General features: G+C 37.5%; 1 protein-coding gene across 4 annotated transcripts; it reads right to left on the bottom strand.

The window, feature by feature from the left end:
* Window positions 1-18,550: 18,550 nt before the first annotated feature.
* On the bottom strand, window positions 18,551-69,204 carry SLC36A4 (solute carrier family 36 member 4). Of its 4 annotated transcripts, none has more exons than XM_042904645.1 (11): window positions 69,050-69,204; window positions 57,094-57,217; window positions 55,842-55,932; window positions 54,557-54,645; window positions 53,428-53,523; window positions 50,989-51,073; window positions 45,571-45,798; window positions 43,509-43,607; window positions 36,982-37,151; window positions 27,928-28,097; window positions 18,551-22,761 (listed from the first exon to the last, which is right to left on the bottom strand). In XM_042904645.1, exons 1-11 carry the CDS (start codon window positions 69,099-69,101, stop codon window positions 22,454-22,456), a joined length of 1,512 nt encoding a protein of 503 aa, XP_042760579.1. In that variant the 5' UTR covers window positions 69,102-69,204; the 3' UTR covers window positions 18,551-22,453. The 4 variants fall into 4 exon arrangements, with proteins under 4 accessions (XP_042760579.1, XP_042760581.1, XP_042760580.1 ...); XM_042904647.1 differs by lacking the exon at window positions 69,050-69,204 and adding an exon at window positions 68,304-68,516; XM_042904646.1 differs by lacking the exon at window positions 69,050-69,204 and adding an exon at window positions 66,925-67,150.
* Window positions 69,205-72,089: the final 2,885 nt, after the last annotated feature.

Here is a 72,089-nt window from a genome sequence, read left to right as displayed (position 1 = left end):
ATGCCCTGGGGCACAGAAAAAGCAACTAGGATATAGAGGAACTAGCCCCAGAATCCTGCCAGCGGCTGGGGAGCAGCTAGAACTCTCTGTGGGGTGGAGGCACTGGCGAACTCCACGGTTTACATTCCCCCTCCACTTGGATAGCAAGACGGGAGCAGGGTTCCAGGCATCAGAGCCCCTGCTGCCTCAGTGGGCCCCAGGCCCCCGGCCCGCCCCAGCTCACCCCATCCCACCAAGGTGACTTCAGCACAGTGTACATCAGGACACCCCTGCTCAGCACTCACTACAGCTCCAGCGGTTGCACCAAGGTGACAAGTGCAAAGCACCTGGCACACTCCAGGCCCACACCTCCTGGGCGCCAGCTGCCCCCACAGGGTGCCTGCCTTCTGCACAAAGCACCCTCAGGAACCCTGGTCGGTGGCTGCCACAGTTCCAGCCACCCCACAAGGGCACGCTTTCTGCTGAGAACCCCTGGCCCGCACCCACTGCAGCTTGAGCTGTCCTGCCAGGGTGCCCTCTGTGCAGAGGGGGGTCCCACACAGGCATGGGCTCCCCATTATCAACAATCGATGAACCTGTGTTGCCACATCGCCATCACACAAAGTCCATGTTTACATTACTGCTCACTCTCTGTGTTGTGCGTTCTGTGGGTTTTGCAACTGTGTAAAGGACGTGTATCCGTCATTATGATATCAAGCAAGGTTAAAAATCCTCTGAGCTCTGCTATTCTTCTCCCCCAACCCCCAGACCCTGGCAACCACTGATCTTTTTACTGTCTCCATAGTTTGGCCTTTTCCAGAATGTCACATGGTTGAAATCCCACAGTATATAGCCTTTCAGACTGGCTTCTTTCACTTAGTGACATGCATTTAAAGTTTCTCCATGTCTTTTCATGGCTTGACAGCTCATTTCGTTTTGTTGTTATTGTTGTTGTTGTTGTTAAGTTTATTAATTTTGAGAGAGAGAGAGAGAGAGTTGGGGAGGGGCAGAGAGAGAGGGAGAGAGAGAATCCCAAGAGAATCCCATTCCCAATGCAGGGCTCGAACTCATGAACCATGAGATCATGACCTGAGCCTAAGCCCAGAGCTGGACGTGTAACCAACTTACCCACCCAGGTGCCCATTTTAGTGCCAAACAATCCTCTATTGTCTGCATGTTCCACAGGTTATTTATCTATTCCCCTACTGGTGGACATCTTGGTTGCAAGATTCGGCATTTTTCATGTCTATAACTGTACGTGCACACCCAGGAGAGAAAGAAACACAATGGCTGCTGCTGTGGAGAGCGCTGAGAAGCGGGGAGAGGGACTCTGAGGGAGTTCCCATGTGGTATCTCTGTGCTGTCGGTGGAGTCAGAGGCACGTCTGCCTGAGAGGCACAAACAGACAATTCAGTTCAGTTCTGCTCACAGGAGAGGGGGCTCCTTTTCTAGCATATCTTGTTCTTGCTCTTCCTGCTGGATGACATACCCGCCCATCCCCGCCTCCCACAAGTGACAGACACCATGGGAAGAAGGAGGGTCCGGAGAATCAGTTCCTCACGCAGGCTGCAAGAACCTGGTCTTTACTGGCCTCCTTGACCCTCCTAGTGAGAATGGCGGGTTGATGAGTAATAGTGAGGCTTTCTTCATCACAGCTGGGCTCAGTTTTCCAAAAGTAGACATGGCTCCCCATTAGTTCCCTGGCAAGTAGGTGAGTAGTAGAGCTGTGAAGGAAAGGAGATTGTTTCTCAAAATTTTCCCACCTCCAGGGGCCTGGGTGGCTCAGTCGGTTAAGCGTCTGACTCTTGGTTTTGGCTCAGGTCATGATCTTGCGGCTTCATGGATTCAAGCCCCACATCACGCTCTGTGCTGGCAGAGTGGAGCCTGCTTGAGATCCCCCCCCCACTTGTACTGTCTCTGTCTCTCTCAAAATAAATAAATAAACTCAAAAAAAGTTTCCCACCTCTCTCTCTGTTTCACCTCTTGGTACAGCTGCCTAGGACTCAGAAACCACATCTTTATCCTTCCCCAGGTCCTTCTATCAAAATGTCCAATGTCTTCTGCATTTTACCTGGGTGTTAGAAAAGAATTAATTGGTTTACCAGTCATTGATGCACCACTAAGTCCCTCTAAGAAGTTAGAGTTTTTAGAGAGGATATTTAACAATCCAGAAAAATCTTAAATGTTTATTTTTTTTTTCAACTTCTTATGTCTCCTTTCTTTTAACCCTTTGGTCAACAAACATTCTGAGTACCTACCATACTCTAAGGTGCTCTAGGCGCTAAGAATATACATAGGTGCATATGTAGGGGCAAGATGCAAATCTTGTCGAAACAGATCATTCTGGTAGAGAAGGTAGTGGTGGGATTCAGGCAGTGGAAATTAAGGTGACAAGGTTTGGAGTTCTGTTTTGGTACGATTCTACAGTTGTGGCAAAGAGAATAAACTTTTGTCTGAACTCTAAAAAGAACTTCATGTAGCTTGCGACCTTGTATGTCGGGAAAGCAGGAGACGCGGCTGCTTAGATAGTGATGCCTTTAGGATATCCAAGCCCAAGAAGTAAAGCATTTCCCAGCTCTGCCTTCCCCACTTGGCTTTCTCACCAGCTGAGCTAAAAAACTGTGCCTTGATCTTAGCTCTTACAGCCCTCCCACTCATGTGTGAAGTCTAAGGAAGTTCTGCGTACAATCTTATTTAACAGTAGGATTTTTAAGAGTATTAAATGCAAGAAGATAATGCTACTCAGCATGGTTCTGGGCACATAGTAAGGACATAAATAAAAGCTGGCTGAGCAAGTTACTGTTTGAAAATTAGGGGTGGGGCACCTGGGTGGCTCAGTCGGTAAAGCAGCAGACTTCAGCTCAGGTCATGATCTCGAGGTCTGTGAGTTCGAGCCCCGCGTCGGGCTCTGTGCTGACGGCTCAGAGCCTGGAGCCTGTTTCGGATTCTGTGTCTCCCTCTCTCTCTGACCCTCCCCTGTTCATGCTTTGTCTCTCTCTGTCTCAAAAATAAATAAATGTTTAAAAAAAAAAAAAAGAAAATTAGGGGCACCTGGGTTAAGGGGCACAGTGGGTTAAGTGTCTGACCTTGGTTCAGGTCATGATCTCACCATTCGTGAGTCCTAGCCCTGCATCGGGCTCTGTGCTGACAGCTCAGAGCCCAGAGCCTGCTTCAGATTCTGTGTCTCGCTCTCTCTCTGCCCCGCTCCCCACCTTCTCAAAAATAAATAAACATTAAAAATTAAAAAAAAAGAAAAGAAAATTAAAATGCATGGGACTTGCATTGCAGACATAAGAATAAATTCCTAAAGCAAGTAAGTCAACTGCATGTCAATAGTTGAAGGAAACCGCTTCTCAGACGCCCCTGAATATCCTCTTATGCTACTTGCGTTAAACCAGACCGGCTCGCCTTCCCAGTCATCTTCCTGGGCTCACCTTCCCATTTATTTTCCTGGGCTCACCTTCCCAGTCATCTTCCTGGGCTTCTATGGCTTGACTCACTGACATGGGAGAGCATGCTTTTTCATTACAGGGGGACATAAGTGATGGGAATAATCCATATCTTAAATCCCCATTTTCATTTGCTACAGTGTATGCTCTTTGTAAGCAAAACATATTTACCACATTTGCATTTCGTTAATAGTTAACTGAATTTCTATTTGTTGCCTTAGATAACCAGAATGAGTGATATTTACAATATCATCCTCATGATTATTAAAACGTACCTGTTTTATGTGTTTAAAAAAAAAAATTTAAATACAAGCTATGAAAGAGATGTGATTTCCCAGAGGGGAGTGTGGGGGAAAGATGAGTGAAATAGTTAATGGGGATTAAGGAGGGCACTGGCCCTGGTGAGCATTGGGTGATGTATAGAATCGTTGAATTGTACACCTGAAACTAATATAACATTGTGTGTTACCTATACCGGAATTAAAATTAAAATTAAAGAAAGAGATGTGATTTCTTTCTGTGTACTTTCAGCAAATAGGTTCTTTATTCTGCCTTCCATAATTGTGCCAAGGCAGCATTATAGTTTTTATTACTGTATAGAAAACCTTAAGATTTGGGAAGGAGTGAGAAATTACTGAATATCCTTTCAATGAAAGGCCGAAGGCTCCAGAATTAATTCCATATAGAGGTGACTCTATCTAGGCTTTTACAACTCTGTAGAGGTAGAAGTTAACTTAGTAGCCAACTGACAGCACGGCAAAAATTCCTGTCTACAAGAATGTAAATTAATGTAAATATCCACTGGAATAAAACTGACTATTGCTGTATGCGCAAAACGAGTTTTGCAATTCATTTCAACATTTATTTGCTGCATTATAATTTGTGCATACAATGAGTTAAAATCTTTGACACATGCTCGTTTTCTCTCTGAAAGTCATGATTCTTATTAATCCTTGAAAATTACCCTTTGACGTCCCATTTAATCTGCACAAATTTTCAGTTAGTAATTGTACTGAATTGTGAATTCAGCAAGTTAGTAAGATGTGGAATAGAAATGTGACCTTTTGCCGTTTTGGTTGACCTAGCAAGACAGGCAGGAAATATTTAGAACTTGAAAGCTGGAAGATGCTGGCCTAAAATCCAACCCAGGTAGTAACAAGTTCCTTTCACCCAAATTTCCAATTTATTTGATAGTAATTCATGGGCTTGTCTGTTCCGCCTGTTGAGAGTGGTTAACAGGTAAGTAGGCAGCAATTGTCACGGGGAGCTAGAAAGAGTTTACATAACAAAAAGCCACTCGAATGTGAGTGAGACTTCAGTGAGTATTTAAATAAGTACAAGACGTTGGGGGGGGGGGGAGGGGGGAGACAAAAATCAACTATAAGCTAAGCTTGGGTAAAAAACATTTCATGGCAAATCGCAAAATGGCTTTTACCATACAAAAAGATTTATTGCGCTTCAAAAAAGAAGACCACAAAAGGCTAACCAGGTTCTCACCAGATTTACAGCAAGCTCTACTCTGATAAACTGATGGTGGTCAGTGTCCAGAGGAGATATTTCCTAGAGCAGTAGAGCACACTGGATAGGTTGCCAAACAAGGTTCAATGCAGAAATCTCGCTGTAACACAGCCCATCACAGTACGTCGGCCAGAATGAGGGAACAGGAAGTATTTATTGAATGAAGAACAAATGAACAACCTGGTGACCATCCTCAGAAGTCGGAGCCTCATGATCAGATCTGCAAGCCATGGCACGCATCGACCATGGTTTGGACGGCTATGTGCTTCATGCATCCACCCATGTCTGCAATTTCCAGGGTAGTGGTGATAACGCGATATGAATTGGCTTAAAAGTGCTGAGGTTATTGTAGTGTTTTGCTATTTGCATTTTCCCTATGGATAAACGTAAGAGTATGGCGACTGTAATGAGGTGGCCTCATTATAATTTTAAAAGAGGAATGTCTTGCTCAAAAAAGTCTGATATTATTATTATTTCTTCAAATATTCTGAGCCCTACTCTTCCTTCTTTCCTTTTGGGTCTCTGTTATACAAATGTTAAATCTATTGTTCCACCAGCCTCTGAAGTTGTGTTCACTTCTTTTCCATCTCTTTTCTTTCCATTGTTCAGATTCGTCATTTCTGTTCTATCATCACGTTCCCTGATTCTTTCCTCTGTCGTATTCATTCTGCTATTGAGTCCATCCAGTGAGTTTTCCAAACGTCAGTTATTATGTTTTTCCGTTCTAAAATTTCCATTTTGTTCCCCTATACTTTCTATTTCTTTGCTGAGGCTGTTTTCTCTATTGTTTCAAGCATGGTCGTAATTGCTTATTTTATGGCAGCTGGTTAAAAATCCGTGTTAGCTAATGCCAATATCTGTAATATCTCAGTGTGGCATTTGTTGACTGTCTTTTCTAATTCAAGTTGAGATGGTTCTTGGTTTGACAAGGGATTTTTGTTGCATCCAAGACAGTTTGGATATTATGTTGTGAGATCCTGGATCCTATTTTTCTTTTTTGCAGGCAGTCATCGTGTTTAGGTGTAGCAGACAGGTCTAGATGGGGCTGGAAGTTCAGTTCCCTGTTCAGTCCCACTAATACCTCCTGGTGAAACTGCAGCATTAACTCTCACTGCCTCATTGCCTTTGGCAAAGGGTGGAGGTTCTGCTCCCCATTGGGCCTTTCTGATGGGGTTGGGGGTGGAGGGATCTAGAATGTTAACTGGCTGTACCTTGTTCAGTCTCAGGTTCCCTGGTGGGGAAAGCAGAGTGCCTTTGGGTAAATTCTGTTATATCTCTTATTTTTTCACTTGTATTTCCCATTTTCTTATACTCTTTTGCTTCATGATCGGGGAGATTTATTTGACTTTAGCAATCCTTCTGATGAATTACTTTATTTCGGCAATAATTTTTAATTTATTTTATTCTTTGTCATTTTTCACAACACCTTATTCTCGGTTTGTAGCAGCAGTATTTTATCAAGTCTTCCTAAGTAACACTGACTAGATTTTTTTTAAGTATAATCTGTTCTCAGAATTAGGTCTATTTCTTCTGGGCTCATTCCACCCCCCCACCCCCACCTGTTTGCTTATGTTGGCCTTCCTCTTCCATCTTGATGATTTCCTCATTTGTCTGATGATTGGTTGTCCACTCATATTTAAGAATGATTATTGGAGGTAGATGGGGTGCGTTTCTTTGCCATTGTATAGGAGATCCATTTTTCTAATAAGTGTCTCCTTATTATTCTAATAAGTGTCTCCTGGTAGCTCTGTGTATGTGGCCAGGGCATTTGAGAAGGACAGTAACCTGAGAAATGACCTGAGAAGATTGACTTTTGGGTTCTTGGGAAAGAATCTGGCTATTTGGCTTGCTTACCAAGTACCAGAATGAAGAGGACTAGACTGCGGCAACAATATCCCTTCCAGGGAGTTTCTTCTATTTATTTAAGAAAATTCTTTCTCTATCTTTCTTTCTGTGTGTGTGTCTATGCATGTGTATGTGTGTGTGTGTATCCTAGATGCGGTAGCCAGATTGAAATAACATAGAAATTCTCATTGCAAAGCTCACTTTGTACTCTTCTCTGGAGGTCTTAATTAGCAATAAAATGTTACAAAAATCTTAATTGTCTAAATAATCCTCGAATTTAGGGAGATGTGGGACTGTTTGGTCTTCCTTTGTTATAGCCAAAAAGATTTTCGGCATATGTTTTCAAGGATCTGAACTTTGGTTCAGAATGTCCTTAATAATGAAAACCCTTTAAGATTTTAAGAAGTAATTAACTCAATCCTCTTGCTCTGGGCTGAAATCTTTAAACCTTTTGTGGACATTTTAAGATTATGCATTCCCTCTCCCAGTAAAACATTTCCATACCTATTACACTATTGGGTATTTCTCTTTTACATCTGACCTGCTCCACTTTGAGCCTGTCTCCTTTCTTTTGTCTCCTGACATTTTTAGGGAGGGTAGAACAGCCTGGAAGCATTCACATAATTACCTAAAGAAGTTACTACTTCATTGTCTGACTTTTGAAAAATGCCAAAAGCTATTATCATTAAAGTTGAATAATGTCATAAGATGATAATTAATTTGATCCTTAACCGTTCAGTGTCATTTCCCTCCACAAAGAAGCAATCAAATATAATATGTACTATATTAGTTGGGAGCATGGGGTTTCATGTTGGTCAGACCTGGGTTTTCATCCTGGCTTCACCACTTACTAGCATTGTCTCCTGCGGTTACTCGCTTAACTGTCTTAGGACTCAGTTTCCTCTTTTGTGACGTGGGATAGTAATGCTGTCTCGCTTATATGGCTGTGAGATTTAAACAGCATATTGCCTATAAAAAGGGCCCCACACATAGAAGTTACCCCAAAACTATGTGTTTTTCATTTCTTAACTACAGGAGACCCATTTTATTAAAACTGAGCAATGAAATATTGTATAATTGGTAATTACCCTTATGAATTAGCTACAAGAGAATTTGTCATTCTCGTTGCTCCACGTGGCCAAATTTGAAAGCAATAATGGGGATTTTGCTTATTTATTTATTTAAAAAATATTTCTTTAAATCCGGAAGCAGAGAGAATGCGTTGAATGTCTCTCTAAAGTTTAAGCAATTTTTATTCTCAATTACTTCTGGCTTTGCTCATTTCACAGAAGTCAAGTGACCTTAAGTCTTACTGTGCCTCACTGTGAAAGACCTTCAGACAGTGACGCTTGTGGGGTGGCAACTGTCAGCTACCATTGGCAAAATGGTTATCAGAAGTAATTTGAATAATTCTAGAATATGTTTTTCTCCGCATTGGACGTCCACTAATGGAGTCCAGTAGAGAGGCAAAGTAGCCGTAGAGAGCTGGCAAGCAAGATATAAATCCAAGGGATGAGACAGCACTATAATCAGACTGCCAAAGGACACCAATTCTCAGGGGTGAGAAGCTGTTGAAAGCAAGGACGAGGCTCTCCATCTCTTTCTGCTAGTCCCACTCTGTTAGGCTACCTACCTTGGACACCAAAGGATGACACGGAACCTTTCAGAAATAAAGGAATATAATCGGCATAAACAAAAAATGATCACACAATGACCTCTCACATTTGTTGTTCCTGCAATTGTGAGCAGATAACTAAGCTAAAAAGTCTACTAAAAGATTGTTAGGGGACACAAGATTATTCTAAAATTTGTATGGAAAAGTAAAGGCACTAAAATAGCTAAAACAATTTTGTACAAGAGAAATAAAATTGTAGAAATCAGTATATCAAGTTTCAAGACGTATTCTTTTTTTTTTTTAAACATTTATTTATTTTTGAGAGAGCACAAGGGCAGAGAGATGAGGACAGAGAACCCGAAGTGGGCCCTGTGCTGACAGTCTGACAGCAGCGAGTCTAATGTAGGGCTCGAACTCATGACCCCGAGATCATGAACTGAACCAAAGTTGGACGCTCAACTGACTGAGCCACCCGGGTGCCCCTCAAGATATATTCTATAGCTGCAATAGTTAGGGCAATGTGTGTGTTAGTGGAGGAATAGACTCATAGATTAGTGGAACAGAATAGAGAGCCCAGACATACACCTACAGCTAACCCCAAGTGATTTTTAGCAAAGGTGCAAACGCAATTCAATGGAGGAAAGATAGGCTTTTCATGAAATGGTGCCAGAGCAATTGAACATCCATGGAGGGGGGAAAGGAACCTTGACCTTAGTGTCACACCTTAGGCAAAAACTAACTCAACATGGATCATGGACTTAAACGTAAAATATAAAAATATAAAACTTTTTTTTTAAGTAGGAGAATGTCCTTAGGGTTTAGGTCTAGGCAAGGAGTTCTTGGATCTGAAACCAGAAGCATGATCTATAAAATAAAAGATTTATAAATAGGACTTCATCAAAATAAAAACTCTGCTCTGCAAAATACTACTCTGTTATAGGATGAAAAGGCAACATACAGTCTGGGCAAAAAATAGGTGCAAACCACATAGGGTTAATCTGTGATTTGGTGAGGTCTGCACTCTGTTAGCTTTTTTCTTGGTTTGGTAGTTTTTTTGTTTTTACCTATTATCTCCAGAGCCTTTTATTCTCATACTGTACTAAACTGTGCTTTTTACTTAAAAATATGAAGCTTTTGGTATTTACTAATATCATAATTACATATTTAATGCTCTTGTAATTTCAGGAAATTATTTCTCCTTAAGCAAGCATGGAGATTCAAAATGGCAAGTTTAATTATTGACTGTATCTTTTTAATGAAAAATGATAGTGTGTTCCATTCAGTTGTCAGTACTGCAGTATCATTCTCTACCTCTGCTCCGCCATTCACCAAATGTTTCTTACTACATTGCTGTGTTCAGAAGGGACTTTTAAAATTAGTTCAGTGGCTGCATTCCATGGATGATGCTCGCTTGGTTCTGACCCCTAAGGTTTCAAGAGAAAAGGTGCATGGTAAATTTCAGAAGTGAAATATAATTCCATATTCTCCCCATTGCTGATGTTTCTTCTCTCTTTGTGTGAATGGGAAAAGCTGAACAGACTGAATTCCTTTCACCTTTTTTATAACAGCAGTTAATCTTCCATCATTGCCTCCTTTTAGGTTCCCATGTTGAGGCCCCTCAGTCCTGATCGCAGTGCTAATGAGATCAGCAGCCCAGCTGTTTCCATGTCTCATATGAGTCAATTATCTCCATTAAGGGAATGGGGAGGAATGTGTGAGAAGAAATTTTGTCCTACATGTGCAGATTGCATATCTGATTCTCTCTGATGTCGATCACCGAGCTGAAACTGACAATGTGTGGAGCGCTCAGTCCAAAAACATGGCTACCAACTTCTCCATCTTCTTTACCAAGATACCTGTTAGAACAGCAGAGTGTGACTGTGCTTTCTCAGGTGTCTGCAGTTTAACCCGATTTGAAATCCTTAAACTCAGAATTGCTTGAATGCATTGTGCTGTGTTTTAAAAATTCACATGCTTTCTGGATCTTATAGCATAATTGTTTTGGTTTGTTTGTTAGTGTAAAATACTACTTTCTGTTACTCATCTCCAGCTGAGACTTGCTAGATGCTTACCATTCTCATTTCATCTTTCTGGGCATATAGAATGCCTCTACAGTAAAACCTTGGATTAAAAGTAACTTGTTCTGCAAGTGTTCCGCAAGACAGCAAACATTTCTAATAAATTTAAACTTGATAAATGAGACATAGCTTGCAATAGGAGTAGTACGTGGTGCTGAACATCACATGATCACAACTGAGCCAATGATTCTTCTCTCTCTCTCACTGCGGGATTGTGGGTGATCGTCTCTCATGCTTAGGTCGTGGTGTTTGGCAGAAATCAGTAATTTTTCAGAATGCTGGAAGGTGCCCACAACTGGCACTAGTGTATTTTTTGTCCCTTCAAAGCACCTATGGACACCTTTGCTTTTTTGTACAAGAGTAAGCTTGGGAATGCTTTGCTTTATTGTAGGTCAGACTGCCTGCTGATATAGACCTTTTCCTCTGCTGCCTTATTGCCAGTTACATTAAATACAGTATATGACAAGAGTTTATTAATACTGTACTGTAGTCAACATCTATGCGAGTATATACAATGGCCCCCATGCAGAAAGAGATTCCAATGAGCCAATAGATAACAGCGATTCCATTAGTGATAGTGAAAATCGTCCTACACAATAACCCTCCTCTCTCTGGTCTCCCTCACACCAGCCATGAAGGTTTGCAAAGGTAAGTGCAGGTCAATTTGCTTATTTTTCTTTATATTTTCTTTATTATTTTGTATTAATATTACAGTATTGTAATCATTTTTACATGAATATTTTTGGGTTGTGGAATGACTCATCTGAGTTTCCATTTTTTTTTTAATGGGGAAATTCACTTTGATACACAAGTACTTTGGATTACAAGCATGTTTCTGGAACGAATTATGCTCTCCAATCAAGGTTTTACTGTATTTCCAAGCCTTTCTTGCAATGAGTAACATAGGGCCAATTGATTAGGTTCTGGGTGATGGGATGTGGGTGGCAGTGATATACGCCTCTTGTAGGCCTGGCCACAAAACTCCATACACAGTAGCCCATGCTTTTTTCTTTCCCTTCCAGGGTTACCATGGAGGTTATGTGTTTAGTATGGTAGTGACACAAGATGTAATCAGCCAGGATCCCAGTATCTCCACCTGGAGGAGAGGGGCCCAATGTACAACACTTCGTGACTTGGGCAAGAAATAAACTTTTATCATGTGAAGTCACTAAGACTTAGGGGTAGTTTGTTATAGCAGCTGTATTACTTGTACTGACCAATGCACCATCAGAGCAATATTTTCCTACTAGCTGTACTCATCAAGATGTAGTTTCATGGACTCAATTTTGAAACGGACTGATTATCAGATTTAGTATCTAGATCACCTCTCTCTTCTTTCTTGCTGTCATAATATTTCTAGACCTCAGGCTCATAAAAATATGTGGATACCAAAAATAGTTGTCCTTTTATTTTTTTTTCCCCTCAAAGTTCAGTGAGCTCTGTTAGGGTAATCGTGAGAGAAGATGTCCAGAATACTGTCCAAAAATGCAATATCGGGGGCCCAGTTTGGGTTGAAATTTTGGCAGGCAAATCTTCCTGCCAGGAGGAAAATCTGTGTATCATTTGGCAGATTTAAAGGGTTTCTGACCTGTTGTCATCCTGCTAGTGTCTTCGTTTTTATTGAGAATGGTTACCAGTGATGCAATTTATCTTATGCTAATATGATCATTTCCATACGTTATATACTTGTCCCCTCTTGTTCACGAGTTCACTTTCCAGTGTTTCAGTTACCCACAATCTAGCATGATCTGGAAGCAGGTGACCCTCCTGACATATGATCAGAAGGTCAGAGTAGCCTAGCACTACATCACCATGCCCACATCACCCACCTCATCTCAACACAAAGGCATCATCACAAGAAAGGTGAGTACAGTACAATAAAATCTTTTGAGAGAGAGAACCTACAGTATTTTGTTGTAATTGTTCTATTTTACCATTAGCTATTGTTAATCTTTTACTGTGTCTATCTTATAAGTTAAACTTTATCATGTATGTGCACATATAGAAAAAAAAACAGTATATATAGGGTTCATTACCTTTCATGGTTTCAGGCATCCATTGGGGTCTTGCAATGTATCTTCCATGGATAAGGAGTGGGGGAACTATTGTATTTTAAGAGTCTTAAAAGATTCAATCCTCAGGGGCATCTGGGGGGCTCAGTTGGTTAAACGTCCGACTCTTGATTTCAGCCCAGGTCGGGATTTCATGGTGGTGAGATCGAGCCCCTATTGGGCTTCGGGCTGGGCATAAAGCCTCCTTGGGCTCTGCCCTGCCCCCGCTTGCATGTGCACTCTCTCTTTCGCTCTCTCAAAATACATAAGTAAACTTAAAAGAAAAAAGATCCAATCATCTCCATATTGGTCTTCATCAAATTCAAATCCTAGGATTTGTAACACTCCCTCCCTTGTACCAGTTCTCAATATTTATTTCCAATTTTCCATGGCCTTGGCAAGAAAAAAAAAACCCTTGAGGATTCTCTTTTGTCACCGTCAGGCTTTACGTACCTTAGACAATTCCCTCGGCCACTCATTCCACCAACAATCTCTCACCAGAGTTTCTCAAATTTTTGTTATCCCCAAACTACTTAATGGTTTCCTCAGTGTACTCTTGGGCCATTAATTCTAAGTGAATAGAAAGACACAGAAGTATTTAAATTATAAAAGCGGAACATAATATTAATGGTAAAAATAATTGCTTCATGTCAGTGGAAGAGGGATGATCTCATTGCTAACCTCTCACTAAGCTTTGGCTCAATTAATTCAAACATTCACTTCTATATGAGGTATGTTTCTCCACTGTCTCTCCATTGCTACTAAATTGGGGGATTAAAATTAAAATTATAGATGATGGGGAATTTCAGCAAGTGTGTGATGGCCCCATCTGATAATTCTGGATATTCACGTCAAATATGCACCCAGAACTAATAGAGAGACTTAGTAAGTGGTGCCTTGAAAACTCTTAACGCCCACAGGGGGATCAAAACCTGGCAGTTTGGGTCCAGTTATGGGGAGTGACAAATAAATTCCTAATCCACTCTTTGCATTGCATTCTGTTGAACAATTCTTTATGTCTTCTTGCAGCATCCTGATGTGGCTTTTCAACATACCTAAGATTTCTTCGCTTTCTTTTTTCTAGTGAGAAAGCGACCGCGACGTTTGTACCGCAGCTTGTTTTGTTTTGTTTTAATCCTGACACTGTATCTTCATCATTGAAAACTGGCAACAATTCATCCCTGCAGTGATAAATTCAGGCTTGTCAGGATAATGGAGGATATCGCTGAAAGAGCCCACATATTTGAAATGATTGAAATGGTCATCGTTGGCATTAACGATGTCATGAAAGAATTTCCCCATCCCATAGTTCACAGCTCCTGAGAGCACATGTCCCTCTGCCAGTCAGCATTTGTCAGTAGGGAAAAGCAGTGTCTTCTAATCACTCTAATCTATCTATTCCTTGGCAGAATGGGCTAAAAATATGCACAGGCAACAACTACAAGCTGATCATACTATAATTGTCACTATTTTCTTAAACATAAAATTGCAATCAGGAGGCTCTATGGTAGATGGCTAATTAACTTCTGAAAACCAAGCAAGGGTACGGATTTGCATTTAGAGGCCACTCTTCTAATCTTGTAAGAATCTGGGCCTCTGTCAGAATTGAGCACAACACATGTCCAGTCTACATAATGGCTCCCAAATAACTTAAAAATCCCTTCTCCCGTGTGGCTTTTCTGTATTGTAATAACCAAAAGTCACTGAGCACGTCCTTCATATATGTACTACACAGCATTAGCTGAACGGTGACATCGCTCCCGGAATACCTGTTTGATGAGGACCTTCCACATCATACACCACTGATACTATGTGATTTCCGACACTTTTGTTATTTACTTATTTATTTATTTACTTATTTATTTCTCTGTTTGTTTAGAGAGTGTGCAAGTGGAGGAGAGGGGCAGAGGGAGAGAGAGCATCTTAAGTAGGCTCTACACTCATACAAGCATATCCTAAAGAAGGCGACCTGAACTATATGAGAGTAATCTCGAGGCCTCTTGTCTTTTCCTAGTGGCAAAATCCATCACTTTTGTACTGAAAATTCTGATGGTGGTCCTAGAGCACACTCTGCTTTCTGTGCAAATAATAGACATGGGTGAGGTCTCATGAAAGACACTGTATGGAACAATGGATCTTCAGTTAATTCCAATTTCCAGATATCCATTGCTTCTTATTTTCACTTTTCATTTCTAGCTATTTCTACAAAACAATCGTCTTAACCGTCCCTTTCCCCAACACTTATAGATTCCCACTCTTTTTTCTTTTCTTTTCAAATTTTCATTTAAATTCTAGTTAGTTAACATACAGTGCAATATTGGTTTCAGGAGTAGAATTCAGGAGTTCATCACTTACATACAACACCCAGTGCTCATCAGAACAAGCACTCTCCTTAATGCCCATCACCCATCTAGCCCATCCCCTACCCACATCTCTCCATCAACCCTGAGTTTGTTCTCAATCTTTAAGAGTCTCTTATGGTTTGTTTTTCTCTCTCTCTCTCTTTTTCCCCTCCTCCCATATGCTCATCTGTTTTGTTTCTTAAATTCCACATGAGTGAAATCACATGGTATTTGTCCTTTGCTAACTGACTTATTTCACTTAGCATAATACACTCTAGCTCCATCCACATTGTTACAAATGGCAAGATTTCATTATTTTGATGGCTGAGTCATATATGCATATATATATATATATATATATATATATATATATATATATATATATACACATGCTACATCTTCTTTATCCATTCATCAGTCAATGGACATTTGGACTCTCTCCATAATTTGGCTACTGTTGATAATGCTGCCACAAACATTGGGATGCATGTACCCCTTTGTAGATTCCCATTCTTGATTTTTACTGGGGTGTATTTATGGCATATACTGTGACGCGCTTGACAATAGGTAGCTTCTCAGAATAGCCAAAGAATACTCTCCTTTGTGAGAGGATCCCCAAAAACTACCGAATGCATGACTCTTCCACAAGCACGGAACTTTTAGGCATCAAAAGTTCAGGAAAGTACTCTCAGATATCAAGACTAGATGTCATACGTTAGACAGATACTTCTTTTTATACTTTTTTAGACAGAAATGGACTACTTGCATTGTAGGTCATATGTAATTTTTTAAACAATGGGTAGAAAGTGTAACCTCTGTTTTTTTCCTACAAAACTCAATATGTTTATGTATAACATGAAGACATCAAAGCTTATGAGGAGGAGTTTTCAGCTTTTTCTTTCTTATTAGACTTCACGTGGTCTACCAGGAGGTCCTGAATATGTTAAGGTTTGACAGATTCATAGGATTTTCTATAAGACACTCAGAATTGGGGGTCTTTGCTTATAATATTGCAGCCTGCTGGGTTAGCATACAGAAGAGGGTTGGTGACAGTCATTAAACAAATAGGCATGGGGTACAGGGGACAGTATAACAAGTGTGACTTTGCCCCTGTGCTTGGAGATGTAATTACGTGCCAGAGCTCTAATATGGGCTTTTTGTTGTTATTTTTTCAATTCATACATTCATTCAACAAATATTTTTTAGGCATCTACGATGTGCCCAGCCCTCCTCTAGGCACTGGATTTTCAGTAGTGAAGACAACTGACAAAATCACCTCCTTCGTGGAGCTTATCCTCTCTATGGGTGGACAGAGAAGAAGCCAAACAATGAACATATGTAGCATCCTTGTAGAACTCCCAGTGTAGTGGAGAGACACAGAAACTGGATTGTCAAACCATGTGGAAAATGTGATAATAAACCCAAGGTCATTTGCTAGCGTGAAAGAAGACACAACTCACTCTGAACAGGGGAGAGGAGAGGATGGATAGGAAGGCTCGCTGATAGAAGGAATGTGTCAACTGAGCCTTACCAATAGCTAAGGGTTGCCCAGAAAAACACAGGGGTGGAAGTAGAAGGAAATCATATCAGCGTGACGTGATGGACTTGTGCAGGTGGAAACCGAATATGCGCTGTTTGTGGGGCAACCAGCATGTGGGCGTTACTGTAACTTGTAGGGGAGGCAGGGAGTGAGAACTGCCGGTGAGCCACGTTGAGGAGCGTGGTCTTTGCATAGCTGAGATTGGGGAAGGAGAGAAGATTTAAGGTAGGAGAGTGGCGATATCCAATTTCCTAGTACCTATTCTTTTGCCCTTTAGAGCACTGTGAGAAGCTGGAGCTATAAAGATACAGGAGACCCTGTGGCTCTGTGATCTGAAGGCACTCCTTCTGCACTGTTTAGTTTTTTGTCTGCGTTCTCGTTCAGCTCTAGACCTGCTCAGCCTGATCCACACTCGACCCCCCTTTCCTCTCGGCTTAGTGCAAGTTAGGCAGGGTGTGTGTAGGGGCCAGGGGGAGTTCTGGGTCCAGTTCTCATCCTTTAGCCCAGATCAAGATCCAGGAGGGAGGGAAATGAAATTACTCCCTAATTCCTTGGCGAGACTAATGTATCAGCTTTCGTTTGAGGAGCATTCTGTCATCCGGTACCAATGAGTCCTGTGCTTCATGGCACCAGAAAACTCTGAAGACCAGAAGACCTGATTCCCTCCCACCATTTTAAGCCTTCAAACAAATCTACACTTAAAAGGAAACTTCAAATCAAACCAGTCCTTTGACATGTGAACCACACCAATTTATGTGCAAAATTTTGAGGCCATGTTGCATATGTTAGAACCACCATTCTAAATCTTTTGCATTAAAAAAAAAACTAAAATTAATTTTACAAAGTGGTCATATCTGATGTTTTCCTTCAGCAAGTAGCCCATGGGGCTTTTCGTTGCATCTGTACCTTGTTCTATCCCTACTGTATATTTATTGTCCTTGTCCTCCCGTTCCTTCTGTTGCTGGCTAAGAGCATGTACTCCTACTAAGGTTTTATAACTTTATTCCTCTTTATTTCTCTCACAGTCCTTCCTTTACTATTCATTTAAAAATAGTAACCCATCTTTTTTCCTAACACTATGGTTCCAATTTCTGTGTATCTCGTCTCAGTTCAAAAGCATTATTTTTACAGAGCTGCAATTAAAAATTAATTTTATGTATGTATTCTTTCCAAAATTATTCATCTTTGGTATGACAATAGTGTAATTAATACAATCTGCATTGTATTCTAGGTGAATATATCACAATTTATGATTTCCTTATTGTTGAACATTTAGGTTGTTGCCAAGTTCTCACAACTAAAGCGTAATGCTGCTGTTTCTCTTCTGATGAACTATGGCCTGCCCTTACATTAGGTTCACAAGAGCAGGATTATTATTAAAGGTATAACTATCTTCATGATCTTTGATATGGTGAGTTGGCATAATGCAAGCAAAGCGTATTAAAAGTGTGAGTGATACATATTCTTGACCTAAGAGAATGGGACATTAAACCACAGAGGCAGCATCGCCAGACTGTTCATTCTGTGTTCACTCTGTAGGAAGCTCAGGTCATGTTTTTTGTTTTTTGTTTTTTTTTTTTTAATTTTTTTTTTCAACGTTTTTTTATTTATTTTTGGGACAGAGAGAGACAGAGCATGAACGGGGGAGGGGCAGAGAGAGAGGGAGACACAGAATCGGAAACAGGCTCCAGGCTCCGAGCCATCAGCCCAGAGCCTGACGCGGGGCTCGAACTCACGGACCGCGAGATCGTGACCTGGCTGAAGTCGGACGCTTAACCGACTGCGCCAACCAGGCGCCCCTCAGGTCATGGTTTGAGTGTGTTCATTTTTCATCAACTTCTGCTCTCAAATCTTGGAGGCACATGATATCAACTTCCAACGCCGAAGATCACACATGACAAAGATTTAACCACAAAGACTGATTAAAATGTTATTATGAGAATATGAGTGCCATTTTCAGCTTATGACACTTGTCAATATCACTTAAGCTTATAAAAGCCAAATTCATTTAAAAAGGCATTTGCAAGCAAAATAATTGTATTTTATTGAAAATTCAGAAGAGTTACAGTACTTTAAGACAGTTTTCTTCATATAATAAAGAAAAATAAGTTAAAAGAAAAAGAACTCAAGTGCAACGATAACTTAAGTTTTCAAACTAACAAAATCATTTTGAAAAACAAAAATCCACAGCTTAATTTATTCACGATATAAGCATGTAATTTCCTATCTGTTATCAAGAAAACTCTAATGGAATAATTTCTGGAGTGATCTTTCAACGAATGCATTATCTTTCTGGACCCAATTTAAATGGTATATTCATATTAGTATCTAATTCACATAGATTACTGGTGTGTGTGTGTGTGTGTGTGTGTGTGTGTGTGTGTGTGTGTGTATGTAAGGACTAGCTAATTTTAATATGAAATTTTAAGAATGAGAGTTGTCATTTATCAGAGGGCAATAAATAGCATTTCTAGTCATTTCTTAAGCATGTTTTCCTATCTTCTAGGTGGAAATCAGCCACTTTCATTAAGGCATTTAGCCCAGTGAGCACTAGTGGCATAAACAAGATAGTCCATAAGAAAGCATCACTTATTATAGTTGGCCACGTCATGTTAGGAAGTGTCTTATTTCACCTTTTAGATCAAAGTTCTCAAATTTTCTTATGAAGGAGGAGGCTAGGTAATCCAAAATGAACAAAAAATACTCATTAAAAAAAAACAAAACTCATTTTACATGATCAACGGTATTTTTGCCGATTTTTTTTATTTCTCAACAGAAAATATTCATTGAGCCACGGGTATGATTTTAAAATTATTTATTATTTCCATTATCTTTATTCTGTACACTGTCCTTTTTAAATAAAGAAAGAACTGAGGTGAAAACCTAATGTGGCTGTATACTATCATACACAAATGTACTTCAGAGGCTGGGCTGACATCTACAGTGACCAAGTGCCCCAGGTAAGCTAGAGGCAGACCTGCACTTCGCCACAGCTAGAAATGGCACTAATGCGGAACTTTAATTAATAGTCCAGTTAATATTTTTATAGTGCTTTGCAGTCAGACAGCTTTCCTGTAACTATTCTGAAAATACTGAATGAAATTAGGCCCTGTTAGGAAATTTACAACATGCACATTGCATTATGCCTATAAAAATGTTAATTTAAGTGCACTGCTTAGGTGGGAGGCAGAAATGGTTTTAATAAAGGAGAATCCAGCAAGGACAGAATTAAAACATGATGTGGCATTTGCTAATACATTGCACTCTTTTATTTGATAACATAATACCAACTGGTCTTTACCTAGGGAAAACAAACCCCAATTCTTATTTAATTGTGCAGAAATCTGACCATGTGGGGAAAAGAAGAGCCTCCGATACGAAAGGTCTGAAAGCCAGCGTTCTGACAAGTGGACTCTGGAGCTGGGAAAACCCTTTCGAACGTAGGGTGCTGATGATGACTGGCTTAGAGCAGAGGTCAGCAGAGGTGAGTAAAGCTCTCCTTTCTCTCCCCTACCTCAGTGGTGGAAAGGCCTTTCAGGCACCTGACTCACTTTCAGAGAGGAGGGTTTTTTACTGCAGTGGCGGGTGAAATGCTGAAGTCGCCCTAGCCATCATGTAACGGACCTAGACATCAAGTACACAATTTGACAGGTGCAACCACTCTCATTTTTCCAGGCCCCCAAATAAAAGCAACAGCTGTTCTAATCAAAATATCTTCTCCAAAAATCTTTTGAAACGTTGTAACTTGTTAAAACTAAATTTTCAGAGGAAAAATATGACACTGATTTTTTCGCAAAAAATATGCTTCATCAAAAATCCTTAAAGAAGAGTACATATATCCTTTACATCTAAATAGTTTCTTGTTAAGAATTGGGACTAGTCTCTCCCTTTTTAGCCCCTCTTTCACCATCTCGACTTTCCTCTCATATTTAAAGTGTCGATCACTTAGTGAACTAAGTACTGGATGTCGATTCAGCACTCGCTACATAAGGAAGCCTGGCTGATAATGCACTCAACATTCTGTTCATGCTAAAATTCATTTATTGCTATAATCAACTATTCGAAACTCACTGAATTTGATGAATAAGGAAAATAAACAGGTCAAAGTATAAAAATAAAATTTCATGCATAGACTAGAAATATCTGAAGATACCTGGCAAAGTAATAGTGCTTTCTATTAAATAATGGTTTTCAAGTCATTTTATACCAAGTTCTACATTTCTTTTAAAAAAACCTAATTTATTCTTAGAAACACAACTATGTAACAGTTTCAATGACAATTACTTTTCCTGTAACTTCTTCCACATTCTCTCAGTGTGACTGAAAGCTCAACGTAATAGATTTGATACAAAAGTGTCACAAAAAATTATCGGTGATATCTAATGTAAGTGTTTAAAAAAAGTTTGATTCTTACGAATTTGTACAAAAATAAAGCTTCTGAGACTTTGTTAGAATTGTACTTGATGACTCATTAATGATGTAAAGCAAAAAAATACTTGAGCTAAGTTCACATTTACATATAAAAATATAGAATACATATACTACAGTGATCTTGACGATATCTTGTAGTATTACAAATTACCAGCCTGATTAAAAATGTCTTAATGTATGAATTTTTTTAAAAAAATCAAGATTCCTAATGTTTTAAACTTAAAAGTTTTCATCCATGTCAACTGAGCTTGTTTTCATTAATAACTGGGCTTGACAAATATGAATACAAGGTATTTCTCTGCAAGAAACCTGGAGTATCTCAATATTTAGTAGACAGTCTATTATTGCCTTGATTTTTCCTCAGTATAAATTTATGTTTTTTGTTAATTCTGCCCATTCAGACTGATAAAAGGCTATAATCAGGAAAGCCACAGGCTGGAAATAATACACAAATCCTGTATTTTGTCAGATACCTATTTTCTGCCATTAAGAAAAACGGTGCCTACAATCCCTAGAAAGAGAAGAAATAATGAGAGTTCCAGCCACAGACAGAATAGCTGGGCACCTCCAACTCACCAGCAGTTAAACCAGAAAGTGCTTTCTATTCTCTAAAACAAACAAACAAACAAACACTTTCTTTCTCTTGTTTAGGTTTATGTACCGGTAAGGCATCCTTTTTAGAGTTCTCTGATTTTATGCTCAGGTCACATATATTACTAAAAGATTGGCTTTCTGAGCTTTAAAATATAATTATGTAGATGCAACACTAAAGGCTAAACTGAACATACTTTATTTTTCTTGGATGTGATGTGAAAAATAAAAAATCTTGGACTGGGGTAAAAAGATCAGATTCTCTTGCTTGATCTCAAAGCTAAGTGGTCTTGACCAAGTTACTTACCCTTTCTGGACATCAAGGGAATTGTGTTGGATAACCCTTAAAGTCTCTTCCAAATGTGACTGAGACACTAAATCAGGATCTCCACAGCACCTCATGATTTTCATTGTGCAGGTCAACCACCATCATAGAATGGTGTAGAACAATTCTGGTTTAGAGATTTCTGATGCTTACATTAGAGTTTTCTATCCTTGCAAGGGCGATTCGTAAGTATTTGGCCTTCTAATAAAAACACAATTGAGATATTTTTACATTATACACAAAGTACACTTTGACATTCACCGAGATGGTCTGAAGATTTTTGTGAACTATGTCCTTCTCTGATTCTCTTATTGTTGGAACTTTGTTCTCTCCTCAGCTGGGTGGGGAAAGAGGAGCATGGGCGTAAAAGAGAATCTTGGTTAGAGTATTTCTGATTGAATGAAGAATAATGGAAGTCTTTTTATTCTTTAATTCTTCTACATTTTAATTTATAGTATTTTCAAAACTAACATTTTTTGAAATTATTATTAATACTCAAAACAAAGAATCTGTCATAGTTTACCACTACTGGTAAAGAATTACAGTTTACTACTGAAATGTCATTATTGTGCCAAAAGAAAAGAGAGTTTGGCTCTAACTTTAGACATATGGCAATGGACTCTACCAGTTCTTATTTTAATCATTTTCAGAACTGGGACAAAAGGAGAAGACTCATAATTCTGCTTCCACTATTTCAACCCAGACATAAAGCATGTTGAATTCAAATTTAGAGGAGGACTTTGTGGAGTTCCAGCTCTAACTTTGGGAGTAGGATAAATAATTTCTTCAACTGTTACATATGTACCTAAGAAGAAACCAACAACACCAGTGAATGCTATAGAAATATTTTTCAGGATCATCCATATATTGTAGTGTTCCTTAGAAAATGTAAGAATTTCAACCAGAGGTGGCAGGATCAGAGCCAATGTGCTGCTGCTCACAGCTCCAACGAAGGAAATCACAATGTCTAAACGAGGAATCAGAATTGCTCCAGCACCTAGAAAATGAAAATACGTATTTTCTTTATTTAAATATATACTGCTTAAATGAGCACTAAATGTAGATACATAAAACCTTGGATTGCAAGTAACTTGTTCTGCGAGCGTTCTGCAAGACAAGCAAACATTTCTAGTAAATTTTAACTTGATAAACGGGCGACGTCTTGCAATACGAGTAGTACATGACACGGAATGTCACATGATCCCAACCGAGCCTATGGTTCTTGAAATTCACTTTGATATACAAGTGCTTTGGATGACAAGCATGTTTCCAGAATGCATTACGCTCGCAAACCAAGGTTTTACTGTATTTTCAATACTTCAAAATTAATGCAAGTAGGCACTAACTAAATTGCTGCCTGTTGAAGACTCTGTCAAACACACAAGGAAACCAAAACAGTGAGTGACATTTCTTGAACGGTGACTTTTCAACAGATTTTCTTACGTAAACAACTTTCATAACTTTTCTACTCTACTTTCTTTTATAACTTTTCTAAATTATTTCAAAATGAAAAATGAAAACAAAATAATGTACTACTACTACTGTTGACAGGATTTTCTTCCAAACTACTGGCAAATTTCTGAAAGTTCTGATCTTGCACTTTCTTGACCTCACTTACCCTCATCATAACAAAGGTATCAACAGAAGGTCTGTAAAAACTAAGACCCCTACTCCTGGTTCAAAATGTCCTAAAATGGTTCACTGAACGGCTTGCTGAGGGTCTGGAGCAGCTAGACAATGGAGTCTGCTCACACGTACCCCGTGACAGCCATGTCAGCCCTGCCACCACGGAGGACTCCACCCCCAGAGTCCCAGCTTTGAGGACCCCATCGAGGTCTGTGCCGGCTCTCCCTAACTTGTCTCCTAAAGCTCCATTTTTTTTTATCCCTCTCTTTATTTTTAAGTTTATGTACTTTTGCTTTCCTCATTTCTAGTCTGTCTCCTGCCAACCTTTCTGTGGTGTGTATATAATTTAACTTGGGCTCTTTGCAATGAAGTCTTCAGGGTGCAGCCTACTAGTTTCTCCACTTCTTAATTTTTAGGTTATGGGTGTTTTTTTTCCTTCCCCTATTCTTTTTGTGGCTCTCAATGTTTTCCCGGAGGACATGGGATTAGTTTGGAACCACTAGGTTTCTCGGAAATATCTGTTATTTCCTATTTAAATTCTTTTGAAATCTAAAACCAAAAATTATTTTGAAATTATAAACCTAGCCTCACACCTAGAGGACTGAAGTGTAGCAAAGTTTCTTAAATAAGATAAATGACTTGGAAGAAGCTGAAACTCTAAACTGGAAATGCTTCATAGAGTAGATTCCTTGTGGAACGGACGCTTGCTACATTCTCTTAACATTTTTCTCAAGGGCACTATAAGCATAACTCCCAAACACAATTAGGACCTCGCAAATTTCAGTGACTACATCCGTTTCATGGAGACACATTTCTACCTATTTATAGCAGACGGCAGTATAACAGACTGGCTGGATAAGCGTGACCAGAACAGAGCCATCGGAAGAGGCTTTCTTTTTGGAATTCATCTTTCCTCATTAATGTTTTTCAATAATCCAGCTGTTACTAGGAAAAATCAAGTGAAATATGGCTGAAAAAGCATGTAGACGAACACTATAGGTTTTTAAAATCTATTCAGACATTTATCAAACACTTTTGATCATGAAATTTATCAATTAGCTGAAGTCATCCTTTAAATGTTATATAATTGGGGCGCCTGGGTGGCACAGTCGGTTAAGCGTCCAACTCTTGATCTCGGCTCAGGTCATGATCTCACAGCTGGTGAGTTTAAGCCCCACATCGGGCTCTGTGCTGATGGCATAGAGCCTGCTTGGGATTCTGTCTCTCCTTCTCTCTGCCCCTCTCCGCTGGTTTGTTCCCTCCCTCTCTCTCTCAAAATAAATAAACTTAAAATAAATGTTATATAATCAGTAGATACACGCTAGTAAAAAATGGCTTGAAGTTTTATTTTATAATGCTATTAGTAGACAAGGAAGATAAATATGTACACTTTAGGCAAAATCAATATATAAACACTCAAAATCACAGAAACAAAGGACAGTCTAGAATATGGGCAATTTATTCATTACAAATATTTACTATAGGATTACTGTAAATAGGCTGCCCTATGTCCTTTATAGACAGGTATTATGAGTAGATCTACTAAAAACCAATTAAGCTTATTCACTATTTGCCAAAACTACAGTATAGAGAAAAAGAAAGTATCTTTAAGGCACAAAGTTTCCTCTCATAAAAAAAAAAAATCCTATTTTAAGTCCATTCTTGACAACTGTAGGGTGAAAAAAGATGTATCAGAGAAAAAAACAAAATACTTGGTATTTAACAACAAAACTGTAAGAAATACTCCAGCACATAAATTTTAATCACACAAATAATTAATGGTACTCCCCAGATACCTCCTGACTCTAAGATAGAATATGAGGTTACGAAATCGTATCTTTCCTCACCTGAAGTGGCACCTAACTTAAATGAAAGATTTTAGTGTATCTTCTCTAGTATTCTACAAATTAGTTAAGATTTCTATTTTTTGGTGCTTTGTAGTCATAATCTCCTAAAACCAGAAAGCATGCTCCCAAAGCCAAAAACTTTCCAAAATAAAAATAGTAGAAAGATCAATGAATTGGATAATAACAAAAATAAAGAGTATTTAGCATATTTTACAGATTCAAGTCAAACATGGAATCAAAACATTGGTCTCCATGTTCATTACAATTCAAAACTTAACAGGTTCTTTCTAGCGATGTGCTCTTAAAGTAAAAAGTATCTGTTGTAGTCGATGGTGGCCACTGGCCAGCTTCTACTCACTCTTCTCCCTCACCTGTGAGAAGCCTCTATAGCAAGTAAGGTGCCTACAGGCAACAGCTAGGATGAGTCTGACCCATCTTTCCAAGCTTTTGAGTTCCACTAAGAAGATACTTTGAAATGATGCTTCAAATGCTAAATAGAGCCTTGGACAAACCAATGCAACCCAAGCTGATAAGCCCACTACTTTGAAGGCCAATCCTACAAACCCAGATTCGGTACTTGGAAAGGATTATGGAACACTGATAGGTTATTCAATTTTCAAAGCACCTCCAGCTGAGCCTCCACTCTCACTGCTAGTGGTGAACAGCCTGCTCTGTGGACACGATGAGGTCCCATCAGCTGTGTACACATTCATCAGTGAGGAGCCTGCCCCAAAAGCTTGTCAAGTGCTCTAGAGAACAGATGAAAAACAGTCCTGCCATGAATATCAACTGGCCTTTACCAGGAGGTGCCCAAGACTCAAACGAAGTTCAGCGTCCAATGATGTGTCCCAATGAAGTAGAAGGGAACACTGCCTGGTCTGTGTTCTCTTTGTCCAAAGCATGCTGTAAATATAGCCCTCATATACCGTTCAATAGCTTTCACTATTTTTAACTAAAAGACAGAAGCAGGAAAGAAAACTGGCAACTCTCTGTGCCATGAACTCAGCTCTTGAGAAAAAGCCCGTGGCTTCTGGGAATAAAGTCATGGTAGCGGATATGCAGTGTGCTCTGTGCTTCAGCAGACAGGCAGCTTCCACATAACAATGGCAGCCAATGTGCAGAAATGGATGGAGTTCTCAAAATATCAGAAGTGTTAAATCCCGTTAATGTTTTCCTCAAGCTCCTTCAAGTGAACTTCAGTAATTTTTTTTTAAAGTTTTTTTTTAACGTTTATTTATTTTTTAGACAGAGAGAGACAGAGCATGAACAGGGGAGGGTCAGAGAGAGGGAGACACAGAATCCGAAACAGGCTCCAGGCTCTGAGCTGTCAGCATAGGGCCTGACGTGGGGCTCGAACTCATGGACTGCGAGATCATGACCTGAGCTGAAGTCGGCCGCTTAACCAACTGAGCCACCCAGGCGCCCCGAACTTCAGTAATTTTAAAAGGAGATATACTCTCAGAACTTATAGTCTTACATCTATATTAAAAGGACTTTTACTGAAATCAGTCTTTTTATGTAGTAGTCAAAATATCAATAAAAACAATGTGTAAGAAATATTTCAAATGTCTTAAAATAATTTTTTCCTACTGAATGTTTTATTAGTCATTGGAGTAAGGGCTTACTGAATTCATTCCTCAGCGTGATTTCTGATGATTATTGTTGATACAATTCACTTAAATGATTACTTTGGAAAACAGGTTTCATCTCTTCTTCCCAGCTTTGCTTCTTCTTTACATCTAGGCATAAGATCCACCCCAAATTGCTCACTGCAATTTATAGAGTTGCCTCGAATTTCTAGCTCTCTCGTTTCTCTCACCTTGAATGGGCCAAGATGGTTTTCTTCCACAGAAAGCTGACCCATTTCTAATGGGTCATTCTAGGTCTAGGCAACCCCATTAGTTAGTTCAGTGTTATGGTCATCTTATATTTGTGGTTACAATAATAATGGTGACAATAATAAATGCTGGCTACTTTGTTAATATCCTTGAACTCTATAAAAATGCCATTAAGGAAATCTTATCTTCATTTCAAAGTTGAGGAAAGAGGGGTTTAAAGATGCTATGTAACTTGCCTAAAGACACCAGCAGGTGAGTGGTAGGTTTCAACCATCAGGTCAGTATGACCCCAAAACTCATGCTATTTCTAGTATATCACTGTACCACAATCAAGTTTCTTCTCCACAGGTCTCCATTTTTAATGCTTTCTGGTGGAGGCATTTTACATTGTGAAACCTTAATACAAGATTATATATTCCTTCAAATAATATAAATTAGCCACTGAAATAATTAAAGACCCAAACAAAATAAAACCCATTTCTATAGGTAGTCTTAGAGAATCAAACTGTTAAATACACAAAAGTTAGTGGAAATAAAAAACCTGAGGAAAATGAAAACCGATGTAAAATGTGTATGAACAATATAAGGAGTCCCTTATGCATCTGATTTAGATATATTTTAATCACCACTGATGTAGTTTTCAAAATAATAATTTGAGTAGTTCTTTTAAGTATGATAGGATCTGGTTTGTGTTTTTCTTACATAGTGGTAGAACAACAGAATTTTAACCCAAAAAGTATCTCAGCGAGGTGAATGAATTGTTTTTAACATATTAAAAAATATAACTTAAGTAGCTTAATTATAAGCAATTCAACAAGAATAATTATGATATAAATATGTAGTAATACTTACATGTAATACTAACCAAGAGGGACCTGACTGCAAATTCACAGATTTGTTTCCATTTAGCATGAAATTTGGATGTGATCACAGGGATGATGATCTCTGCCGGAACATAGAACTGAATTGAATATGTCACAAAGATGCCAAAGGAATATAGAATTTTCACTGATTGATATAACCTGTTAAAAGAATATTTCAAAATTCAGTTGATTCTTTTCCCCTCAGATTTACTCACGTATAAGTGACAAAACTGTAATAAAGTGTAAAACATGACTTAAGTATACATTGTGAAAAGAGTCCCGTAATTGAGTTCCATCAACACATCCGTCACCTCACATGTTTGTCTTTTTTTCTTTCTTTTTGGTGAGAACACTTCGGTTCTACTCTCAGCAAATTTCAGTTAAACGCTACAGTATTATCAACTATAGTTACCACATTATACATTAGAACTTCTTCATCTTACAAGTAAAAGTTTGTACCCTTTTGTCAGACTCTTTTTCCCTATCCACCACCCCCTAGGAATCTGGCTTTCTTCCTTTTACCTTTAATGTTAGATAGGTAAGAAATTAACACAAACGTAGGCCAGTATCTTACTAATTAAATGCTTTTATCAAAAAAAAAAAAAAGCTAGCTGATCTCTACTAAATTTCTAGATGACGTATGGACAGTTCATTTTGACAAGCCTAGAGAGCTTGAATGTGGCAATGCAAAGATTTCAGAATATTGCTGGAAATATTTCATTTTAGGCTAAGCCAATGTTTAAAAAAAAATTTTTAACATCTATTTTTGAGAGAAAGAGACAGAGTGCAAGCTGGGGAGGGCCAGGGAGAGAGGGAGACACACAATCTAAAGCAGGCTCCAGGCTCTGAGCTGTCAGCATAGAGCTCGACGTGGGGCCCAAACTCCCAAACCGTGAGAACATGACCTGAGCCAAAGTCAGCCACTTAATCGACTGAGCCACCCAGGCGCCCCTAAGCCAATGTTTTAAAGGCTAGGCTGAGTCTCATGAAGAGCTAATGTCTTTTCTTAACTTTCTTTTAAAAACTGAGCATACTGTTTGTCTTTGATATCTTCTTGATCTATATATAGAAGAAAAACTTCACATTGAACTTTGAGTTATGCTTCTCCTTGCTTAAAAATCTTGGTATGTATGTCATTAGTTGCAGAAATGTCATCATTCTTAGGTCCACAAGGAGGGCATCTAAATGGTTTCAACTTGCAAAGTCCTCTAGATTACACAGGGATTCCACCTATATAAAAGTTACATTAATAGGGAAATAGAGTTATTAGGCTGGTTGATGCCCAGTGCTTCAAAACAGCACCGCAAGTTTTAGTTTTATAAGTATCTTTAGAATTTCTACATTGTAGATGGTGTCTTGTCGAAATCAGTATACATATCCCTATAGAGACTTTGGTTAACTACCTTTTGGCTGGACAAAGAACACTTTTTAAATGTTGATAATGGCACACAGAGAAAACTAGAATCATAGGACTCAGAACATTATAGAATCTACTCTCTTAGGTTACAGATAATAAAATTATGTGTTGTGGTTTTTTGAAATTTTGAATATTTTGCAACAATTAAAATAAAAAAAAAAAAACAATTGCTCTTGTATTCTTTAAAGAAAACAAACAAACTGGAGAGGAGACCATGGATAGAAAGTGCCGCAGCATTAACACACGTCCTCTTTAGGCAGAAACATCATTGATAGCCCCGATCTTCCCCTTAGAGCTCTGCTTTCCCACCTGCAAGGCCTACGCACAGGGGAGAGTGTTTCTTCCTTAGGAGAAAAAATACAATCATTTTAAAGGGATATAAAATATTCCACTTTTGGTACAGAAAGTCCTAAATATTAATTAGGCTTTAAGCTTATTTCTGATGTCTTAAGACTTATAGTAAAGATTATCAACAGTTCTCTAAACTGTGGCCAAGCAAGAGGGAATTCATAAGTCTCCTTCTATAATATATGCATCATAGGAAGTTAAGAGGAAAGAAAAACAGCTGAGTAGGAATAGCTTTGAAAATACTGCAAACAACATAATTAAAGAAAGAAGGAACTCCTTAGGGCTAGCAAAAATAAAATCTTAATATTAAATGCTTTCAGGATATATTTCTCAGCTTGAGGCTTGAGATTTAAATATAAACGGTCAAATTACTGCAATGTACAGAATAAAGACTCCTGCTTCATTTACTCTGATATATAATTATAGACAATTAAATAAATATTCTTACCAGTTTATTATTAGAACATTCCTTTTGTTCTAATAATCTTTTAACTTATATGTTTTTAACAATATATTTTAAAATACATCTATGCATATAGGTATAATTACTTTTCTATTGATTTAAAACAAGTTATACAGGCTAAGGATCTGGTTATTATTAATGCCAGTCAATAACACTGATTATATGCAAATATTATCATTTGGTATTACACAGAGTACAAATGGGAAATAAAATGACATGAACCTTTTAAAGGCTAGTATACTTCCAATTATCAACCATAGAAGAGTAATTATAGAAATAAGAGTGTTTAAGAAAAGCACTGCAGTCTTTTAAAATCAATTGTTCCATTTTTACTTCTTTTCTGTTTTAAGAATCTACCAGTTTTTGTTTGACATCTATATTTTCAATCACCCTAAACTTTTTCTCTCATCATCTTTTCTACAGGGATTACCAACCTTTGTTCTTAATTTGGTTGTAAGCAGGCATCTACGTACTAAGTTTTAGAAATGAAGAGTTGAAAGAACAATCTACTCTTAAACTGTATGTCCAAAGGACAAAAAACTTTCTTAAAGTTATAGGAAGTTGTTTTGAAGATACAGAAGAATGTAAACAACTTTTAAATAACATTTAATGCACATTAAAAATTACCATGAAACTCACTGCCAAAGTTCTTGAAAGTTAGAGACCATGTTTTATTCTTCTCTGTATATTCTTAGCAGGTGGCAGATACTCATTAAGTAAATATTAATAATAAAAAATGGGTATGGATAGGTAGTTCTTAGAAACTATATTTATTCAATATCACAAATAAAAATACTTCAAAGAATAAAATAATTATTGCTTGAAAAAAACACTATACTGGTAGCAAAGAAATTTAATATCTTAGTAAAAAACATAAGTGTGTGTTTTAAATAATTACTTTGCAGTCAATATATGAAATCTATGAAATCAGATTATGGGGCAACTAAATGTTCCAATGAAAACATTAGTTTTAAAAGCACAGCATTTCAAAATTTGCAATGCTTCTACTCTTTTCCCCACATTGGCTAATAAATCAAAACTCACCCTAAATTTACAGATACAAATATCTTAAAATTTTTGAAAAGCCAACCTGGGATATAAGCTGCCGACTGACTGTCTTTCTCTCAAGGCTGACTACAAAGCTACTCCTGGGATAACTATGATAATTCACTTGCCATCCCAGACCCTTGGTGATACTCAGGTTAAGAATCTGAGCTTAGTTCTGGGGCACCTGGGTGGCTCAGTCAGTTGAGTGTCCAACTTCGGCTCAGGTCATGGTCTCACTGTCCATGGGTTCAAGCCCCGCGTTGGGCTCTGTGCTGACAGCTCAGAGTCTGGAGCCTGCTTCGGATTCTGTGTCTCCCTCTCTCTCTGTCCTTCACCTGCTTGTGCTCTGTCCCTCTCTCTGTCTCTCAAAAATAAACATTAAAAAATATTTAAAAAAAGGAATCTGAGCTTAGTTCCGTTAAGAAGAGACAAGTCTGAGGACTAGCTACAACCCTTACCAAGAACCTCACCTCATGCTAAGGTGAAAACTAAGACAAGGGTTATTTACTCTTCACAACTAGATTGAATAATGTAAACCACTCAACTTTTAGAGCATATTCACTAAACTAAGTATCACAAGGAAGAGATTTTTCATCTGTTCACACTAGTTCCTGGAACAATACCTAGTACATAAAAGGCATACAATTAAGTATCTGTGAGATGCCCTTCATTTTGAATTTAATATTATTAATAACAGTCATTCTGATGAGGAAAGTCAGAGGCAGTTTGGGCAGGCCAGGATGCCCAGTTACAGGCAACTTTAATATTGCAAAAAGATAATTAAATTTGTCACAGAATTTTGACACCCATTAAAACAAAAGTGTAATGAGGGAAAAAAAAAGAATTTGTGAGGGAGAGGACAGAGGGATTAGTCTGGGATATATGAATCTTATTTTTCCAGTTTTCTTAAATTTATTTCTCTTACTGCTTTTTTATCGTGCCCTTTGGTGAGTCCATTCCTGCCTAAATATTTTCGCTGTAGGTAACAAGCTCCTCAGAGTTCAAACCGTTGATTGCCTGGTAGGATCCATTAAGACATGGCTTGATTACCTGCCATTACTTGTCAGCTTTATTTCCCAGAATATTCATGTTCATAGCTTGGGTATGCTACAAACATGGGCTTAGACTTGGGGTTTGTTCTCTTTGGGGAGGAAAAGTACCAGTTCAATTATCTTAATAAATCAAAATGCCTGCCTTATGCCTTCCCTGTTCTTATATGGTTCTTCTGTATTTTTAAAAAATGTTTATTTATTTACTTTTGAGAGAGAGAGAGAGAGAACATGAACAGGGGAAGGGCAGAGAGAAAGAGAGAGAGAGAATCCTAAGCAGGTTCCACTCTGTCGGCACAGAGCCTGATAAGGGGCTCGATCTCACAAACCATGAGATCATGACCTGAGCTGAAATCAAGAGTTGGATGATTAACCTACTGAGCCACCCAGGTGCCCCAATTATTCTTCACTATTTTTTTAACTGAATTTTTCCTATCCAATACATGCTTCAGAAAGAATGCCACATGCGGGACAGCAGAAGCACCTTACTGCTTCTCAGTATTTGTTTGTATGAAAACCTAACACCCTTGATATTTAGTGGAAGTGCTATGTGTGTTGAATGAATGAGTAACATGTGAATTTATTCTAGGCCAGGATTTTTCAAACTCTAATCAGGAACCATTAAAGGGGCTATGATATCAATTGGGTGAGTTGAGTTGTGAATAGGTTTTTTCCTAATATATAGACTGGAATAGAAAATATCAGGGGACACTGTATGCAGAATATATGTGTCTCTATTTAGCCTTATTACTTATTTCAGTTATTTACATGTGTGTGGGTGGTGTGTACCACAAAAACGCATATACACACAGACGCACATACACTTATTTCTATGATGGTTTTTCTATAAAACATTTTCCTTTCTTACTATAGGTTATAGTTTGAAAAGTTAAAAAGCCACCAACTGGAACCAAATGAGAAGGCACGGTAACTGTGCTGGGGAAAAAGTGAAGGGGTATGGAACAGACCTCGTGTTTCAGGCTAGTAAAAAGCAAGCAACATAACAAAAGTGAACAAAGGAAACCACAACAAAAAGAAAGATGTTTGTTCCTATGATGTATATACCATCACTCAGAAGGACACAGTAAGACAGAACCCACATAAATACTCTGTGCTATTTTAAGTCCTCTTGTGAACTTGTTCTACCACCATTGATGCTCAAATCTCCACACCTTCCCTTACAACATTGACTAGAAATCTTCACCTGATGGCTTACATTCCAGAAATTGCTATTAGAGGAGGTAGAGAAACATGTAATCTAGGAAGATTTTACAATGAATATGGCATCCATGCTCCAACATAAATACTGTTCGTCTGCCAAATTCCACATTCCAGTATTTTCTTCAGGCTAATTTCATGCACGCTTTTCCTATTTAGGACCTCCTTGATGGTAAGAAGAGTCTATAAGTTAAAGTAGTACATAGCAATTTATGTCAACCCCTGGGACCACGGTGTGAAGCACAGAATCTACATAAAGTGATATGAAAAATTCTTCATATCGATCCAGACAAAAAGAAACATCCTTTTATGGCCTGTGTAATGTTATCATGGTGGCTTCATTTGTATAGTGTTTTTAAATCAAAAGGTTATTTCCTCTTGGTTATTTTGCTTGCAACTGCACTGTGCCTTTGCTCTTCAGAGGACACATTCCTTCCTGGTGGCAGTGTGCTGGGGGTTCTCAGAGGATGGGTTAAACACAGTGGGTCGCCCTGAAGTACCAGTTTCAAAGGTTTTTTTGAGGGAAAACTATTTTTACAAAAAGCAACATCAAGATTATGATTATGTAAACAGAGAAGGAGCTGATACTATGCTTGAGGCAGGCTACTTGGGCAAGTCTATTCTCAAGACTCCCAAGGGAACACTTTTGTCTTTTTCTCTCCACTGTTTATTGGGTGACGTTAGTGGAAGTCTTGGAAAAACACTGCTAAAACATCACTCAACTAGGACTAGTAGTGGTGCCTTAGTTATATTATCAGGTAACATGGGAAATGCTATTAAACCTAGATTCCTATTTAGCAATCATTTACTAAGGGCCTCTTAAATGCTGAGCAATGTGCTAGATCACGGAGATACATCATCAGCCTAAAAGATGAAGGGTTCCTGCCCTTACAGTGCTTATATTTTAGCTCAATTATCATCTTTAAGACACATTCTTTGCTTAAAAATCTAAATGCGATCCACTGAACAATACAACTCATAACTAGTTTTAAAAGATGTCACCTCAAACAATAAATAGTTAATAACCTGGAGCCTCTCTAATTCATACTTTCTTTATCCCGGGGCTGCTTTCTAATGCAATATTTTCTTGTAGGAATACCCATTATGAATTCTGACGATGTAAGTCACATGACATCAAAAGCCCATTACAGCTCCTCATAGCTAGCAGCTACGGGTTCCGAACCTAGGTTCTTACGACAGCCATCCGCTTTTATACCGACAGTAATGAGTACACTGCACATTCTCGGACTTCCTAGGCCTGTATCGTCCTAAGCACAGGGAAGGAAAGGAAAAGACTCATACAGAGCACAACAAGAAAGAAATCTTAGATATAATCCCATGATCATTCCGGTCCAAACTCCTTTTACAGAAGACTATCACTATAACAAGACAAGCATCTCCTCAGCAGTCTTTCTCAGTCTTGGCTATTATCTTAACTGTCCCAGCTGCAGAGACCATAACGAAATGGACAGTAGGCCACACGAGGCTTATCTCCACAAGGAGAAGGAACTACCTAACACAAGTTCTCTAAAGGTGAATAGCATATCTTCACTTGCTGTCTGTTTTCTCCCAGATCTTTGTTTCTTAGGATACGTGTAACTAGCCTTTCTTCTAAATGAAAAGTGGGTGACTTAGCTAAGCTTTCTTGAATAGAAATGATGATGCAATGGTCCCTTTTTAATCAAGACTTGCAACTAATTCTGTTCTAAGGGTAAAGCCATAGCAATTAGGGATAAGGTGAGAGCAGGAAGGGGATGTGGAAAAAGGGAAGGACTAAGTAGAACTATTGCAGGGACAGTATCGCTCCCACAGGATTTAGTGAATACCAGAAGCATTCCCTACTCATCTTTCCCACTGTTCCTTCACCATGCTCTTAACTCTCTGGGGACAGGAACATCTGAACTTGATGTGCGTGCTCCCACTTCAGTCCCTTCTCTCTGGGAAGAATTCTGAGATTGTTTCCACCTATATTTTAGTTTTGACATTGAAAGTCGCCAATTTTATTTATAAAAATTCTTAACAGTTATTTATCTTTTTTTGAGAGAGACAGAGTGAGCAAGCATAAGCAGGGGAGAGGCACAGAGAGGGAGACAGAAGATCTGAAGCAGGTTCTGCACCATGAGCACAGGGCTTGATGTGAGGCTCGCGCTCTCGATCATGAGACCATGACCTGAGCTGAAATCATGAGTCAACCACTTAACTGACTAAGCCACCCAGGCACCCCTGTATAAAATTATTCTTAAGATTTATTCTAAATATTATTCTAAGTGTGGAAAGATATCACTGTTTTCATTATATGGTATCTGAAAAGAGGACCTATGATACCATAATTTTTAGCCTGATTCTTATATTAAGCTGTTTAAGCTCCTAGTCCATATTAAATTGTTACAAAAAGAGGCGTACTTGGAGGAAACAAAATTATATAATCAACTATAATGTAGGTTAATGAAATAAATGCTTAAAATTATATATCTTGTTTGTAGTCCTGTCTCTAGCCTGAAACAAACGTATAACATTTGAAACAACATGCTTCCATCTTGAAATATTTATAAAATGGGTCATGGCTAAAGCAGAACTATAATTTTAAAAAATAAACACACTGCATGTGTGTCCCTTGTGCAGCCTGGAAACTATTCTAGGTATATTCTTTCTACCACAAACGGCTTCCTATATGCATTTGGTCTTACAACATTTTCAACTCCAATAAAAACCCAGGACTTGTCTACTGAATGGTAGACAAACTCCCAAACTACAAACAGAAAGCCAGAGTATATAATATTTTAAAACATTTCAGGTTTCACAGACTTCTATCCAAGCAGCCTGAGCAGTGTGACATTAATTAAATCAGCAATTTAAAATTTAGTCTTTGTATTTATCAAAACTAAGGAGTTATCTTCCATTTTATAAATAAGGGTGCAATACCTTTTTAAAATCTCCAGGGACCAATCTCTGGAAGAAGGAAAAATCCTATATAATTCTTCATTTTGCAAAATATGGTTCTAATATTAAGATAATATTAAGATGCACCATATTATATTTTTATAATGTGTCCTACTTATGCTCTGAAAGGACTTGGGGTACATACAAGATGAAAGCTTACCAGTAAAATAGTGAGGGTCATAAGTGATGGGTTATTTTATCAGGAACCCAGAGTGTTGGATTTGTTGCCATCAAGTACATGTATTACATTTTTTATTATAGTGAGTCCATATTAAAAGAATCCATGTTTTACTTTGATATTTTACTCAAATTTGGGATATCCTATAATTTTTAATCTTTTCAAAGAATCTCAAAAGGACCTATAAAATACTAGATGGTCTCTGAAGATTATGAAATCACAATAAAATAAGAAATCACAAATAAGGTTATACAAATAAGGAATCACAAAAAAATTTTAAATGTTTAAACCATATATCCAAAAATACATCTTTGTCATCAAACATTGGTAAGCTATATTTATAGAGTATACAAGCTAGGATTAACAAAATCAGGTCCACCTACCACACATCCTGGGGAAGATTTAAAGTTATGCTGCCTTTAATTTCATCACGGAAACACATATATCCTAAAGTAGCTAATGTTACATACAAAGTTGTAACAATTCCCATGCCAATATTCAATGCTTGGGGGAAGCGTTTTGATTCTTTCATTTGATTTTCCAGTGGAAGGACCTACAAAGAGAATGTAGGTAATACAAGTCATTTAAAATGATCTGTCTTATATATACACAAGTATACATATATACTTGTCTTACATATACACAAATTAATCTTTCTATAGTTTATATGCAAATTTTATTTCCTTTTAAAAAACACATAATAAATTACTGAATATTTTTCTTGGTGTTATATATATTATTTACACTACAGATTTTTAAATCCTTAAAAAGGTCTGAAATCAGCTCTTACTAAGCAAACCTGTCAGGTTTTTGTAAGTAACTTCTTATTTTGGAATAACTTCAGATTTACAGAAAAGTTGCAAAGACAAACAAAAAACTCCCATACACCCCTGACCAGTTTCCCCTCATGTTAACATTTTATACTACCAAAGTACATTTGTTACAACTAAGAACCAACATTGGTACATTATTAAACTCCAAATTTTTATTTGGATTTCATTAGTATCTCCACTAATGTCCTTTTTCCGTTCCAGGGTCCCTTCCAGGATGTCACACTGCATTTTGTCACCATATCTCCTGTCTCCTTAGTCTTCTCTTAACTGTGATGGATTCTCAATCCTTTATCATTGTTCATCACCTTGACAGTTTTGAGGAGTACTGATTAGATATTTGGTATAATTTCTCTCTACTGGGGCTTGTCTGATGTTGCCTGATGTTTGTACACTGGGATTATAGATTTTAGAATAAGATACCACAGAGGTGAAATGCCCTTCTCATCACACATACTATCAACATGATTTATCACCGGTGAAATTCACTTTGATCACTTGGTTACGGCAGTGTTTGCCAGGTTTCTCTGCTTGTAAAGGTCTTTTCTTCTTTCTCATCATACTCTGCTTGTTGGAAGCCAAGTCACTAAATGCGGCCCATAATTCAGGGACTGGGGGGGATTAAGCTACACCTCCCGGAGAGGAATACCTACATAAGTGATTTGGGAATCCCTCTATGTACAAATTTACTTAATTGCTCATTTATATTAGTATGCATTCATGTATATTGTCTTATACTTTGGGTATGAATCCAAAGCATTTATTTATTTTGTTGCTCATATTGTTCCAGCTTTGGTCATTGTGAATCCCATCAGGTTCTCGTATTCCTTGTAGTCCTTTGACATGCCTCTGTTCTTTTGTTTTCTGAGCACTTCCATACTTTTTGGCACTACAAAACGCTCCAGACTCATCTTGAATTTCCTGGTTTCAGCCCCAGAATCAGCCATTTCTCCAAAGAAATTTCGTTCTTTTGTTGTAGAATGGTACTTAGAAATCAAGATCTGGGTGCTGAGCGGGCTTGTAGTGACTGTGTATCTCTGCTAACAGGACTTCTTATCTGATGGTGCTAGGAAATACATGTGTGCATACTAACCTATGTATATTCATGTCATAACTGCTTCTGTATCCATGTGTATCTACTGTGTGTCAATTTTGTGAGATGAGTAAGTTATGTTTATTATGTAAAAAAACCTTTAAAAAAAAAGGAAAAAAAGGCTAATTGAAGAGTTAAGCTACTTTAGGCAATTCTTCAGAGGTTCCGGCCAGGTGATCTGATCATACAGTAAAAGGCACTAAGAAATAATAACAGCAATTATTTACCAAGTACTTACGATTTACCATTTTTTAATTGAGATAAAATTGGCATAGAATACTGTATTAGTTTCAGATGTACAACATAATAATTTGACATCTGTATACACTGCAAAGTGATCACCACATGTCTAGTTATCATCCATCATCATACAAAATTACAATTTTTTTTATAATAAGAACTTTAAAGACTTATTCTCTTGGCAACTTTCAAATATGCAATAAAGTATTACTGCCTATAGTTGCCATGCAAAATTTACAAACCTTTAGCTAGACTCACCAGTTAAAAAAGAGAGAGAGCACAATTAAATAAAATCAGAAATGAAAGAGAAGTTACAACTGATACTACAGAAATACAAAGGGTCATAAGAGACTACAATGGACAATTATATGCCAATAAACTGAAGTAGGATAAATTCCTTGAAATATATAATTCCAAGACTGAATCATGAAGACATAGAAAATCTGAATAGAAAGATTACTAGTAAGGAGACTGAATCAGTAATCAAAAAAACTTCTAACAAACAAAAGTCCAGGACCAGATGACTTCACAAGCAAATTCTACCGAACATTCAAATAAGATTTAATACCTATCCTTCTCAACTTCTTCCAGAAAACTGAAAAGGAGGGAATACTTCCAAACTCACTTTACGAGGCCAGCATTACCCTAATATCAAAACTAGACAAGGACACCAAAAAAAAAAAAAAGAAAGAAAGAAAAAGAAAGAAAATTATAAGCAATATCCCTGATGAACACAGATGTAAAAATCCTCAACAAAATATTAGCAAACCAAATTCAATAATACATTAAAAGGATCATACACCACAATCAAGTGGGATTTACTCCCAGGATGCAAGGAGGATTCAGCATCTACAAATGAATCAACATGATACACCAAATTAACAAAATGAAGGAAAAAAATCAATGACCATCACCACAGATGCAGAAAAAGCATCTACAAAATTCAATATCCATCCATGATAAAAACACTCTACAAAGTATGTACACAGGCAACATTACTCAACATAATAAAGGCCACATATGACAGGCCCACAGCTAGTACCAACTCAACAATAAAAAGCTGAAACTTCTCTTCTAAGATCAGGAAAAGTCAAGGATGGCCATGCTCACCCTTTTGTTCACTTTAAGAGCTCCTTCAATTCCAAAAGACAACCCTGCCAGGTAGAGTACTCCTGGTTATAAGTTCTTGGTTTGTTTGTTTTTTTTTCCTTTCAGCACTCTGAATATATCATGCCACTACCTTCTGTTCTGCAAAGTTTCTGCTGAAAAATCAGCTAACAGCCTTATGGGGGTTCCCTTGTACGTAACAAGTTGTTTTTCTCTTGCTGCTTTAAAAATTCTCTCTTTGACTTTTGACATTTTAATTACAATGTGTCTTTGTATGGGTCTCTTTGGGTTCATCTTATTTGGAACTATCTGTAGACCTACATGTCTGTTTCCTTCTCCAGGTTAGGGAATTTTCCAGCCGTTACTTCTTTGTTAGTTTTTATGCCTCTTTTTTCTCTCTCCTCCTTCGAGGATTCCTATAATGCAAATGTTATTCTCCCTGATGTTATCCCACAGGTTCCTTAAGCTTTACTTTTTCAAAGTTTTTTTTTTTTCTTTTTCTTTTTCCTGCTCCGTCTGGGTGAATTGCATTGCCCTGTCTTCGAGGTCACTGATGAGTTCTGCTTCTTCTGGTCTGCTGCTAAACCCCTCTAGTATATTTTGCAGCTCAGTTAGCACATTCTTCAGCTTTGTGACTTCTGTTTGGCACTTATATTTTCTCTCTTTGTTGAAGTTCTCACTGTGTCAATCTATTCTTCTCCCAAATTCCATCAGCATCTTTACGACCATGACTTTAAACTCTTACCCACTAATAGATTACTTATCTCTATTTCAGTAAGGTCTTTTTCAGAAGTTCTGTCTTGTTCCTTCATTTGGAACACATTCCTCCATCTCATTTTTCCTGACTTTTTGTGTTTGTTTCTGTGTATTAACTGAAACAGCTACATCTCCCAGTCCTGAAGGAGTGACCTTGTGTAGGAGATGAACTTCATCATTCAACCTTGACCTAGGTCTTGGCTGTCTCTTGAACCTTTGTGACTGTCTAAGCAGACTGATTTAATCTTGAGAAGTTACAGTTGTTGAGGGCGTGCCAAGACCTGCCAGTGTTCCAGTGTGGGGATTTTAGTCAGTACCAAATTTCAGAACAGTTGAAAGCCAGATTCCTGGGCAGCAGCGTTTAAAGTACGGAAATATACAGTCTGTAGGGCTATAATTGTTAACCCTGCTGGCCTCTAGAGTAGGAGATCTGGAGGGGCCCCCTGGATAACAGTTGCAAAAATTGAGGCTTCAGACAACACTCTAAGCTCCTTTCTGGGAGGTATCACCAGGCTGTAGCAAGGCCAAGGGAGAGCACAGGACGGTGTCTCCCTGTGTTCCTTCAGAGTGCTTTGGTAGCCTCAAGATGCATGGCAAACCTGAAGCCTGTCCCTCAGGTTAAAGCTTCAGAACTTGTAAATACGCCTTTTTTGCTGACAAACTGGAGTACATTTCAGTCAACTGTCTGTACAGCACCCTGGGCATGGGAGCCTGCCAAGAACAGTCTTTCCCATTGTTACAGTCCCATGGGGCCCTGGAACATAAAACCTCCTAGCCACCAGGGCCAGGGATCAAGGGGTGTCCCCTGTGTGGACTACACTTGCCCACAGCCTTAGTATGGCAGGGGAATAGCACTGGGGGCAGGGCACACCCACCATTGTTAGTAAGGCAGAGGGAGGCTGCTGTGTTTGTGAGTGTCCTCCTATGCCAGCATCACAGAGGGAGACTGCCAAAATGGTGCCCACCAGTGCCTCCATCCCCAGGGAAAGTCCCAACACGTCCCTGCCTCTCCAGATTCTTTTAAGATTCACAAATGAAATCTCCTCCACATATGGCCTAGGCACTTTTCAAACTGCAGCTTTTATGCTAGGTTCTGGGGCAAGTGAGTCCATATGCGAGCCCTTTAAAAAGGAGTTTCTCAGATCCTACAGTCCTTTGGATCCCACAGATGTAAGCCCCACTGGGGACTTGTCTCTCCAGTGCAGGTCTGAAGGGTTAGGATGCCTGATGTGGGTCACAAACCCCTTGCTCTTCAGATAAAAGCTCCCTATATTGGGTTGCCGCACTGGGGATGGGGTTTTTGGTGAGACCACATCTCTGTCTCCCTCATCTGTCTTGATGGGGCCCTTTTATCCTCTGTTGTGGAGGAACTCTTCAGCTAGCATTCAGTTCTTCTTCAGGGGGATTATTCCATATGTAGCTGTTGACATGATGTGTCCTTGGGAAGGGGGGAGTTCCGGATCTTCCTACACTGCCATCTTGGACCAGCCCCTGCCAGGTATTTTTCTAGATGCTTCGAATGCAGCATCTCATGTGGTCCTCAAAATAACACTATGAGATAATAACTCTAGTAATATCTCCACTTTTGAGGTGATAGGTCCATATGGGAATATTAACTGGTTAACAGAAGAGAGAATAATTTGGATGCTGTAAAGATCATCCAGACCTGAAATAAAGGGCTACAGTCAAGAATGGTGCCGGTGTGGCTAGAAAAGGAGAAAGGGAAGGAAATTCACATTTAGATAGGCTCCTTCACATTAGATAGCATTTGGGTGTTTCAAATGTATTTTCATTTATGGGGAAACAGGAAAGAAAAACAGACATGCCTTCATTACTGATGGAATGGGGGAACCAGGGGCAAAGTGAAAGGAACTGTTCCAATGTTTCAAGCTTGAGCAACTGCAAAAAAAAAAAACCTGAAAGTAACAGGACATGAGAAAGTGAAGCTGGTTTTAGATAAGACAGTCTATGTAGTACTCTGGAGTTGCTGAACTTAAGATGTCAGAGGAACAACTTAACTGGAAATGTCCAATAGTTAACTAGAGCTTGCTGGTTAAAGACATAAGTGAAAACCTGCAGTTATTTCTGTAACAGTGATAAGTGGAACTGTAAGAATATGTGAGAATTCTCTAAAGGAGAATTCAGAGAGACAAGGAACGCAAGCAAGATGCTGTAAAATTGTCTTTTAGATCTATTTCATCTGTAGTTCGCATAGATGTATAAGTGGTTTTGCTCCTATACCAAACCATCTGACAATGGAACATAAGCTGCAGAGCAGAAAGCAATCTTCTATTTTCCCCAAATCTACACATTTCAGGCTTTAAATAAACTGGAAGCATCTTGAATGGAAATATTTAAGATCTTAGAATCCTCAGGGTCCTTGTATTTCTTGGTATTAGCTTTATGATATTATCATTTCTCAAAACAAATATGACATGTGCAAATCTGAAGGGAGAATTTATATTTGATTCTTCTATGTAATGGCAACTCTGTAACAATTTCAATCCACTTCAAATCATCTAGTCTATAAAATATGATGTTTGGGGCTTGTCTGAATGTAACTTGGGCTTGGCAGAGTAGATGGAATACAGATAAAACAAAGTCGGCCATGGGTTGGTTTTTAAAGCTGGGTGATGCTTATACAAGAGTTCATCATACTATTCTCAAGATTTTGTATCAGGCTTGAAATTTTCCTTAATAAAACATTAAAAATCATCTAAACTAAACTATAATTCAAGTCTACCCTATCAAACTGCAAATCGTGTTCTGGTAATGAAGAAAATAGAAACAAAAAAGAAAAGTGCATTTTAAATGTAGTTTGACTACATAAATCTTTGTGTTAACTTAAAATTTTTATGAACAATAATAAAGAACAAATCCTTACCACTCCTATGCCTTCAAAAGCAAACACAGCAGTACCAAAAAAAAGTGGGTATTTTTTCCAACCAGCCACTATTGGAAGATTGTGGGGATTTGGCATATTCTGGAGAAAGAAAGAAAAAAACAAGAGAAGTTACATCTTTACTTATTTTAAACAATGTAAAACGTGACATCATGGACAATGTAAACAATGTAAAACGTGAAAGCGTGACATCATATACTTCTGAGCTTCACAATAACAAATGTATGTTATAAAAGTGAATAGTTCTTTCAATAAACACTTTAAGCACCTATGTTAAATGTAGCCAAGCTGTTAGAATTTCACTGCCAAAAGCCATTGTTTCCCTCATGCCCACACATTCCATCTGAGCTCAATGCTCCCGATTACCTGTTTCCACCTTCAAGTCCCAGGCTGTTCACACTGGGTATGGCTCCTGGCACAACAGGAAATAACATAAGCATACTCAGTCTGAACTGAGTGCCATATAGTCAGTTATCAACCACCGCTCATGGTGTCTAGCGAAATTCATTTTCTACTCTGTTTTGCTCTTTCCATCTCCAAGTCACCTGGTTCCTGATTTTGGCTTTCTACCTCATAACTCTGCTGCTTCCTCGTACAGGTCTCCTTCTTGATGCAGTGTCTTACACTTTAACCAGCCAGTTGCCATTACTCTTATTATTCATACATACTCCTTGACCCTGGCTTTGATTACTCAGCCCCAACCCACAGCCTTGTTCCAACTTTTGCCATCCGGAGACTCACAAACTGTACATCTTGTTCAAGATCTCTGGTTCCACAACGACTATATCTTCCAGCTATCCCAAGTCTGCTTCCCACTCTGTTTACCATCCTGTGTTCTCTGCCCTCCTTAATTGGAAGTGGAATTCAAGACCAAGAAAAGAGGATGAAAAAAATAACCTGAAGTGTAAAAGCACATGGATAATTTGGGTAATAAAGAGGTCTAGAATATCAGAAGCGTAGGGAGACTTGTGTGATATAATGGTTATCCATGATGGAAAATACAAGTTATGGTCAAAATGAAAGGGATATTTAAGTGTTTGGGTCATCTGAGAATACCTAACTGTTATTCAAGACTCACACTGTTCCCTCTACCTAAGGAACCACCTTTTCTGCTCCACTAATTCTTACATGTTCAGGTAAGGGGTCGTGAACTACAGAAAGCCTTATGAGATGTTCCTGCCTGTTCCCTTCCATCTCATGTACAATAAGAAAATGTCTACAGGTTTTAGAATTCAGGGCAGGGGGAATGAAACAGACCCATCATAACAGAGTTTGTGATAAATTGCCAATGGAGGTTTTAGGACAATTGCAACAGCAATATACAAAATGGATTGGCTCAGGAAAGACTAGAGCAGGCATTCTTGACCTTTTCTGAGTCCTCAGCCCCTTAGAGATGAAAGCTATACACTGCTCAGTAGAAGAATGCATATATACATACAGAGATGCTAAATCTTGCAAATAATTTTAAGGGATTTGCAGATCCCCTGAATCCCATCAACCGATGTTTTTTTAAGAATAGTCCTTGTAGGGTTAGGATCCCCAGACTTCAGACAATGAAATCAACTGAGGCTGCCTACTTCAGACAGACAGGCTACAGATTAGTAGAGTGGCACTGAATGGAAGTGGTGGCAGCAAAAACAGGTTCAGAAGTCAAAGAAAATTATAAAATTACATCTCGAGACTGGTTCAAATCTTACAAGAATAAAGAAAACACTAGTGAGTTCTTTGATTCCTGTTACACAGTGTACTGAGGCATTCCTAAATCTTACAACTCAATAGGGTAGGTATCACTATCTTCTGCAGCAGCGTTACAAAGCCCAGAAACAGATTTACCAAGATTCAAAACCAGGCCTGAAGACAAAGCCTGCGCTCTGTGTCACACACTTTGCCAGCTGAGCAGGAGCCCCAAGTTTACTGATTATCTCCTGTGTGCCACATGACGAAGTAGGGGTCTTCACACATCATTACTTTTACCTCCAAAGTGAACAAAGAATTAGTTATAAGAACCATAGGTTAAAAACGGTTAAAAACATGTTATACTTACCCTAACGACATACTGATAAATTATCACAAGACTGACAGCCATGGAAAGGTTGGCGAGGAATGAAAGCACAAACAGATTCTTTAGCTCACGAATGAAGACCAAAAGAATTATAAATGGAAGAAAGCAAAGCATATATATCCTTAGGTCAATACTTCTTCTCTCACATGGATTTGATGAATTGGTACTATTCAAAAGTAACACTTTACTCTCCAGGAATCCTTCATGAACCTACATAGGATTACCAGGAGAATAAGGAAGAGGGGGAGAAAAAAACTTTCATCAACTTATAAGTGACAAAATATCAAGAAATTACCTATACACTCTATGATAATTCCTTTACAATAAATGTTTATATTTTTTCAAGATATTCTAGCTTCCTAGAAATACATATTTATCAAATTTAAGGATAATTAAAATAGGATAATTCTTCTTTGCAAAACAACTTCTTTTATCATACTGTAAAAATAAAGTTCACTAGAAAATTATGAGGATTAATTTACCAATTTATTTTGAAGCTTTGTACTCATGATTCCAGCAAAGGCTCAACCTGCTTCTGAGATAATCAAAAGTGGATGTATACTTGCCTAGAATGACCATATTCTACTCCAGATATCCTACTCTGACTTACTCTCTTCAGAGAAGGTAACAAGCTCATATACCTCTTAGAAATGTACAGTAGTCAAGATAAAGTTTAGAAATCATAGCCTAACTTTAAAGCTGTTTTATAAAACAACTGTTTATAAATTATCATCACTATCAAAGGGGTGCCTGGCTGGCTCAGGCAGTTAGAGCATATGACTCTTGATCTTAGGGTTGAGTTCAGGTTCCATGTTGGGTATAGATATTACTTAAAAATAAAATCTTTTAAATAAATAAATAATCATCACTATCAATACATGCATGGCCATGTGCTAGATGTAGATAAATTTTTGCTAGAGCAAAAAACTTCAATAAATCAATTTTACCTTCAAATTAATTCAGCCACTTCTATATACCAACATTCAGTGTTCAAGAGTTACAGTAATTTATAGGTTCCACATATTAAAACTTGTCTCATTCAATTAATCACATAATCCAACTTACTAAAACAAAAATGAAATTATGCAGGACTCTACAAACACTCTTACAAACTCACAGCAGAGGTATATAATATTATAATTTAAATGCTAGGGAAAATCTATTTGCCCACAAACACTCTACACCCTCCTTTGAACACAATGACATTATCAAGTCTCTAGATACTTAAATTCTTAAGAACAAGATCCTATAATAATAATAGGGAGCATTTTTTGAGTACTGAACTAAATATATACAACATCTCATCTAATCCTCAAAACAACTGTCTGAGATGGCTAGTAATATTAATGTCAACTTATAGTTGAGGAAACTGAGGTTTAAAGAAGGGCCTTAAAAAAAGCCTTACATAATATCAAGCCAGTAAGTGGTAGTTCTAGGATCCAAACCCGGCAGGAGACACTAGAATTTAGCTTATGACCGCTGCATGTTAACTGGACCAAAATACTGTAATTCGGAAAGGGGAGGCCCCTTGCTCAACTAGCCACCTGCCCTCTACTTTGACATCTCTCTCTCTAAATATAATAAGTATTAAGAGGCCCATTAAGTCAGAAGTTTAGAACAAAATTATAATATGATTAACAATTCAACTGTTTCCTATATACTATATAGAAACAAAATTATATAGAAGTATAATTCTATACTTCTAATTTGTGATAAACAATGTTTAGTATCACTACAAATGTACACATCACCTTAAACTGCAGGCAATGTATTTACTAGTTTTAAGTTAGATAGGCAATTTGTAACTTGTACTGGACTAACAAACTCTCAGGTTATACCATGAACCATTTAAGAAATGCATACCTCACATGTATCTTGTAATTGGCCATCAAAACTTTGTATTTTAATTTTTTTTTTTTTTTTGAGAGAGAGAGAGAGAGAGGGAGAGAGTGCGCGCAAGCAGGGGAGGAGCAGAGAGAGAGGGAGACACAGAACCCAAAACAGGCTCTAGGCTCTGAGCTGTCAGCACAGAACGTGATGCGGGCCTCAAACCCACAGACCATGAGACCACGACCTGACCCAAACTGAGTCGCTCAATCAACTGAGCCACCCAGGCGCCCCCAAAACTTTCTATTTGAGGATCTGAAATTAGAAGCAAAATTGGTAATTCACATTACTTGGCTTTTAAAAACATATTTTATTTGTTGACTCATTTTCCCAGTAACAAAATTATTTACAGCCAAATGCTTCTGTATCAAAGAAGTACCACCCATAATCAGATTAGATAATGATCAACATTAAGCTCTAACAAGGATACCTGGCAAGAGAAAATCAGTTATATAATCAATTTTAAAAAGGGTTGTTTGAATGGTGAGATGGCTGGGAACATGAAATTAATTCTACCACAAATATCTCATAATAATTTAGTATTCTTTGCCAGAAAAATGATTATAAAAATCATCAGGATTAAAAAATAAAATAAAGTGTAGATACATACCCAGAGCAAGATTCAGGTAAACATTTGAGTCCTTTGGTGCCCTCTAGAGACAGATATTGGCTATCTAATAGGACTTCCTATGATCTCACATGTTTACCAAAATGCAAAACACTGAAATAAATATTATAAAATAAAATTACTAAATTCAGTTGTTTCCATTTAAAGCTTAAATTTACTAAAATCTACTACTTATTAATTTTCAATGATTCAGTAATTTAATGGTTAAAATTCCAAAGGTAGATTATGTTCTTCAGCAAAGTTAAAATAAATACAAAATTAAAAAGCCTTAACACCCTATATTTGTCTACTGCTTTACATTTTGCAAAGGCTTTCACAAACCTTTTGTCACTTGAGCCTCATGATAAGTTTAGGAGGAACAATGGGAGATTTTGTTATTATTCCCATTTTACATATAAGGAAACTGAGGCTTGACCAGGGATAAGGAGATCTTGACCAATGTGTGATTTAAAACTGAGAGAGAAGCAATTTGAATGTGGATATTCTGTCTTTAAAATACACGGTCTTAAGTATCACTATATCTTTTTTTCTCTTGATATCCCTTCCTCACTCTTCATTCCCAAAAACACTATTTTATCTACCTGAAATGTTCTAGAGTATCTTCGAGTAGGAACAGAGGGGAGCTACAATAACCACGATGGATTAAATCATTGGAGGTACTATCCATTCATTTTCTCCTGCCAATTGTCCACAATGACTTAATGGGACCAAAAACAGTCCTGTGGCAGTCAGAGTAGGAGGTTCACACATCTGTATGGCAACTAACCCCTTACTTCTCTGATCTGATAAAATACGGCAACTTTGATTTTATGTAGACTAATGTGGTAATAAACTTACAGTTTTTAACTCTAACAATAGTAATTGGTAACGTATAATCAACCAGTGTGTCTACTCTTGGAGACTGCTATAAAATGTGAGAGAACAGATCTGCAGAGAGTGAAAATCTCTGATGCGACTGTTTCAATAACCATCTGTCTGCTCTGCTGAGGTGAAGTGTTCACCATTGCTTTCAACTTTTCTCAAGTCTGCGTATCTTTTACCATGTTGCTTTTTATAACTCAAAGGACTTTCAATGTTCCACCTATAGCAGGCATTCTTCTCCCAGAGAGTCACTTTTTCTGCCTGGCCTTCTTAGAACATGTGCAAATGAGTTAAATTCTTCCATTCAACTTTGGAAGCAACTGATAATATTTCATAGGAGAAAGTCACCAACCCTAAGCTTATATGCATTTACATACTCTATGTCATGTGCACACACACGCACAACTAAAATCAGACAAGGTCCTGTCCAGTGATGAACAATTAATGTAATGGGTGGCACCAGTGTGTCATAGACCTAGTTCTCAGTTTAATCTGCATGACTTAGGGCACACTGCTCATGCTTTGTGAGATTTAGTTTACACATTCAAAAAATGAGCATTGTACATGACAGAGTAGTGGTAAAAACTAAATGAAAAACTAAATGAAAAATGCAATACTTTATTAATATAAGATTATTAGGCATTGTTAGCATTATTCTTAAATTCACATCAAGTTTGTGGTGGCTCTCTTAGAACATAATAGAAAAGATACATGACTACCATGTTGTATAATCCTGGAAAAGGATCATTTTTCATCGTATTCTACATAAATGACTGGTAAGATGGTATGTCTTATCAGTTCTTGACAACAGATAGTCTCTTGACTGAGTCAGTAGTCAAAAGAATATGCAACTTGTGGAATTAAATACTTGTAAGTCAAAAAGCACACTGTCTAATGAGTAATGCTAATGAAAGCATCTACTCTCCCATTTGTAAGGAAGGGATGACTCCGTGAGCCTTTCCAACATTAAAAATCTAAGCTAGGGGCTTTAGCAAATTATGGCCCAAACACCAGATCCAGCCTACCACCTAAATTCTTGAAATAAAGTTTTAATGGAATATTGCCATATATATTTGTTACTATCATTACTGTCTATGGCTAAGTCAAGAAGACCATACGACCTGCAAAACTGGAAATACTTATTATCTGGACCTTTCCAGAAAATTTGTCATTCCTGGTCTAAATATAAAATGAAGCATACTTTATACTTGAAAAAGTGAGTCAAATACATACTTATATATCTACATATAGGTTCTTTAGAAAACATATTCATATCATTTTGCATTAAAATACCTACAAGTACTGTATCTTACTATGTAAGATGTCTACTATTGTACAATGCACATATGGATAGTTAATAAATGTTATTGATTAAAATAATGATTAAAGCAGAACAGGGTGTAATGTACTCGTTACAAGTTAAAGCGCATAAAGAAATGTATTTTGGCGTTGTTTTGATAGGGGAGCTTCTTTATTTCAGTGCTTTGCATGTTTGTTCAAATTGACAGTCTCTACCAAGACTGCAAACCACTTCCTTTAAAAGTGAATCCTTAAAATATGGAGAGAATTACAGAACACTACACATTTTTGACATGGTATCTTTTTAGACAATAGCAATAATTACTGGATTTTAGTAATGCCCTCTTTTTACTTCACTTTTTAGGTTGCTGGCTAAACCATATATGTTTACTTATAAAAAATTAATTTAAAAATATGCTTCCAAAACATCTGTGTATCTGCTTTTGAGACCTAAATTTCAAGTATGTAAGAATCCGTCAAATTATGTCCAGTTCTGATCTGACATAACAAACATTATTGATATACAATGGCAAGAAAAGTAAAATCAACAACAGCAGCAGAAAATCCAACTTACAAAAAAGAAGACTAAAGGAAAATTTACAAAGGAACATGCTTTATGAAAGCAACACATTTTCATATTCAGCATGGTTTACTCAAAGGAAATATGATGCCAAAACTATGGAATGGGAAGAAACTGATCTCCATAACTGAAGAGAAATACTTACTTGTTTTACATTTTCAGCTAAGAAGACAATATAAACACTACAGAATCCCAGCTGTGTTATCACCAGAAAAAAGTCAACCACACTCCTGAAAAGAGATACCCACAAATAAGTATCAATAAGAGCTGCTGATATATTAATATATTTTTCTCTTTTTAAACTATTTGAAAACATTTTATCATAGCTTATATTCTTGTCATTTCCTTAAATAAAATAAGTAAATAAAATTTACTTCCTCAAAGACCACACATTTGCTATCAGTATATGAACTAGTGAAGTATTACTCACCAAAAGGATGTTCCATTCAGCTAAAAGGCCAACATTTCCCTATCATTTATTTCTGAAATTCAACAGTCTGACTATATGCTTATAAAATGATTTCATGAAAAAATTTCATCTTTTAGATCAAGCCTATCTCCTCTACTTCTTGAGCTTTTTCTGATTAACCCAGTGTATTTCCCAGCTTTCTTGGCTTCATGTCATTTGCAAATGTGATGAGTGAGCATGCTCTCCACTATCCAAATCACTAATAAGAACATGAAATGGGAGAGGACTGGGGGTGTGGACCTAAATCATAAACCAAAGACTTATCCAGTAGCTTAGCTCTGAGTAAGCTCCAGTAGTATCTCTTAATGAGATAACTTAAGAAAATTCCAGCTACAGGGGCACCTGGGTGGCTCAGTCGGTTAAGCATCTGACTCTTGATTTTGGCTCAGATCATGATCTCAGGGTTCATGAGATGGAGCTCTCCATCGGGCTCCGCACTAACAGGGGTGCAAGCTGCTTGGGATTCTCTCTGTCCCTCTCCCTCTCCCACTCATGATCTCTTTCAAAATAAATGAACAAACATTAAAAAGAGAGAGAGAGAGAGAGAGAGAGAGAGAGAAAGAATTCCAGCTACATAAAATAGTGTACAAAGTGAGAAAGGGATGCCACCAGTTAAATTTGCATAGTTTGGGTATTGTGTTTAATCAAGTTATAAATCTGCCTGCATATTATTAATATGCAGCCCATACGTCTCTATTTTGTCCAGGGAATGATGAGTAACTACAATAGCATTCACCTACTAATTCACTGTAGTGTTTGCTTGACAATCAATGTCAAGTTGTCAAACAATCTGGTCTACAAGTCTACAGACCTTCCTTCTCTCATTTGAAATTGGATGGGTCCTTGCTTATTTTCATTCTTGCCATAAGTATAGCTCTCATGGTTCTTCAGGGATCTCCTTATTGTAAAGAATCTTACTACCCTGAAATGAATTCAAGTTTCTTCTTTCTGATGAATTACGTTTAATTATGTTTAAGTATTCCCTTAAGATCTTTTCATCCACCTTGGATTTTACATCTTACCAACAATCATTCCAGCCACATCTACCTGAAAGTCATTCTTCTTGACAGAAAAAATAGACAAAGCTGTCTCTACTCTGGGGCAGAACAAGGAAGAAGATAGGATTCTGGGGCAAATCCTAGGGCTTTTAGTCTGCTTTCCTCCTTCTTCTACTTGGCATATCAAGAACTCTGAGAAGCTCAAATAAATCGAACTTCCTGCAAATTCCCAGAAAGGTAATATTTAACCATAAACTCTACTAGCACTCCACTGTTCTTTTCCTTCTTTTAATTTCCACAGCACATATCATTTGTACCACTGTCAGCATTTTGTTGATTACCTATGCCTATTTTTCCAGTCCTGTTTTCAGCTGGCTTTGATCAGCCATGTCTACCAATGATGAAGTTACATTTAAATGATAAGATAGCAAAATAAGATTATGCTAAAATACACACTTCAAATGTTCTATGAGCATGAAAGCCAAACACCACAATTTTATCTAAAATAATGAGACTGCAACATTTTTCTTGCTTTTTCTCCTTTCCTCAAAAAAAAAAAAATATTAACATGACTAGATCATAGGTTAGCCAGATGCTTTATAAATACCATTTTATTTAAAATACTATGATAATCCTGGGGCGCCTGGGTGGCTCAGTCAGCTAAGCATCTGACTTCAGCTCAGGTCATGATCTCACGGCTGTGGGTTCGAGCCCCTCACTGGTCTCTGTGCAGGCAGCTCAGAGCCTGGAGCCTGCTTCAGATTCTGTGTCTCCCTCTCTCTCTGCCCCTCCCCTGCTCACACTCTGTGTCTCTCTCCTTCAAAAATAAATAAACATTAAAAAAAAAAATTTTAAATACTATGATAATCCTATGAAGTATCACCATAAACTCATCTGATAACGTGAAAACTAAAACAAAATGATAAATCATTTGACTCAGTTCATAAAACTGAAAAATGGCAGAGTTGAGATTTGAACCCAAGCCTGTCTAACTCTAAAGATTATGTTTATCCCCCCAGCTTTATCACGCTTCTATTCACGTATCCTGTCAACTTAAAACACTTGAAAAGTAATGTGATTTTGATAACCAGATACTAGAAACATAGTAAGTGCTTACCGTCCCCATGCTGCTTGCTTCTGAAGACAACTCCAAGGACTTACTTCCATAGCAAAACTCACAGTGTCACTATAACCCAATGTTGACTTTTTAAACCTGCAATTTAAGGACGTACATGCACATGAAAAAGGCAAATTTTAAGTTGGTCTGTAAATCTAACCCTTGAAAAGAACATCAAATACATAGAAAATAATAAATGTAAGGGTATACACTGACAGAGGAGCTTTTGAGATTTCAAGATCTGCACACCCTAAGATAGGTCTCATGAAATTTTAAGTCTTTTTACTAATATATTAGCTTTTATCTACTGTTAAAGTTTATAAATTTGGAGAAGTCATATGACATAAATATTTGTGCTTCACTGATTTAAATATTTAAATTACCTAAAAACATCAACTACATTGTTCAAGCCTAAATTATTCATTCTTAGAAGAGCATTATTTTATGCATCTGCACAGGGCTTTACAACATATTTACACATAAACTATCTTATCTAATACTTAGCCCCATGAGGTAGCTATTATTTCCCTATGTTCTCTTTCCCACTTTTTTTCAAGTATCATTATTTAAAGATGATAAATGACTTGCTCAAAGTTTTAAGAACATTTAACAACAACAAAAAGAGTTAAAATCAGAATATTAGTTTATTAGAATAGGCAATATTTATTTTTAAAAAAGTCCACTGTGCAGTAGAAGCATTTCATGATACAAAAATAAAGAAAAAGAATATTATTTTATTGACTATTTACCAACCCACATATCAGCAAAGAACACCAAAGGCACTATACCCTAAAATGAAATCCAAACAAATTAAGGACCATTACTCTATAACTAAAAGTAGTGCTGGGGCCTCCATTTCCTCCAGGTCTTTCCTGATTTTTTTTATTCATATGAAAAGAACTCATTCCATTTCACTACTAAGGTTATCATTTAAGAGGAATAAATATATTCTGACCAGATTTCAATCACAGGAAATATCTTTTTACATATTTATTATTTTAGACTTGTCTATATAACAGGTTAGAGAAAATCAATTATTAGTTGTAAAGCACAGTTAAGACTATCTAATGTTTTAAATCAATACATAGCTTTAAAATAAATAAAATACACTTAACAAATTTACATTTACCTCTGACACAGAAAGTGACTGCACCGTACCAAAATGTGCATACAGTGAACAGAAATAATTCCTATAAATACGAGGCTGATTGGTCCAAGCTGTGGGGGGAAAATGTATAAGGTTTAAATATTTAAGTTTAACAGAAATTAAATTGCCTTATAAGGAATGAGCCAATGGACTACTCTTTTGTGGAAACAAATTTTGTTGGGCAAAATAATTAGTCATTTGCATAAAGGAAAATTCATAAACTTGATACTGAAAGAATTTCAGCAATACTTACAACAAGGACATAGGACTTCATCTCATCAGCTTGCCTATCCAAACCCATGAATACAGAGCATAGCTATGCAATAAGCTAGGATAGCATACATCACAGTTAACCTCAGATGGCAAGTCTATGACCATCTGTCCCACCATTATAATTAAATGTAACTATGAATCACTATCTGAATGACCAGAAAGCACTATGCCAATCTGGGATGGTGCTTGTTGAGCACTTACTTTGTGTGAGGAAGTATGCCAAGAAAAAGATTATTTAAGAAAGTGGTACATAAAAAATTACAAGTATTTGTTTACTAAAATCAAAGTAATGCCTGGGTTATTGAGAACCCAACAAAATATTGTCAAAACTTGTTTTTATAATCAGAAATTTATACGTCTCTCTAAATTAGGGTGGACAACATCAACTGCAGGGAAAGGTGGCAGTTAAAACTGTTCTTAGAAAACTGGTAAGGGTTTAAGACTCTGAAAAAAGGTTAAATATAATTTCATTACTTCATAGGTGAATTCTCCCTTCCTGAGAGTCTCTGCAATTACAATAATTGGTTATAATAATACTTTACATATTTGTTTTCAAAACATATTGTTATTCCTTTTCTTAACTGTTAACTCTTTAAATCTGAAAACTAGATTTCATTCTCCATTTTAAAAACTGTAAAATTTCACCAATACAAACAAGCTACTCTATAAATACATCTCTTGATATGAGTACACTGCTTAAATCTCTGAAAAATCCAAAAGAATAATAAGATATAACCATACTTGGAAAAATCAAATACTATTTTAGGATCTTTCTGTCAAATGCTATAAATAAATAATTAAGCAGAGATTAAAAGAGTAATTAATTCTCATTTTTTATTAAATGTTACTATTATTGTTCACCCAATATTATCAATACAAACTCACTGTCACCTGAACAGATTATGTGTGAACAGGCCAGAAGTTAGCCTGCAATTTTGCGGTAATCAAGACTGATAACTGTAATTTAGCTAGAGGTCACGAAGAGAAGTCTTACCACTATGCCTGCATTTTTTATTGCCAGTGGAAGCCCTAAAAGGCCAGTTCCAATATTTCCTTTAAGAAGATGCATAAGAGTTTGCACAAACCTGAAAAGTAAAAGTTGTAAGATTTAAACATTTTAGGAAAAAAGCTAATAAAATCCACATGATCATTGTTTTAGCATTGGAAGGGAACCGAAAATTAATCTAGGCAAAGAATCAAATAGCATTCCACTCAACCAGAAGTTGAATTGGCCAGAGATCATATTTGGTTCAAGTCTTATCTTTGCCATTTAAAAGCAGAACATGGAAAATTATTATGGAGATTAAATTAGATATTTGAGTGAAAATATTTTTGTACATATTAAAGAAATACAGAAAAGGTAATTTTCTCCTAAGATTCTTTGCTGCTATGACATTCAGAACAATACCGAAGATTATATATGGCTAGGCTGATAAGACAAAGCAATTTATTGACACTGACTACTGTCATCATGGTATATGTGATCTATGATTATCAACCTAACAGGGGCTTAATTAAAAGAAAAATCACACAAGTTTTAAAACTCTGCGTATCATCAGGTAAGATAAATACTAATTAACATTTAGACACTGAGTACTCCCTAAGGTATTTCACCTAAGTTTCCAGGAGGCATTTGAAGGAAGTCTCTTGACCAAGAAAAAATAAACTAGGAAGAATAGCCCAAATTTTAAACTTATAAAACAAACATGCTTGCCTAATTTTTTTTTAGTTCATACTGTTCTTTTATGATCACTTAAAATGTAACTTTGCTTAACAGTTAAATTACTATTACCGTAAGAACTTACTCACATCTATTAATGATGACAAAATAACAAAAAAGGGTTCTAAAAGGTTCCACTGCTTTCTTACCACCACTTTGTTTCACATCATTAACTCAGCATAAAAAAAGTGTTTACTACTCTTAACCGCCTAATTCCTAACTCCTATTTCAGAAGCCACTGCTCTTAAAATTTCTATTCCTTTCAATCAGATCTCCCTTCTTGCAGGATGCATAGCATTTAACAAGTATTGCGACAATACATATCAATTGCAGCAATTCCCACACATGGCTCTGTATTTTAGATGTATTTCTTCTTCCCCAAACAGACTATAAACACCTTGAGGGTGGGGACAATATCTGACTCATCCGTGTGTCTTCTGTAGTATCTAGAAAAGTGCTTTACCTATAGATTACAAAATAGACCCTGAATGAAAAGAAAAGGACACATATAACCCGTAATACTTACGAAATACCCTCTTGATCATCAAGCTGGTAATGCTTCTGAACAGGCAGCAGCTCTTGCTCGTGCTCTTCATCTGATGTCCCATCAAAATTCTGCTCATTTATTAAGGGCCTCATTACATCCATATCTTTAAAAAGAAAAGCAAAGTGCTTCACTACGATTTTAAAAACTGAGTTAAAGTGGTAATAAATCAATTTTTAAAACAAGGACATACCGCTTGTACTCATCTTTACTATTTCCACTCTGACTTAATTCACATAAATACTTTTGAGTTTTAGTATATTTAAAAAACAACTGGACTTATTTGCTGGATATTCTGTTTGGACTAAGCAGTGCAGAGTGAAAAGCTTAAGTATTCAATGCAAAACTTTTTCTGCTTTGTCCACATGAGGTTTATAGCAAATGATCCCAGAACTATGAGATGAAAAAAAATGTAAATAATCAAATGATTTTGTGTCTCTTCTCTTCAAATCATATTATATCATAAATAGCAATCATATTTTTAAATACTTTAAGTTATAAAGCCATTCCAATTTTTAAAATTTAGTATCAAAATGTACTCTTATATCTAACAGTTTTTAGCATGACTGAGGATGACAACTCTAGAACAAGATTTTTTAAATAAAGTTTATTTATTCTGAGAGAGAGGGAAAGACAGCATGTACATGCACACACAGGAGAGGCGGGAGAGGGAGAGAGAGGGAGAATTCCAAGCAGGCTCCATATGCTGTCAGCGCAGAGCCTGACGCAGGGCTGGAACTCACAGACCATGAGATTATGACCTGAGCTGAAATCAAGAGTCAGACACTTGGAGCCACCCAGATGCCCCTGAAGTATAGGATAGTTAAAAGAAATGAAAAGTTGCTTCCTTCAAATAAACACAATAAACCTATGAAACAGAGAACTGGGGTAACATAAATAATTTAGTTAGGAATGACGGTCATATAATTTTTTTAAGTTTTTTTATTTTGGAATAATTTAAAACTTACATTAAATTTGCAAGAATGGTACCAAAAAAAAACCCCTCATATGTATCCTTTCCAGACTTACCAATTTTTAACATTTTGCCATGTTTGCCTTTTGTTGCTCAAATGTTTATCACTTTTTATGAACTATCTGAGAGCAGGTTACATATATCAAAGCCCCTTACCCTAAAGTTAGCATGTATTCTCTAGGAACAAGAAGACGTTCTTGAATATTCACATTACAGTTATTAAACTCAGTTTAATATTGGTGCAATACTTTAAAGACATATATATAATTGGTAATATTAAATGCTTGCTGTCCGTCCTCTGCCAAAGTGTTCTCAATCATTCCTTGGCTGGAAGAAGTTCATTCTTTTGTGTATCACACTGTGTATCACAATGACACGTAGGACTTGAGAAAACACAAATTGATGTACCTCGCCCCAAAGCTTCTGATTCAGCAGGCCTGGGGTGAGTCTGAGAATATGCATTTCTAAGTTCCCAGGTGATTCTGAAGTTTCTGGTCTGGGAACCACACTTTGAGAACCACTGCTCTACTACATTCTCTAGGAAGAGCTCCTGGACACAGTATTTCCTAAGTTCTAGCATGCTTTAAACTGCTTTTCCACAGCCTTGCTATGAAGGACAGCTTGACAGAACACCTCTGGCTTACACTTTATATCTTTGAGTTTCTTGAAAATGCTGCTCCACTCTTGCCTTGCTTTATAGGCTACTCTAGAGAAGTCTGATGACAAACTAATTTTCTGAGCCATTACATACTTTGTCCCTTTTGCTTGAGGTCCTGAGGAATTTTTGCCTTTAAGATCTAATGGTTTTACTATGATATGTCTTCAGTCTAAGCATTTTGAGTCAATTTTCCCAGGGACACGGTGGGCTTTTTTGATTATGTAGATTTTGGCTTTCTTATTTCTGGACATTTTTCTTGGATTAATATCTGTTCAGTTCAAATATTTTGTTTTTCTTCTTTAGAGATTCCAATTATATGTCAAATCTCCTTTGCCTGTCTTCCATTTCAACCACTTTTTCTTTGACCCTTTTGATGTCTTTAACTCATTTAAATTCTTCTTTGAAATTCAATGACTCTATTAAATTTTCATTTCAGTATGTTCTCCCTTGGACACCTTGTACTCTATTATTTATTTATGATTTTTCCTATTGCTAGGCATTTCATGGACAGGGATCCTAATTTGAAAGTAGTGCCTTCTGTTAGCAGGATGAAGTTCAGTTTATGTAATGGATGATGTTCACTGACTGGGGTTATAGGGAGCAACTGGTATCTTTCTGGTTCTCTTTCATTTCTGAAGGATATTTAGTCCCCTACCTGCCCCCCTGCCCCTTACTTCCTTCTTTTTTTTCACCTCCAGGTATCAGAGGGACATCTAGATTGCTCCTTTTATCTCCTTCTCCTCCAGAAGCAATGTTTTGCCAAGGTTACTATACTTCTAGACCTCCTAATCCCCTCTCCTCTTTTCCAGAGATTCTAAAGAACCCTCCCCACTTTCACTGCTTGCAGCAGCAACAGGTACTCTGAATTTTGCTGTTTATTTTTCTGCTTATAGAAAATTTGAGGTTTGTGGTATCTTGGTCTCCTACTAATGCTAAAAGAGTAACTTCATGAATGGTTTACGTGTGCTCCTTTTTGAATTAACAGGTTTTTAAGGGAGGACATGTAGAGAGACTAGGATTTAGGCAGCCTTCATTATCCCAGTACCAAATGGAACTCATTACAACAGTTTTTCATAAGAGTAAAGTTATACTTTAAGATACTGGAAGATGCGTTAGCTTTGTAATATATATTTTTGTAATACATTTTGAAATCAGGAAGTATGATCACGTTGTTCTTCTTTTTCAAGATTGTTTTGGGTATTGGGGATTTTTTTGTAATGAAAATAGTATGATATTGGCATAAAGCTAGGCTTATAGACCACTGAAACTAAATGGAGAACCCAGAAATAAATCTATGCATATATGGTCAACTGATCTTTGGCAATGGTGCCAGGAATACACAATGGGGAAAATCTCTTCAACAAATAGTCGTGGGAAAACTGAATATACACATGCACAAGAAGGAAAGTGGATCTTTATCTCAATCCATACACAAAAATCAACTTAAAATATATTAAAGACTTAAATACTTGAAAAAGCCTCAGACATTGGTTTTGGCAATGATTTCATGGATATGACACCAGAAGCACAGGCAACAAAAGCAAAAATAGGCAAGAGGGCCTACATCAAATTAAAAAGCTTCTATACAAGAAAAGAAATAGTCAACATAGTGAAAAGCCAACCTACAGAATGGGAAAGAATATTTGCCAACTTTGCAAACTATATATTTGATAAAGGGCTAATTTCCACAATATATAAGAAACTCCTACAACTCAAGAGCAAAAAACCTAGAGATCAGATTAGTAAATTGGCTAAAGATTTGAACAAAGATGATACACAAATGGCCAATGGATTCATGAAAAGATGTTCAATGTCACTAATCATCAGAAAAATGAAAATTAAAACCACAATGAATGTCAATTTACACCTATTAGGGTGGTCATTATAAAAACAAATAAAAAGGTGGGGCACCAGGATGGCTTAGTAGGTTAAGCGTCCAACTCTTGATTTCAGCTCAAGTCATGATATCATGTTTCATTGGACTGACCTCCACATCGGGCTCTGTGCTGACAGCATGGAGCCTGATTGGGATTCTCTTCCTCTCGCTCTCTCTGTCTCTCTCTCTCTCTCCCTCCCCCTCTGCCCTCCCTGCTCATGCTCATTCTCTCTCTCAAAATAAACTTAAAAAAAAAAAAAGGCAACAAATATTGGTGAGGATGTGGCAAAACTGGAACCCTTCTACACAGTTGGTAGGAATGCAAAATGTTATAGTTGTGAAGGAAAACAGTACAGAGATTCCTCAAAAAATTAAAAACGGAATTACCATATGACTCAGTGCCACTTCTGAGAATTTACCCATAAGCACTGAAATCAGGAGCTTGAAGAGATGTTAATACTCCCGTGCTCAGGTTAGTGCTACTCACAACAGCCAGCATGTGGAAACAACATGCACTGACAGAGAAATGGATAAAGAAAATAGGATATATACACACAATGGAATATTATTTAGCCTTAAAAAAGAAATTCTTTAATATGCAAAACATGGGTGGACCTTGAAGACATTATGCTAAATGAAATAGGCTAGTCACAGTTCAAATACCACCCAATTCCACCTATTTATGGAATTTAAAATAGCCGAACTCATAGAAACAAAGACGAGAGTGGTAGTTGCCAGCCAGTGTGGAGGGGAAAACAGGGAGTTGCTAACCAACATGTATGAAATTTCAGTTATGCAAGGTAAGTAAGTTCTAGAGACCTGACATGCAACATTGTGCCTATGGATTACAATACTATACTGTACACTTAAAAATCTGTTAAGAGGACAGATCTCATGGTAAATGTTTATATAACATAATTAAAAAAAAAGATATTGGAAAGTGCTTGAAAATAGCCTACTCTTCAGTAATTTAAATATTCCTCCTCTAATAATGTTACTAGTATGTGTAAAATAAGATCAATGAATTAGTAAACATTCTAAACGCATAGAATCTAAATTAATGAGGATTTTCTATGATAGGAATTCCCTAACTTTGCCTTTGGGTAGTTTTTCTAACCCTTCAATCTTCAGGACATTCTCCACAGACTATTTTGCAGGATTTCCTAGTTTCTTGTTCTTCAGTATCAAAAGTGGCTCAGCTTAAACCTGTGCACCGTGAAAATTTAAGTAAATTGTTTCTCAGTATTAGAGAGCTAATGCTGGGATACCTACCACATCACTTTACTCTGATATCTATTAATATTATAAACTATGTTCATCATTTGTTTGAACAGATCCTATATCTTTTCTGTTATACTCTATACAAAGTAAATTAACACTTTATCTTGTAAAACCACGGTATTAGTTTGTTAGGGCTGCTATAACAAGGTACTACACAGTGGGTGGCTTAAAAAAACAGAAATTTATTATCAATTCTGGAGGCTAGAAGTCTGAAATCAAGGTGTTGGCATGGCTGGTTCCTACTGAGGGCTAGGAGAGAGGGATCTGTTCCAGGCTGTTCTTCTTGGCTTATAGATGGCTATCTTCAAGTTCATAGGGTATTTTCCCTGTATGCATGTCTGTGTCCTAATTTCCCCTTATTATAAGGATACAAGTCATACTGGATTAGTGGACCACCCTACTCCAGTGTGGCCTTTATCTTAACTAATTACATTTACAATGATCCTATTGCCAAGTAAGGTCACATTCTGTGGTACTAAAGGGTTAGGACTTCAATATATGAATTTAATTGACAACAATCATCATTATTCACTGCATTATCTTTAAACAGAAACGTGTTAATATTTTCATTCTAAAATTTACTCCATTGCTCTTGCTGACTCTTAAGTTCATTTGCATTTTTATTCATTCAGCTATTCAAATTGTCATTATTTGAACTAATTTCTTTCTGCCATAGGATGTACTATACATTTTGTGCATTACTAAATACACTATTTAAGTTCTCTATAAAGACAGTTATCACTGCCAATATTTCAAACACTGAACAATCTATTATTTGAAGCATACCTCCCAAGAGATCATAGCAGCCAGCATGCCTGTCAGAAAAAAAGTCAGAAAAAAAAAAGTTTTCTCACAACTTGTAAGTTTACTTTTAATGGTATCATCAGATCACTTATTTTTAGTATCTTTTAGTTAAACCTGAATATCTAGAGTTGTTAATATAATCTATAAGTACTCTACTAGTTCTATCATTCACAGAATCAAGTTTTTAAAATAGGATTACAATGTACAGTCAAATTCCCAACTAAAAGTTAGTTGGGCTCACAATTAGTCTTAACAAATTTATACTGCATAGCAACTGTCTTATTTAATTTTGTTTAACACTGTAATGCCTTGTAGTTTAAACTTTTCCCTCATTCTTAAATTCATTATTTCTCAATTTTATGTGGTCTAGGAAACATTAAATATGAGTTACTGTGAAAATAACTTTTCATATATATTTCTTTGCTTTAAATCCATTTGTCTGAACCCTCACCTTTAAAACCTTAATAAAAATTTAATTATCTCAGGAAGCTTCTCAAATAACAGTGAGATTAAAAAGAGCTATTTTTTTAAATCTGAAACTATTTGAGATAAAATTATTCTTAACAGTGTTAGCAATTTAAGAAGTACACGTTTCTAAATTGTTTCTCATCTATCATTAAGGCAATATGACACATATTATTAGTTAAATAACCATATGCTTAAACGTATTTTTAAAAGCTACGCTTAAAAATATAACTCCCTAAGACCCTCTCTGCAGTTTTAGCCTGTATTATTTAGGTAACATTACATAGTAAGAAATATGTATTTGTTAAACTAAGTAAACTAAGAGTAGGTGAAGCAGTCAGGTTTTAGGGCCGATTACATTATCATGATTTTGAATCATGATTTGTTTGTATGAAGTTTGAAAGATACAAGATAGTTACTGAATCTAAAGAACACATTAAAATGCCTTCTGATTGAATGTGCTCATAAAAGAGGTTGCAATCCTTTTTAATTCAGTTTCACAAATATTAACACCCAATATGTGTCGGTATTACTAGATGCTGGGAATTAAGCAATTACTAAAACTAACAAAAATTCTTGCCCTCATGGAGCTCAAATTCTAGTGAAGGAAAGAGACAATAAATAAGTAAAATAGAGAGTATGCTAGTGTTAAATGTTAAGAAGGAAAATAGGGATTGGGAGGGACAGTCTATGGTTTTAGATAGGACAGCCGAATTAGGCCTCACTGAGAAAGTAGGGTTTTAAAGAAGAACTGAAGGAGGACGGGGCGGTGAACAATGTGGTTATCTGGGGCAAGAGCAATTAGGCAGTGGAAACAGCAAAGACAAAGGCTCTGAGGATGCAGAGAGCCTGGTGTGTTCAGGAGAAGGAGGCCAGAGTGAGCAGAGAGGGCAGAGCAAGGGGGGAGTAAGCGAGATCAGAGGTAACAGAGGTAACAGATGCTACACAGCCTTGCAGACCATCCTGAGTGGCATGAAAGCCACCTAAAGCAGCGTTGTACAACAGAAATATAACATGAGCCACAAACATAATTTAAATGTTCTAGTACTCACATTTTTGAAAAAGGAAACTAACAGGCAAAATTAATTTTAATAATATATCTTATGTAAGCCAATATATTCAAAATACTATCATTGAAAATGTAATCAACAAAAAAAATTACTAACAAGATACTTTACATTTTATTTTTCATACTAAGTCTTGGAAATCCAGTGTGCGTTTTACACGTACATCATATTTTAATTTAGACAAACAACATTTCAAATATACGTACGGCTGCAGACTATCACACTGGACAACACAGCAACAGAGTTTGGTGCAGGGGAGTGACCTGATCTGATTTATACTTTAACCAGGGTTCCTGTGGGCCTACCTTCTCACGTGTAAAATGAGAGCAGTAACTTCTCCCTCACAGGGGTTTTATGATAATGAAATGAGGTAACATTTATGAAGCACAGAGCCTAGTTCTTGGCACAGAGGTAGTCAGTAAACACTAGTGTTCCTCCCCTTCCTACACAATGATATATTAGAAGCAAATCATGCTGCACAGGATTTTAAATGTAAATTTCTGACAAGAAATTTATTAATTAATTTACTATCAACAATTAATAATTTTGAGCATTTATGAGGTGCAAACTGTGTGTAGCCAAAATGTGTTATGCTGGCCAGAAGGAAATAGAGACTAGCAGAAGAAACAAGTACTTAAAAACCTAACACGGTCACGGTAAACGCTTTAACAAAGTTAAGAAAGGTATGGAATAAAATCAGAACACTCAAACAACATAATTAAAAGTTACAAAATTACAATTTATATTATAATTTACTATTATTTGCCAATGTCCTGCTGTAATTTTTTGGCCAAGTACTGAACTGGACAGTTCTAAAAAGTGCTATGTGATTACTCTAGGTAAGAGTTAACAATGTCTTATAAAATAAAACACTACTAAGCAATGGATAGCAAACTACCTAAACACAGTTATTTCTATTTACAAATGGAAAAACCATATGAATAAGAAACACCAGCTTCATTCAATATTATATTATATTTATATTTATAATTTATATTTTATATTTATATTTTATTTATAATTTATATTTTATATTTATATTTATATTATATTTATTTATTATATTTATTTTATATTTTGTTTTATATTTATATTTATTTATATTTTATATATTTAATTTATATTTATATTTATATTTATATAATTTATATTTATATTTTTATATAAATTTATTTTATATTTATATTATATATTATATTATATTTTATACTTATATTTATATTTATATATTTTATATTTATATTATAATTTACTATTATTTACCAATGTCCTGCTGTAATTTTTGGCCAAGTACTGAACTGGACAGTTCTAAAAAGTGCTATGTGATTACTCTAGGTAAGAGTTAACAATGCCTTATAAAATAAAACACTACTAAGCAATGGATAGCAAACTACCTAAACACAGTTATTTCTATTTACAAATGGAAAAACCACATGAATAAGAAACACCAGCTTCATTCAATATTATACACGATACATAACATACCGTATGTATACATGAATAGGGCAGAAAATTGGAACATTCTTAAATTAGGCAGTACTTGTATGATCTTTTATACTGCCCAGACAATTGTTTCAACCTCAATTTCTTAACCTAAAAATCGACCTAAATTTCTAGTTGTAGTCAGAATTAAAGAAAATCACATTAATTTACCAATATATCTTGAAACCTTAAAAATGTTTATCCTTTCACCTAGTAATTCCAGTTCTGACAAGCCAGTATATAGAAAAAAAGGATTTCTGCACAAAGATGTTGAATGAAACATTATTTATGTTGAAAATTTGGAAACAACCTAAATGTGCAATAATCAGGAAATTGCTAAATTAACTACAGGACCTCCACTTTATAAAGCATTACACTGACATTAAATTATAGTTTTGAAGTCTAAGTAAAACAGGGAAAAGTATATCATGCTGAGTGTGAAAAAGCTGGATAATCACAGTATGAATTCAATGATGTTTTAAAAAGTTAATTTAAAATGAAAGCAAGGAAACACATCAAAAATGGGGAATAAGTTAAGGATAGAGATGGCCAATGGGATCATGAGTACTTTTTACTGTCTTCCTCTGGAAAATGTAGAAAAAAAATAAGAAGAGAGTAATAAACTAGCATTACTTTTATAATAGCAAAATAAATCACTTTTATTTTGACAATGGACAAACTAAAAATAGAAATAACTTCTTTTAATATAACATAATGTGGTCTTCTAAATCTATAAACTACTATCTATGCAATATGGGAATAGTAACTGTCTTATTCATTTCTGAAGTGGTGAAAATATGCACAGCAAGAAATCTTCCAGAGTTCTCCATTGCCTATGAAATGTAGACCTTAAGCTGTACAAATGGCTACTAACATACCTTAAGAAAATCTGTGTCTTAACATCTCTACCAGTGCCTTTTACATAGCCATCCAATTTTTAAAATCTGGTCATTGTAGAAAATAATATTTTGTCATTGTAGAACATCAGAAAATATATACATAAGCAATATTTTTAAATTAAAATTACCTCACTAGCCAGAAACAACCACTCGTAACATTTTAGAGGGCAAATACATGCAGTCACTCCTGTATGTTCTCCTTCAGTCCCATGGCTTTTAATACCATCTAAATGCTGATGACTTCCAAATTTGTATCTCCAGACCAGATCTCTCACTAGGTCTAGACATAAATCTAATTGCCTACTTACTTAACATCTGCTTGAGTATCCTCACAACATGGCAGCTGGCTTCCCCCCAAGTGAATGATCCAGGAAAGAGAGAGCAAGGCACAATGCCTTTTCAGACCTGGCTTGGAAGTCACATATTATCACTTCCACCACCATCTGTCCGTTGGAAGCAAGTTAGTAAATCCAATCCACACTCCAAGAGAAGGAAATTAAGTCCTCCTCTTGAAGAGACAAACATCAAAGAATCTGGAGACATTCTATAAAACCACCATAACATCTGAGTTGATGGCAATTTCATTCTTCCAAATATTCAGATCCCTGGAGTCATTCCTGTTTCCTGTTTCACTCTCAACCTTCATCTAATCTGTTAGGAAATCATTCTGCTTATACTTTCGAGTATATCCAGAGTGTAACCATTTCTCTCCAAGCCCACGGCTACAACCATACTTCTAGAAAGGACATATCCATCTCTTTCCTGAATTTCAGAAAAGAAGAGTGAGATCAAGCCCCACGTCCACACTGGGAGTACGGAGCTTGCTTGGGATTCTCTCTCTCCTCTCTCTCTGCCCCTCCTCCATGCACACACACACCCTCTCTTTCTCAAAATAAATAAATAAACACTTAAAACATGTATGTGGCAAACATCGTCCCATATTACTTTTAATGACCTATTCAGTATATGGCTATATTGCAATTTACCCAAACAATTTCCTTTAATTGGACATTTAGATAGTTACCAGATTTTCTCAACTATAAATAACGTAGTGAACATTTCCTGACATAAGTATTTGTTACATGACTTATTTCTCTGGGAAATATTTCTAGAAGTAAAATTGCTGGGTCAAAGGATACGTGCATTTTTAACGATAATTACATTACACTGTTCTTACCATCAACGCATGAGAATGCCCATTTCCCCACATCCGAAGAGGCGTTATTAGTGAATTTAAAACAGACAAACTGGGTTTGTATCTGGGTTATGCCTTTAATTAACTTAAAATTACTGTATCTATAAAATGGGGATAGTAATAGCATCTACCTCACCCAATTGTCTTGAAGATTAAAGGAAACAGTGCGTATGTATAGCACTTAGCACACGGCTTGACACAAAGTAAACAATCAATAAAATGCTAAGTTTATTTCTACCATTATTAGGACTTGAAAGAAATCACTTGCAAAGTGCCCTGCCCATTATTACAGGAACACCAACCTATTAATTACTATAATGAAGTGCTTCTTTAAAGCTCAACTTAAAAAAAAAAAAAAAATCATTCAGCATCGAATTAAAACTATTCCTAAATATAATTCGTACAACTACAGGAAACAATGACAAGACTACCCCGACCCTTGCTTTTGTTTTCCTTGTGACAGCAGGAAACCATAAACAGTGTTGTACTTGCCCTGTCGCCAAGGAGATAAGAGACCAGAGGAAAACAGGAAAACAAACTTTGGCAATCCAGCTGGCTACAGGTCTCTCCTGTCCAGTTAGGTGAACTCGGCGCGCTCGCCACTCCTCGGTGGCACCCGGTAAATTAAGGATTCACCAAGGACTCAGAACGGGGCTGCTGCGATCGCAAAGCCTTAAAGCATCGCTGGGGGAGACGCGGAGATTCACCGCGCAAGCTCTCGCTTGCCATTGACGTGTTTACACAACGCAGCCCACCCCCAACGCGCGCGCGCGCGCGCGCGCGCGCGCACACACACACACACACACACACACACACACACACCCACACACACACACACACACAAACACATATACCCACACACGCACGCCCATTTGACGCCCTTGGTAGGCCGGGCTTTTCGCCGGCCCAGCTCTCCGGTCAGACAACCCGCTCCTGCGCCGGTGCCATCCCGGGGTCAGTCACCTCCCCGAGCCTCAGCTCATCCCACGTTCCACGGAGGTTTGCCCTGCCGGGTTTTCAATTCATACCCGTGCCAGACCCATGACCCCAAGAGCCCCCGACCATTCCAGGAAAGCCACCCGCGACTCTCCAGGGCCACGCGCGTGCGGATGAACGGCAGCCGCGGCCCGGCGCCAGCTCCCGCCTCCCCGGCCGAGGCCGAGCGCCGGCCCGGAGCCCGGGCGCATCCCGAGGGCACGCGGCCTCGGCCTCCGCCCCCGCCGGCACGCAGCACCCACCGAGCTCCTCGCGCCCCGCCGCCTCGGCCGCCGCCGGCGCCGCCGCTTCCATCTCTCGGGGGTCTCCAGGACGCCGCTCCCCCGCCGCTGCGTGGCCGGAGACAGGCGGAGGCCTTCCCGGCCGAGCGCGACCCACGCCCAGCGCCCGCCTCCCGGCCCCCAGGACCCCACCCGCGCGGCGGGGAGCATGCGCAGTGACGCTGCCCGGCCCGCCGCGGTGCTGGCGCGCGAGGGGCCGTCCTGGGGCTCGCCCCGCGCTGCGGACGAGCGGCGCTGGCGGGGGAAGACGCGAGGGAGCGGAGACCAGGCGGAAGAGGGCGGTATAACGGGACACAAGGGGCGGTTTGGAGGTCACTGGCATGGGAGCTCAGAGCTGGCGGGGACCCAGGCCTGTAGTTCCCTGGAGGACTTAAAAGGTGACCACGAACTTAAATTTGAAGGGCCCATCTAATTTGCAAGGCTTCAGTATTCTGTAAGGCACCAGAGAGAATGCAGAGTAGGAGGGGATTGTCCCCTCTCCATGCTGGAGTTCCGACTTATTCCTTGGTTATCCGTCTTCCTATGCCCCTGTTTAGAGATTCAGGATGCACTCAATCTTAGGATTTAATTTAGTCAAATAGTTTCACTTTAAGGATTTTTCAGTGCCCTCCAAAAATATTTGGCGTTAATCTCACGGCTGAAAGAAAATTAAGGTTAAGAATAATTGTACTGATGTGTCAGACACTCTTAAGCACTATTCATAATTCTGATGACAATCCTGTGAGATAATTCTAATGTTTATATCCGTTTTACTGATGAGGGAACTAAGGCCCACAAAGCTAAGTAACTTGTACAAGGACAGGAAACTAATAAATGGCAAAGATGGAATTCTATCTGCAGTCAGAGCTGGGGCTCTCCACCAGTATACAAAGCTGACCTCTCAGGTGCGTACCAATTAATATTTGATCAATCAATAGATGAAGCCAGCTTTTGGTTTGAAAGGAAAATATTTTAATTTTGAAATCGCTTTCATTATCTTTCACTTCATCTTTCTTTAAATTCAGGACACTAGACACTTTTGGTCTTCTCCATTTCAGTGTGGTCTTTTTAGGAAAGCCTTTTTCTGAGGGGTGTCTAGGTTCTAGGACCACTGTTATAGCTACACGGTGGTGGTGTTAAATATTTTTAATTCTGAGGTTATAAAAGTACACAGCTACATAATATCTATATCTCTCCTCCTGTTGCATCCTTTGTAGGTTTTACTAGTGAAAATGACAGTTTGCCAAAACCATTTATTTTACTACATATCTACCCCCAATCACTCACACACATACGCCTGCAAACCCCGAAGAAAGGTTTGATTTGAAATGTCCCTGACAAGTAACAAAGATGTATGGGAAGGGAGAGAGAGAAGAATTCCATTCTAGGTCATAGCTAGAGGAATAGTCTCTCATCTGCATTGATGGAGCAGAGCACTAGGTTAGAAATCAGTGGGAGAGAAAATAGGCATCAGACTGGTGATTGCCCAGAAAACCATCCATTGTAATGAGAATACTTGGGGCAGTGTTGTGAAAGAGGAACATTAGTCTTTGAGTGTTAAAAGGAATCAAAGCCATTGTCCTCTAATCTCAGCATCAGGAAAGCAGATCTGGCAGTGCGGAAAGAAAAAAGGCTTGATCTGTGATACAGGCCTGGGCTTCTTTGGAGAAGCCTGGGCTGAGGCAGGCAGCCAGACTCAGTATCTTTGCAAAGTGATGTGGAGATAAGCCAAATGATAGGGATGATAATAAGATTCGAGAGAATTATGGTTTTCACATACCATTACTTGAAGAGATACTTGCTGTCACTTCTGCTCCAGGCCTTATAATTTGGAAGAGGTTATGGGGAAAAACTGTATCAGGATAAAGACATAAAGAATGTAACCATTTGAATGGCAACCCTGGCAATTCCTTTCTTTCCTGTTTTGAACTTCCTGGATTATATCCCAATTATTTCCTCCTTTGTAACCATGGAACTTTGTTTATGTCTCTGTTGTAAGTCTTCTCCCCTTATATTATAATTGCTTGAGTCTCATGCTATGCTGTGAACCCCTGCTGGGGAGAAGCTATATCTTTGTGTCTTTTTCTCAGCAGGGCCTGGCAGAGGGCCCTGCGTGTAGTACTCATGTAGGACTAGGTGTGGCAAGTTGTGGACTAGAGCCTCATAGATACGTGAAAGAAAATATTTAGAAATAGTTAAGGGGCGCGTGGGTGGCTGAGTCGGTTGAGCATCCGACTTCGGCTCAGGTCATGATCTCGCAGTTCATGAGTTCGAGCCCCACATCGGGCTCTGTGCTGACATCTCAGAGCCTGGAACCTGCTTTGGATTCTGTGTCTCCCTCTCTCTCTACCCCTCCCCGGCTTGTACTCTCTCAAAAATAAATAAACATTAAAAAAAGTTAATAAAAAAATGAAATAGTTAATGTATCCAAACACATTTATGGAGCAATTTCCATGTGCCAGGGGTGTACTAGATGCAGGGGCTATAATGGCAAACAATACTCGTATAGTCCCTGCCATCATGGAGTTCATCGTCTAGTGCAGGAGCATGCAAAAGAAAAGAACTATGCAAAATACTATGTAATTACATTGTTGGTGAAAAAAATAAGGTGTTGTTGAGGAACCTACCTTAGATTGTGTAGGCAGGACAGTGTTGTCTGAGAACATTTAAGCTGACACCTCATGGTAAGAAGGAATCAGCTCGGGGTATGTAGGGAGAAGAGCCGTTCAGGCAGCAAGAACAGCTTTCCCCATTTTATAGATGGAGAAATGGTGTGTTTTTGATATGCTGATGTATACCAAGGAACATCTAGATAGTGGTGTCTATTATACAGCAGTTGGATCTGTAAAGTTTCTTCATATGTAAAATAATTTTACCAACCTCACACGTTGTTGTGAAGATTCAGTTAGATAACGTGTATAAAGCACTGTGCCTGGGTGACTCAATCCATTAAGTGTCTGACTCTTGATCTCAGCTCAGGTCTTGAGCTCAGGATCATGAGTTCAAACCCCACATTGGACTC

The sequence above is a fragment of the Panthera leo genome, chromosome D1 (assembly GCF_018350215.1).
Source record: "Panthera leo isolate Ple1 chromosome D1, P.leo_Ple1_pat1.1, whole genome shotgun sequence".
Lineage (NCBI taxonomy): Eukaryota > Metazoa > Chordata > Mammalia > Carnivora > Felidae > Panthera > Panthera leo.
Note: the sequence above shows the minus strand (reverse complement) of the source record. Positions and strands in the feature narration are given on the sequence as shown.

Bases quoted from the DNA above. Each gene is read 5' to 3' on its own strand.
- SLC36A4 (XM_042904645.1), bottom strand. From the start codon at position 69,101: ATGGAAGCGGCGGCGCCGGCGGCGGCCGAGGCGGCGGGGCGCGAGGAG. The intron at 45,799-50,988 runs GTAAGTATTTCT...AATCCTATGTAG, and splicing joins TAGCTGAAAATGTAAAACAA to GTTCATGAAGGATTCCTGGA. The intron at 43,608-45,570 runs GTAAGTATAACA...TTCTTTCTCCAG, and splicing joins TTTATCAGTATGTCGTTAGG to AATATGCCAAATCCCCACAA.